The sequence below is a fragment of the Oncorhynchus nerka genome, linkage group LG10, assembly GCF_034236695.1.
Source record: "Oncorhynchus nerka isolate Pitt River linkage group LG10, Oner_Uvic_2.0, whole genome shotgun sequence".
NCBI classification, from domain to species: Eukaryota; Metazoa; Chordata; class Actinopteri; order Salmoniformes; family Salmonidae; genus Oncorhynchus; species Oncorhynchus nerka.
Genome location: NC_088405.1, coordinates 42967248 through 43035166, shown reverse-complemented (window position 1 = coordinate 43035166; position 67919 = coordinate 42967248). Strand labels below are relative to the sequence as shown.

Sequence of the window (67919 nt, the reverse complement as noted above, 5' to 3'; positions counted from 1 at the left end):
TTCCAGAATTCCCAGTTGTCTTGAAAGCACCCTAAATCCTGAGAAGGCCAGACTTTGATGACAAAATTTGCCCACGAGGACCACCTCACTACCGTCCAAGTGAGCACAACAACAGTCCAATAATGTCTTGAATGATGCTACATAATTGATGTAATATGACAGAGAGATATGTATACTGTAGCTTAGAAGTAATACTAAGTGTACGTTGTGTAGTAAACTGTTTGTAGCCCATGTGACTCACCCTAATCATTTGGTCCCTTTCTCTCTCATAACTTAGCCTCTGTCTGACTTGGTAGTGCACATGTAGCCTATGGCTTGTTTTAGAGAAATGTCATCATCGAAAATTGTAAGAGCTTTCATTTTCTGCTTATATGCCCCCTTTATTTATCCTACTGTTCTGACTTGTTGTAGAGGGAGAATACCGTAAGAACTGTCCATGTTCTGAATTCTGTCGCTGTACATTTCAAAAGTGCTGAACAAATAGTTATATTGACTACGTTTGTCCTAGCTCGCTCATTAATGTCCTAATTGAAATTACAGATGGCCTCTTATCCGCTCGTCGTCCCCTTATGCCATAGTTTGTACATCTCAATTGTCAGTAGAAACCACATTTGTTTAAGCAAGTCAGCCATATCAGCTATGTTTTTTAAAAAGGCAATAAATGAGGCTGAATAAACTGTTTTGCTGCCAGACAAGGCTCCGCTGATAGCCAGGTGTGGCAGTGGTAAGGATTCACTCCATGCGCCATGGTGCTGAAAAGAAAGCTCTGCTGTTGGGACAGCTTTATGTAGGCCCTAACAGTTTGTGGGCACCGTTTGTCACTGTTATAGTGCAATTCATGTATTAATTAGTGTTGTGTTGTGTTGTGGCTTTGCTGGCATGTATCTTAAAACATATATATGTTTTGCCCCACCAAGACTTACATTCTAAAATCGCCACTGGTGATTCGGTTCACTCGGCTCTCAGCTGCGCAATATAAGTCATATTTTTGTAGGCCAGGAATGTTCGTGTAGCCTCTCCCCACTAACCATATGTTTAATTTAAACAACATTGTTCCATAATGTTACAGTATTAGCTAAAACTGTTCACTTTACCAGTAGTATGCAAACATTTGGTTGCACAGAAATAAAGGAAAATGGTTTGAGTCTGGTCAAATAATGTGTGGTTTTGTGTAGGCTATGGCAATGTGTTGTTAGTTTAGCTAGGGTTTTAAGTAGGTGCATCTAACTGTCTTATTTTTATTTGTTCAATGCTTCAATTGATTTCCTAAACGATATTGGATCTATGGCTGTACAGATTTCTTAGTTTCCATCTCAACACTGTAATTTTACTTTGTCGCAAATACCCTTAGCACAGTGCTGTTTGGCACAACAGTGCGAAAACACTTTCTTTTCAAATGATGTTATCCAACTCAGCTCCAACTCAGCTCCTTGTTGTGTAAGAATAACCAAGCAAGCACAGTATCTCACACTCTCACACTAACTCACTCACTTACATTATTACGCACACACACACCAGACCTGGACTCAAATAGTATTAGAAATTATTACACACACAGTGGTGTAAAGTACATAAGTAAAAATACTTGAAAGTACTACTTAAATCATTTTTGGGGTATCTGTACTATTTATATTTTTGACTTATTTTACTTCACTACATTCCTAAATACAATTATGTACTTTTTACTCCATACATTTTCCCTGACACCCATAAGTAGTCGTTACGTTTTGAATGCTTAGCAGGATGCAAAAATGGTCCACTTCATGCACTTATCAAGAGAACATCCCTGGTCATCCCTACTGCCTCTGATTTGGCGGACTCACTAAACACACATGCTTCGTTTGTAAATTATGTTTGAGTGTGCCCCTGGCTATCTGCTAAATGAATAAAAACAATAAATTATTTTTACTTTTACTTTTGATACTTAAGTATATTTAAAACCAAATAATTTTAGACTTTTACTCAAGTAATATTTTACTGGGTGACTTTTACTTGAGTAATATTCTATTAATATACTTTTACTCAAGTATGACAATTTGGTACTTTTTCCAGAACTGCACACACACACAGTGCACAGTCTCCAAAATGAGTTTTTATGTCTGTTAAATGTTGTATTTTTGTATTTAAATTATATTGGTTTTGAAGTATTTGTTGTTCTGTCCATTCAATGATATTTGAAAGACTGTTCAGACACTGTTCAGAAGCACATTGAGTTGACTAAAAGTATCAAGTTCACTCAACAAGTTATTAAATCCAAATTAGTCAGTTCTACTTACTTTACTAGGTTTAAGTAACTTTAGATTAAGTTAACGCAACACAAAATCCGTATTGGACTTGACTTCAAATTTTAAGGCAGCAAGGTTATAAACCTTTTTAAGTTGACTCAACAAATATTTTTTTACAGTGTATAGTGTGTGTTGGTGTGTGTGTGTGTTTGTGTTCGTGACAAAAGGTCCACTTATTTTTGACCGCTTTCCTGTACCTGATGTGGCTTCTTCAAGGAGTATGTGTGCCTCCTGTGCAGCAGCCCTCTACATCATGGTGAGATTATATTGGAGGGAATCTAGAAATGTTTAATGTAAGTGAGGTTATCACCAGCCAGGATATGACAAACATTATCCTCTGAGTCTCTGAGAGGAACAGAGATGGGTGGCTGAGGGTAGGGTCAACACTCTACCCACCCAGAGCAGAGGGTTGGGGGTTGGGCGTGAGTGTGTGTGTGTTGAACAAGTAACAGAGCGTGTCACTAATCAAAGCCAGCTCTGGAAACACACTTTCAGCTGGACACACATAGCTCTACTCTAGCTCAATCTCACTTTCCCTTTCTAGCTCTACTCCAGCTCAATCTCACTTTCCCTTTCTTCTGTTACTCGCCTTCTCCTCTCTTCACTCTCCTATCCACTCTTCTCTCTCCTACCCTCTCCTTCATCACACACAGTCAGTGATCCAAGCAGAATAGACATATCGGGTAAACACAAACGATGGATGGGCGAGCCATAGGAGGCCATAGGAGGGTGTATGAATCACATGGCTCATTTAGAGCAACTGCAGCATAGCCGGAGCACCCAACGGAGCCATCTCTGCGTCCTTAATTCAGTCTGCTCGCTGTGGTCGCTCAGACACACGCTGAGGCTTTCTGATCAACATGTGAGGCTTTTCCCTCTTTTATAAATGACCCTCAGTTTGTGCTGGGCATGTATGTACCCCTGCGAGACTTTCCTTCTACCATGAAATATCCTAAAGTTCCCACTATAATAAATGACCCTCTGTTGTTTCTCTCTGTTACTGCTCTGTGAAAAATCCCCTTCAGTCATCCAACAGAGAAACGGCAGTACTTCAAATCAGTCTCACTAAGCGAATCAGACAGTAACTACATCTGTTACTAGTTCATATGAAATAAGACTAGATACTTTGTCTTGGCCTCTTGTAGCCCTTTACACTGTATACACGGGTTGGAAATGGCAGATTTGGACTGATAAGAGCCTAAATTGGAACACAGTGGCTGTACAGTAACATGCCATACATGATGTCAGAGCTCAGGGTCTCTGCTTCACAGCTCTGTGTGGGTTTTGACTGATAGTGGTTTTGAACTTGAGAACCGCGGGCACCAAGAAGTTTCTTCCATCCCGCCCGCTAATTGGGCAACTTCTGAACCAATTAGGAGGACTCAATGTAAAGACGAGACGTTGAGGATTATAATAAATAGCGTTTTAATGTCATACAAGCAAGCCAAATACCTATGAGTCCAAATGTGCACTTCACATTTCCATGTCATAAAACTCATGGAATATAGTGTCAACATTTATCGTCACTATGTTTGATGTACAGTTACAAGATGACATGGTGTTGTACCCTGGGTTGTTCTGAACAGAATGAGCCTGTTTGTTGTATTGTGAAAAGAAAAAGAATAGCCGTTGACCACGCATCGTTGGACTGCGCAAAACAACAGTAACTGTGTAAAGGCGGGATGAGGGCTGTGTTCCAAACAAAACAACTACAAGTGTTCTAGTTCCTCAATGGCAGAGCTAGGAGAATTCAAAAAAGGACCTTACTGTTGAAGACTGTTTTTTGAGCCATAAAAGTGAATTTAAATGACTTGTGAGTGTGCACACTTTTGAGAGGTGTGGCCACTTTGAAACACCAGTTAGACCTCTCACTCAAACTCTTGTCATTTTTTGGTCTTATGTTGCACCTACCCCAAATATTCCAAGAATATTTGTTTCATGTTACTGAATGTACCTAGATTATCTTCAGATTTGGTTAACAAATGCTGCAAAAAAATACAGGAAATGTAAAATACACATAAAATCAACAGTGTAATGTTTGGATTCGGCCTTGTCAGGTGAAATGTTGTTTCCTCACCTTTGGTCTAATAATCTCTAAACTATTCCATTTAAACTGCTACCATGGTTATACATGTGCTTTCCATATATCTTCTGTAAGAAACATTTCAATTTAGCCCTAATCATTTAAGCCAATTCCAATGAGTGTAAAGGGACAAGGTATTCTGTCTTTGATGAATTGTACACTCTAAAAAGAAAAGGTTCATGGAGTCTCCGTTAGGGCTTCTTCAAATGTAAACTCATTTTTGGGGTTTGTTTTTGAACCCAATTACGCATAAAAATAACAATAACACAATATTTTAATGTTTATCTTATGATTTTAGTGGCAAAGCAGAATGAAAACATTTAAATATAAAGGTAAACTCCCAGCAGAGCCCCAAGTCCAGTGGGTATTTCCTCTGGCGTGTTGATATTAATGTGTTGATGTGCTCCATATCCATAGCCAGAATGATTTTGCAGTGCATGTTGATTGAACAGGTTTCTTGTTTTATTCGTCAGAGGTGTGCGTAATGTTAGTATCTGGAATTTGTCTTTCAGCATCAGTAGAACACGCCTGACTCTCCTTCACCAGTCATACAATGAGAATGGTCTAATGTATCCCATCAAAAAGAGAGCTGGCCAAAGCAAGCACAGTTTACACCTGAAGCATAGGGATTTGCAGCAAGTGGTGAACTTCATCAATAACCACGCAGAGGATAATGCAATAGTATACCAGGACGCCACCCAGGACACAAACACTTTGGTGGAAAGCTGCTGCCATCCCATGTGACAAAAGCAGCAGTGTGGCGAATCGTTGACAACACTTGGTATGTAAAGAATAAACACATTTTGATGATTTAATTGACCTCCAACATGATTGGCATTACTTTTAGTGATCTCACATTATTTCTGTATTTTCCAGAGGTACGTGTAGTCAGGCGGTCTTCCTTCAGGAATCTGTGGAGAAAATTGCTGCCCCACATCTCAAGCACTAAGCCCAGGACAGACCTGTGCTGGCAGGTGATAAACTTGGATTAGCTAACACAACGTGACATTGGAACAAAGGAGTGATGGTTGCTGATAATGGGCCTCTGCCTAAGTAGATATTCCATAAAAGATCTGCCATTTCCAGCTACAATAGTAATTTACAACATTAACAATGTCTACACTGTATTTCTGATCAATTTCATGTTATTTTATTGGACAAAAAAAGTGTATTTTCTTTCAAAAAGGACATTTCTATGTGACCCCAAACTTTTGAACGGTAGTATATATATATATATATATATATATATATGGGAGGCAGGCAAATACATCACTGAGTGGTGTAAAGACAGATTGACAGGGGTGAGACAAAAAATTGTAATTTAACTTAATGTTATTTTGTTATTTGCAGGTGCACTATCCGTCTGACCCTATGCAGCCAGGTCCCATCTACTTTTTAATCTTGCGGCTCGGTGTCCCGCTAGCATTCCACTATGACAACATCCGGTGAAATTGCAGAGTGCGAAATTCAAAATACAAAAATCGTAATATCAAACATTTATGAAAATACAAGTGTCTAACATCATTTAAAAGCTTAACTTCTTGTTAATCCAACTGCGTTGTCAGATTTCAAAAAGGCTTTACGGCGAAAGCATACCATGTGATTAGGACAGCACCCCACATCAAAATACTTTTGCAAACCAGCACAGGGATCACAAAATCACAAATAGTGATAAAATAAATCCCTTACCTTTGAAGATATTCCTCTGTTTGCAATCCCAAGGGTCCCAGCTACACAACGAATGGTCGTTTTGTTTGATAAAGTCCTTCTTTATATCCAAAAAAGTCAGCTTAGTTTGCGCCATTGATTTCAGTAATCCACTCGTTCAACATGCATACAAATGAATCCAAAAAGTTACCGGTAAAGTTCATCCAAACAAGTCAAACGATGTTTCTAATTAATCCTCAGGTACTTTAATATCTAAATAAATTATAATATTTAAGACGGAGAATTGTATGTTCAATAGGGAAGATAAATAACGAAGAGCGCGCAACAAGACTACTTTTCTAATGAGGGACACCTTGGATAAATTGCTTGTTCGTTTTTCAAGAAACAAGCCTGAAACCCTGTCTAAAGACTGGTGACATCTAGTGAAAGCCATAGGAACTGCAAACTGGGTCCTATTTAATTGTATATCCCATAGGCTAGCATTGAAATGGCCTGTGTCCTCAAAAAATAATTTCCGAATGGATTTTCCTCAGGTTTTTGCCTGCCATATCAGTTCTGTTATACTCACAGACATTATTTTAACAGTTTTATAAACTCAGTGTTTTCTATCCAATTCTACCAATTATATGCATATCCTAGCTTCTGGGCCTGAGTAACAGGCAGTTTACTTTGGGCACGTCAGTCATCCGAACCTCCGAACACTGCCCCCTAGCTCTTAACTCCTTGTTTGGTGTCTGCTGTGAAGGAATACCACAACAAGTCAAGTACTTGATTGATGAAGGCAGCAGCGCAGTCATCAACTACATGCACCATTTCTTCACCAACTACGGAGTTTGGGAAACACATGTGGACCTGAATTGTGATAACTGCAGTGGCCAAAACAAGGACAAGTGTGTGCTCTGGTATTGTGCCTGGTGGACCATGGACAAGCTCCACCACAGTCTGGACCTTCACTTCCTGATCACAGGCCACAATAAGTTTGCTCCGGACTTGTGCTTCAGCCTCATCAAGCAGCGCTTCAGAAAAACCAGAGTGAACACTTTGTCTGAGATTGCTGGTGTTGTGAAGGACAGCACTGTGATAGGGGTCAACATCCCACAGCTGGTTGGACTGGAGGATGGTACGGTGCTGGTGGAAATCTATGGCTGGCAATAACACCTGACTGTACTTCAGGCCGCTGCCACAGATCAAGCAGTACCAGCACTTCAGGTGAATATCATTTTCACTGCATTGTATGAGGTTATTCTTCTTATCTAAACTTGGAAGGTGAATTGATGTTGTGCAAGGTTGTAATGTCTTCAAGTTGTTTTTTAATTTCCGGTTTTACAGCTTCGATGCTCTGGAGTCTGGTGTTGTTGTCGCCAAGGAGCGATCGGACTCAGTCGCAACGAGGTTTGAGCTGCTGCGCAACGCTGACATCCTTCCTCCCATAAATGGTCTGCCTGTACAAGCACCACCTGGAATGGACACAGCTAGACAAAGATTAGGGAGTTTTGCGACGAAGAGGCTATGGACATCACATGCCCTGCACCAAAGTCAAGGGCAGGACAGAAACAGGCTCTCTGAATATAGATTCCTTTGTTCATGCGTGGTTTGGACAGACCAGTCATCAGCACTATCTGCAGTGCCTCTATTCAAATGCCTCTCTCCTAACACGCACGCCATACGTTGCTGCTACTATATATTTTTTTAATCATGCTGCTCAGCCACTTTACCCGATTGTATGCATGCATATGCATGCAACTACCTCGTCTATCACTATCGTTATTGATATTGTTTGTGTAGAAACTGTATATTAGTTTCTATTTCTGATATTGCTACTATGCAAATAACCATTGTCTGTACCATTTACACCTTCTGTAGAGACCCATCCACCTAGCAAGACTTAGTAAAATATTGACATATCAAAAGAATATTGATATGTGTGGTCGTAACATGACTTTGTGACATACCACACAGACTCACTAAACACAAATGCTTCATTTGAAAAAATTATATCCGAGTGTTGGAGTGTGCCCCTGGCTATCCGTCAATAGAAAAACAAATTGGGCCGTCTGGTTTAAGGAATTTAGAATGATTTATTATTTTACTTTTGATACTTAAGTACATTTTAGCAATTCCATTTTACTTTTGATACTTAGTATTTTTTAAACCAAATACTTTTAGACTTTTACTCCAGACGTATTTTACTGGGTGACTTTTACTTCCGTCATTTTCTATTATTAAGGTATCTTGACATCTGGACACTTTCCGTTTACCTGGAATGTTTCATTATTGTAGGCTTCTACAACTGTTAGTCTTAATCTTTACTACACTACTCACTGTTTAGCACATGACCTCACATGTGAAACCTTAAAGAGATGGGTGGAGTGTGCTTAAGAGGGTGTGAACAATGCTGAATGGGTGTAGACAAAGGAGTGCTCTCCAGTAGGTACCAAAACATTCAAAGGCCCTTTTCTCAAAAGTGAGTATACATGTGTATCAACTTTCAAAGCAGGAAAACAAAAATATCTTGAGGAACTTATAATGTAAAGCAAACTGGATGGAATATGGAGAAAAATGCACAAAATTCTTCCTGAATTTCCAATACAGCTAACAAAAAGTATTTGCAGAAACTCGTTACTGAAGACGGAGTCATCTATGATTCTCCGAATTATATTTTAAAAGAGGAAGCTAATTATTTTAGGCAGATGTTCTCTTTTCCGTCTCCTCCTTTAGGTACTCAGCAGGAAGGTCTGATTTCTCTATTTTTAAAACAAGACCTAGATGGCAAATATATAGACCCAGTCCATCTAAAAAACTAGAGGCCCCTTACACTTCAATGTTGTGATGCAAAAATACTAGCAAAATGCATAGCACTCATAATTAAAAGGGTTTTAGCAGGTATTGTTCTTCCTGATCAGACAGGTTTTTTACATGGACGATACATTGGAGATAATATATGACAACCACTAGAAATAATAGAACAACATGAAACCTATAAGAAGCCAGGAATGGTATTTATAGCAGATTTTGAAAAGGCATTTGATTTACATTTACATTTAAGTCATTTAGCAGACGCTCTTATCCAGAGCGACTTACAAATTTGATAAAGTAAGACTGGATTTTATTTATAAATGCCTGAATTTTTTCAATTGAGGTCATTCTCATATAAAATGGGTAAAAATAATTTATAGCAACCCCAGGTGTAAAATAGTAAATAACAGCTACTTCTCAGAGAGATTTGAATTGTCAAGAGGAGTTAAACAAGGGTGTCTGCTGTCACCATATCTATTCATTATGGCAATCGAAATGCTAGCTAATAAAATCAGATCCAATAACAACATTGGAATAGAAATCCAAGGCTTAAAAACAGAGGTATGCCGATGACTCAAGTATTATATTAAGTCCGCAAGCTAGATCCCTATAATGTCTCATTGAAGAGCTAGATAACTTTTCTGTACTCTCTGGACTAAAACCTAATTATGATAAGTGTACAATATTACATATTGGATCCTTAAAAAATACAACTTTTACATTACCCTGCAGTTTACCTATAAAATGGGCTGATGGTGAAGTAGACATACTCGGTATTCATATCACAAAATATATAAATAAGCTCTCCACAATGAATTTCAATAGAACACTTGTAAAAATAGACAATCATTCAAAAGTTTTATTTGAACCCTAAATGGTTCTCCAGTAGATTACTAAGAAAAGCTCATCCATTGTTTAAAAATGGCCTTTTTGCCATTGCCATGTCTCATTTTCGATTAATTGAAAATGATACTTTTTTCAAAGTATCTCTCTTTTTCAAACAAGCATTGCAGAGCTGGCTACAATTTCAATTTAATCCCCTGAAAATATAGAACAAATATTATGGCTAAATATTAATAATATTTTATCAACCAGCCATTAATAATATTATGGCTGGTTGATAAAGTACCTGTATTTATGGGAAAGATGTTTGAAAAGGGTACTTTGTTCTTAAATTATTTTGTAAATTGGAATGGTAGAATTATGTCCTTCATGGAGTTATATGAATTGTACGGGAAGGTCTGCTCAATCCAACAGTACAACCAATTGATTACAGCATTACCCCAAAAATGGAGGAGGCAGGTGGCAGCGGGAGGAGGTAGGGAACTGGTCTGTCTGCCCAATATAAAGGATCAGAATTGGCGGAGGAATAAAAATAGCATAAATAGGAAAGTATACCAGTTTCATTTCAGGACCAGGATGTTGACAACTGTGCCATACAGATTGCAAAATGTTTAATGTACCGAGATTTTTGATGTACCGATTCCATGGTACAGGTTGTATGAGTTGATATATAAAAGAACGCAAGATTAAAGACTTCGTGCTTTTCAGCTAAAATTATTATATAGAATTCTTGCCACCAGCAAAATGTTGAATATTTAGGGCATAAAGTCATCGAAGCTCTGCAGATTTTGGTATTGCCCTCAGGTAGCCTGTTTCTGGTCTCAGGTTCAGGAATGGCTGAAATTGCATAGCATTGATCTAAAATTGACCCAAGAAATAGTACTGAGAGACCGGGTCAGTCAATTACTAATATACTAATACTCTTAGTAAAAGTATTTATCTTCAACATGCAATCTGTGGATTCTATTCGATTAGATAGATTGAAATTGTATGTTAAACATCGCAGCATAGTTGAAAGATATGTGTTGGGTAGAAACCCGAAGTGGGTGGCCAGCAGAGATAGATGCGATGGGCTGAGGGAATCTGAGGGTTGAGATGTGGAATTGGAGACAAGTGGGAGCGGAGTTGTTGTGTGAGAGATAGAATAATTTTCAAAGATAAAAGTTTAAAAAATACAAATAAATTAAAGTCAAAATAAAACAAAATAAAAAGTACATTTGAATGAATCTAAATGTCAGTGTTTTGACAACTAATGCCGGTTTGCCTGAGGCTGATGCCGTGCAGGTGTTTGTACACATGCATATACACACACTCTCATTCAAATAAACACATACAAGAACAGACACATACATGTAATAGTGCCAGACATGCACACAAACATATACAGTTGGCATTGCTGTTATGATTTTAGTTGTCCTTGATGTCCTTTGTTTTAAATTTATTATTACATTTTCTTCTGTCTTTTCCTTTTTTCTCTTTAGTTCATTCTCTTGGTTGTTGGTGCATTGGGGGGTTCTTGGGGGAGGGGAATGGAATTAATTGTGTTTTTTATTTGTCTTCCTGGGGGGACTGTGGGAGGGGTCTCAAATGGTTGAGGGACAGCTATTGGGGAACTGTGGGGTGATCTTGGAAGGTTCGGGTTCATGTTTTTTGGCCTGGTGGTAGATTTTTCAACGTGCCCTTGAGCAGGGCATTGACCCTGGATGCTTCTGTGTGTCACTCTGAATGGGAATCTGTTGGATGACTGGTATGATGTAGTTGTTGAGCGGCTTCACTGCAAGTATATTGTATGTTTCGAATATTCAATAACAAACAAATAAAGAAATAAAAACGTAAAAATGTTCAAAGCAGAATTACTTTCCCATTGTTCCTAAAAAAATGCAGTGTATGATATAGCATTTTATAGTTCTGAGTTTCTACTTTTTACCAATATAAAAAAAATATATAGTTTTGCTACATAAGACTGAATCCAGGTGGGGAGTCACATATTCTTATATCCTACATATTATTACCTCTTCGTTGATTGATATCCATTGAATTGTGTCCATTTTCTGTTTTAGAAAGATTTGCACAAATATGAAAAGATAGATGGTATCATCATAAAACAATATCAATTTGAATCATACAAGGTACAAACCTTACCTTAATTTGAGGAGATCTTTACATTTTTCAGTTGAGTGCCTGCACCTAATGTCATTTCACATTCAAATCCATGTGTTTCATTTGGGCAGTTAAGTTATTGCAAGAACCCCCACCAACTAAGGAGGTTCTTCGATGAACCACACCTCCTATGGGGTTCTTGGAAAAACCTTTCGTGGGCCATTTTCAGTGCCAAGAACCATACGGTTCTTCAAAGAACTTTAAGGATCGTAGAAGAACCCTTGTTAAACCTCTAATTTTTTAAGTGCAGTTTGATTACCATCATACCTTCCTTGTAGGCTAGATAGTCAGGCTCAAATAAACTCAAATCAAAATGTAACTCCAATTACATTTAATTTGTTGCATGCTTCGTCAACAAGATGTCTAGACTAACAGTGAAATACTTACTTGTGGGTCCTTTTCCAACAATGCAGAGTTAAAGATAAACAATAAAAAATCTATTGAAATAGTGACATGAGGAATAAATCCAAAGTGAATAACGAATAACAACAACAAGTTAAAAAAAACATGGCTATATACAGAGAGTACCAGTACCGAGTCGATGTGCAGGGGTACGAGGTAATTGAGGTAGCTACAAGGCCTACATTCACACCCCTTGACATTTTTTCACATTTTGTCACATTACAACGTGGGATTAAAATGGATTGAATCATATTTTTGTTGGTTAACAATATCCCCAAAATATTATTTTGTGTCAAAGTGGAAGAAAAATTCTGAGATTTGCACAAAAATATGATAAATAAGACAGTAATATTTTTTGATAAAATAAGAATTAAACCCCCCTGAGTCAATACATGTTAGAATCTTTCTGGGTAAGTCTCTAAGAGCTTTCCACACCTGGATTGAGCCACATTTGCCTATTTTTTTAATTTTTATTCTTCAAGCTGTCAAATTGTTTGTTGATCAATGCTAGACAACCATTTTCAAGACTTGCCATATATTTTCAAGCAGATTTAAGGAAAAACTGTAACTCAAACACTCAGGAACATTCACTATCTTCTTGGTAAGCAACTCCAGTGTAGATTTGGCCTTGTGTTTTATGTTATTGTGCTGCTAAATGCGAAGTCATCTCAGTGTCTGGTGGAAAGCAGACTGAACCAGATTTTCCTCTATGATTTTGCCTCTACTTACCTCCGTTACGTTAATGTTTTCATGAAAAACTCCCCAGAGTGGTACTCAGTAACGTGTTGTATTGGATTTTGCCCCAAACATACTGTAAAACTTTGTATTCAGGACAAAAAGGGAATTGCCTTGCCACATTTTCTGCAGTGTTACTTTGGTTGCTTGTTGCAAACAGAATGCATGTTTTGGATTTATTTGTATTTTTATTCTGTACAGGCTTTTCACTCTGTCAATTAGGTTAGTATTGTGGAGTAACTACAATGTTGTTGATCCAGCCTCAGTTTTCTCCTATCACAGCTATTAAACACTGTAACTGTTTTAAAGTCAACATTGACCTCTCCGACAACTGAGTTAGCAAGGACGCCTGTATCTTTGTAGTGACTAGATGTATTGATCAGTGTTTAATTAGTAAATTTGGAGGTGCCAGAAGAAAAAATGATATGCAAAATATGAAATGCTTTCTTATAAAGGAGATTTGTTGTCATGCGTTCTGGTACCTCAGAGCACCCCAGGGCTACATTTTAGATCCGGCACCTCCAAACACGGGGAACATTTTTTATAGCCTAGGGTTCGGGACAAATGTGGCCTTTATAAACACATTTCATGCATTTCTACATCATTTTAGATGACTGGACACTTTAGCAGAATATTTTTTAATACCTCACAAATTATCGAAATGACAGGCTACTTTGACATTGACAAACAGAATCTGAGATCAATAAAACAACCTTGTCTTCAATCCATCAATAGCTTAGATCTAGGTGTGTGGAGACACACATATTGTACAAGGTTTGGAGGAATTTATATTCCTAAAAAAGCTTTCCAGTTTCATTGACTCACCCAATGATGCTCAGCTCACTCACCGGCCTATTTTGGCTGCATAATGCTCACTGACAGATTTGCTGCGTGTTCCCGACTGTAGGCATGCCTCGTGGTTGGACTACACACAATCCACAGTAAGGCAATTATTTTAAAAATAAACTATTGATCATCTGTGGCTAAATTATAGGCCTACTCCTGGTGTAGTATTCAGAATTAATTCATTTATTTATGAACAGACAGTAGTAATTCTATAACTTTGACAAATGTATTTCAATTCATCAGAAGTGCAGCAGCACCTCCAGAACCCTTCGCGGAGCTATGATTCTATAAGGAAAAAAATGATGAGAAATAAAGTGCAACGCTGGAAAGATGAGAAAAACCAACACTACATGACCAGGAGTATGTGGACACCTTCTCGTCGAACATCTCATTCCAAAATCATGGGCATTAATATGGAGCTGGTTTATCATTTGCTGTTATAACAGCCTCCACTCTTCTGGGGAGGATTTCCACTAGATTTTGGAATATTTCTGCGTGGACTTACTTCCTTCCATTCAGTCATAAGAGCATTAGTGAAGTCTGGCACTGATTTTGGGCAATTAGGCCTGGCTCACAGTCAGCATTCCAATTCATCTATAAAGTGTTCAATGGGGTTGAGTTCAGGGCTCTGTGCAGGCCAGGCAAGTTCTTCCACACCGATCGCGAAAAACCATTTCCGCTTTGTGCACGGGGGCATTGTCATTCTAAAACAGGAAAGGGCCTTCTCCAAACTGTTACCACAAAGTTGGAAGCACAGAATCATCTAGAATGTCATTGTATGGTGTAGCATTAAGATTTACCTTCACTGTAACAAAGGGGCCTAGCCGAACCATGAAAAACAGACCCAGACCATTATTCCTCCTCCACCAAACATAGTTGGCACTATGCATTGGGGCAGGTAGAGTTCTCCTGAACCCAGATTCGCTCTTTGGACTGCCAGATGGTGAAGCGTGATTCATCACTCCTGAGAATGCATTTCCACTGCTCCAATGACGGTGAGTTTAAGACCACTCCAGCCGACGCTTGGTATTGCACATGGTGATCTTAGGCTTGTGTGTGGCTGCTCGGCCACGGAAACCCATTTCAAGAAGCTCCCGACGAACACTTCTTGACATTGCTTCCAGAGGCAGTTTGGAACTCGGTAGTGATCGTTGGAACCAAGGACAGGCGATTTTTACGCGCAACATGCTTCAGCACTCTGCGGCCCCTTTCTGTGAGCTTGTGTGGCCTAACACTTCGTGGCTGAGCCGTTGTTGCTCCTAGACGATAGGAGAGTCTCGAACAGAGCTCAATCCAGTTGGTTATCCAGTGATTGCACGTTCATCAATAGAACAGTGGGCAAAGGCGGTCTATTTGTTTGCCGACGTAGTGTCGTCAGGATGCCGGCTCTCCTGCCTCTTTCGCCGCCGCTTCCTCTTTTGAGACGCGGGGATTCGGGCCGGGTCCAGAGTAAGGATAACATCCAGAGCTCCCAACTCTTTGAAGTAGACATGTTCATCCAAATCGAGGTTAGTGATAGCTGTTCTGATGTCCAGAAGCTGTTTTCCGTCATAGGAAATGATGGCGGAGACATTATGTAAATAAAAAGTGACGATCAGTGTAAAAAAACAAACTAATCCATGTGTTGAAGTAACCTTGCCTGAGACCTCAAGCCTTGTGTTAGCTTCCATGCCAAGGTTTTAGCTCAATGGCTTAACATCGTTTCAAATCGTGCCAACGAATCAGGTTTGATACACAGTCAATCACACTACAAATGACAACATGCATCCTCAACCCCAGTCCTAACAGCTGTGGGAAAGACTGACAGCTGCTGTCCTGAGTATGAAGCGCCTGTCACTCTGGGTTTATGTGGTTCAGTTTAAAGGCTCTTTAAGTGTTTAATGGTGACTTGAACCCTGTTCACGCAGTAAAGCAAAGGCAGCTGTGATGTTGTTGTGGCTGTAGGGAAGAACTGAGCGTCAGATAGGGGACAAAGATGGGCAAAAGGGATGTAAACCTCAATAACTGTCCAATATAATATAGTACACTCATAGGCAACGCAACGCAACATACCAAATAGAGGATAATACAGTGGAGAGTTTGGTTACAGTGGGTTACTCCCCCATTTCTACATTGTGGAGAAAAACCAAGAATATCTGGCATATCTGAATATTACAAATCATGTGGAAGTTGGAAAAAATATACAACAGATTTGGTTACACAATACACCAGTCGTCGGCTGGCCTTATTATACACTATTACACGCCATCTTATGAATAGATTCTTAAAAATAATGTGTCAGACTCAGCAATATAGTCCGCACAGCTAGTTTGTCTTTCTGAGGTCTCTGATCAAATCCCAAATCATGAACATGTCAATCAGATTAAACCTCCCAATAAGCCGGAGGAGGGAGATGGTTACTGCGGATCTCAGACCAGCTAGGAGTCATGAGGAGGGAATCTACCTCCACTCACTTTCTGTCTGCTAGGGCTAATCTGAGAAAGATTGAGAGAGCGAGAGTTTGTTATTGTTTGTGTCGAGGTTTTAAGTTTCAGTGACAAAATAAACCTCTGTCTTAGCAGTTTGTTGTTTATTCATGCTTGAGTGGGAGAATGTGTGTGTGTGTGTGTGTGTGTGTGTGTGTGTGTGTGTGTGTGTGTGTGTGTGTGTGTGTGTGTGTGTGTGTGTGTGTGTGTGTGTGTGTGGATGCATGCAAGTGTGTGTGTGTTTGTAATGTCCCTACTTCTGTTATTACAAATATATTGGAAGTTCACCAAAAAACTCTCCATTCTTCCAGATGCAAATAATCATGAAAAAGAAAACTCTCACACACGATGGTCTTCCTGAGAAGAACACTACTGTCCCTCTCTGCCAGACTCCTTTACTGCACATATAAATCATTCTTTACCAGATAGATTTCAACAAAACAACAAGCGACAGGCAAACAACCCACACAGACTGAGTAACAATTAGCCAAAAGGCAGAGTAGCTGTGAAACATCGGAAAATGAAAGGACACACATTTCAACATTTGCATCATTGTTTAGATATGAACTTTCTTTCAACAGGAATTGAGAAAACACGGTATACCAGTTTAACTAACGCGTCATGAAAGATTAACTTTCGGTGTCTTCTACAGTCACATCAGAGCAACAGCTGATAAACACAGGGTTGTGTTCCCGTGCCACAGTAAACACCAGAACACGAGGGTCCTGTCTTACCGCTGCAACACTTACTGAGCCTAAACAATGCCTTTGACCACTGTAGTGGTGGTCCATATGGTGGAGCGTGTGTTTGTGTATTGTTCTGTAAGGTTAGGTCGCATTACTTTCCAGAGGATGCAGAGAGGAAGAGAGACAAAGACACAGCAGAGCCACTATGGAGCCCTGTAAGAGCCCCCACTGGGCCAGTTGCCTGAGTGCTCCCTAACACAGGGCTGCTCTATGGAAACTGGCCTCCCTGCTACAATATGTGCAGTCATCCATAAATCAGTCATCTGAATCACATGGGCACTTTAAGAAAATACAGACAGGTATGATAAGGAATGGTTTGAAATGGTTAAGCATGAGACATTCTCTCTTTATTTGTCAGGAAATACAGAACGTTTTGATGTGATATGAAGTGCATGTGGTAAGATTGACCTCAATGAATGTTTCAAATATTTAGGCGAAGTAGTCATTTCTGAGATGAAATACCAGGAATCCACATGTCTGTTTGATGTGTGTGTGTGTGGGTGTGTGTGTGTCATTTGTCTGTCGATTAACGATTGGTCGGCAGTGTTTAAGCTACAAGAGGGCAATAAATCTGTGTGTGTGTCTGCTAAGTCATTTGTTACAGTTTTCTTCAAAGACATGACAGACGCTGTACCTCTGCCCCGCTGTCAAACATACAGAGATTTACTTCCATCTGATGCACACACACACACACACACACACACACACACACACCTATACCTATACCTATACCTAACCTTGTGGGGACACATAATTCAGTCCCATTCAAAATCATATTTTCCCTAACCTTAACCTTAACCCTAACCCCAAAACCTAACTTTAACCATAGCCCTAAACCTAACCCTAGCTCCTAACCCTAACCCTAATTCTGATCTTAACCCTAAACCCCCTAGAAATAGCATTTGAAATTGTGGGTGTAACCGGTGTCAAATGGCTTGTTAGTTAGCGGGGTAAGCGCTAATAGCGTTTCAATCGGTGACGTCACTCGCTCCGAGACCTTGAAGTAGTTGTTCCCCTTGCTCTGCAAGAGCTGTGGCTTTTGTGTAGTGATGGGTAACGGTGCTTCGAGGGTGACTGTTGTCGATGTGTGTAGAGGGTCCCTGGTTCGAGCCCAGGTAGGGGCGAGGAGAGGGATGGAAGCAAAACTGTTACATGGGAACTAACAAAATGTCCCCAGTTGGTCAAAAAAAATTCTGGTCCCCACAAGTATAGTTAAACAATCCACACACACACACACACACTCAAAGGAGATGTGTCTGTCATGTAATTTGAAAGCACCGTAAATAACGACTCACACTAAGAGGAAGAGTTGGACCCCTGGAGTGAGAAATACCACAGAACACACATACCGACCGCAAGACACACTGACACCCCATCAAACACACACCCTGATCTCTAGACAGTGACACGTGGTGCAGATAAAACACAGACCTGTAGCGTTACTCATCTGCTCAGAGTTAAGCACAGTGTGGCAAACACGTGCAGATACGCACACGCATACCCACACAAACACACGCACACACACCACACACACACCTCATTGAAACATCTGTCCTCGCTAGTAATACAAATACGTACAAATATATCCTGTCCATGAGTTTACAAGTTTAATGATGAGCTCTTGTTCCATCTTTCATCACTCTCTCCTTTTCCTCTTCTCCAGTCATCTGTTCATCTCTCTCTACTGTTCAGAAAAGCTTGTTTTATGTAAGCTTCTGGTGAACCTGGCTAACTACCAGAGACACGGCACTGACTGATGTACACATCTTGTGCCAACCTGTGTGAACGCATCATTTGTAAACCTCTATCAACATTCTCACAGAACCTTAGGGCACTAGTCTCACATCAGGGTGTGTGTGTGACACTTGTGTCACATCAAATCAAATCAAATTTTATTTGTCACATACACATGGTTAGCAGATGTTAATGCGAGTGTAGCGAAATGCTTGTGCTTCTAGTTCCGACAATGCAGTAATAACCAACAAGTAATCTAACTAACAATTCCAAAACTACTGTATTATACACAGTGTAAGGGGATAAAGAATATGTACATAAGGATATATGAATGAGTGATGGTACAGAGCAGCATAGGCAAGATACAGTAGATGGTATCGAGTACAGTATATACATATGAGATGAGTATGTAAACAAAGTGGCATAGTTAAAGTGGCTAGTGATACATGTATTACATAAGGATGCAGTCGATGATATAGAGTACAGTATATACGTATGCATTAGACAATGCCAGCGTGATTTCCTGGCATCGGGTCGGGTATCCACCCACTCTGCCCAGAGAGGCGATGACATTTCACTTTCTTCTGCTATAAAATACATTTTACCAAGACAAATATGATTCTTCAAGTTCTGAATCGGTAACATATCATACACATTATATCAAAAAATTCTGAATTTCGTAATCTAATACATCCAATAATAATGACAGAGTTTAGTGAACAGAGCGGTGCCGCTTTCTCGCACGACTTTTGAGGATTTTACATGTTGTAGCGGCCTTCTGCAAAGTTGTTTCCGCAGGTCGCAAAAACCAAAACTAAAATGACATGAGCTGAGCTGAGTTAAATTTAAAATACTTTGAAAATAAAAATATTGCGGTATGCACAGTGCTCTGTTGACATTTCACATAGATACACTTGTATTTGTGGAAAAGTCTTCGAAAAAGGACAGGACTTTCGCATGACTATGAATAGCGTATACTAAAATATGGAAATACTACATCTCAAAATCGATATCTATCTTACCTCAATATTGTCTTACGTCCTCCAGATATTTGGACAAAATATCTAATTGCGAATGTTTGTCCAGATATTGCAATTGCGATTAGGAATTGCGATTTTCAAAACTTAATTCCACCAGACATGGTGAAAGATGAGTTCAACAGTGAGCATGTCAGTTAGCCTTTATTCTCTCACAGAATCCAGATTAGCTGACGTAATGCTATTTTCCTGATTTTTGAAGAAGAAAAAAATCTGTCCCTTTCTCTCTTTTAGTCATCCTAATGTTGGCCATACTACAAGTGTAAAAACTCCAATAACTTTTGAACAGATTATGATAGAGACATGAGGTTTGGACCATTTGTTTTCGTAGAGGAGTATCAACACCCACTGGTCAAAATATGCATTTTGTATTAGACACCCTACTGAATGTTTTGCTTTGGGAAGTATTATACCTCTAGTTACAGCACAGAAAGAATGCTCTGTAACAATTGAGTTAGGAGACAGTGCCAAAGTTGATAACGTAACCTATACCAAATATATTTAAACAGAAGTCCATTCACCTTTAGGATTACACTAAATTCTAATTGCTTGGAAGATGTTGAAAGATTTAGATGTGCCATTGGGAAATGTTTTCATATTTCCTCCTCATAATTTAATGAACATGTCAAGGTTTTAGAGTTCAAAACCAGCTGCATTGGGTTGAGTGGAATGTGTTAGCTTAGTTTAGCTTAGTGTGTGTGTGTTAGAGGTCGACAGATTATGATTTTTCAACGATTATTGGAGGACCAAAAAAGCCGATACCGATTAATCGGACGATTTTATAATTTATTTATTTGTAATAATGACAATTACAACAATAATGAATGAACAATTATTTTAACTTAATATAATACATCAATAAAATCAATTTAACCTCAAGTAAATAATGAAACATGTTCAATTTGGTTTAAATAATGCAAAAACAAAGTGTTGGAGAAGAAAGTAAAAGTGCAATATGTGCTATGTAAGAAAGCTAATGTTTCAGTTCCTTGCTCAGAACATATGAAAGTTGGTGGTTCCTTTTAACATGAGTGTTCAATATTCCCAGGTAAGAAGTTTTAGGTTGTAGTTATTATAGGAATTATAGGACTATTTGCCTCTATACTATTTGTATTTCATTAGTCTTTGACTATTGGATGTTCTTATAGGCACTTTAGTATCGACAGTGTAACAGTATAGCTTCCGTCCCTCTCCTCGCTCCTCCCTGGGCTCGAATCAGCAACACAACGACAACAGCCACCATCGAAGCAGCGTTACCCATGCAGAGCAAGGGGAACAACTACTAGAAGGCTCAGAGCGAGTGACGTTTGAAACGCTATTAGCGCGCTCTAACTAGCTAGCCATTTCACCTCGGTTACACCAGCCTCATCTCGGGAGTTGATAGGCTTGAAGTCATAAACAGCGCAATGCTTGATGCACAACAAAGAGCTGGTGGCAAAACGCACGAAAGTGCTGTTTGAATGAATGTTTACACGCCTGCTTCTGCCTACTACCGCTCAGTCAGATATTTAGATACTTGTATGCTTGTATGCTTAGTCAGATTTTATGCAACGCAGGACATGCTAGATAATATCTAGTAATATCATCAACCATGTGTAGGAAACTAGTGATTATGATTGATTGTTTTTTAAAAAGATAAGTTTAATGCTAGCAACTTACCTTGGCTTACTGCATTCGCGTAACAGGCAGTCTCCTTGTGGAGTGCAACGAGAGAGATGCAGGTCATTATTGCGTTGTACTAGTTAACTGTAAGGTTGCAAGATTGGATCCCCGAGCTGACAAGGTGAAAATCTGTCGTTCTGCCCCTGAAGGAGACAGTTAACCCACCGTTCCTAGGCCATCATTGAAAATAAGAATGTGTTCTTAACTGACTTGCCTAGTTAAATAAAGGTATAATTTTTATTTAAAAAATAATAATTTATCGGCAAATCGGCACCCAAAAAAACAGATTTCTGATTGTTATGAAAACTTTAAATGGCCCTAATTAATCAGCCATTCCGATTAATCGGTCGACCTCCAGTGTTTGTGTGCGTAAATGTGTGTGCGTAAATGTACGTATTTGCTTAGAATGACAATACACGTTAATGTATTCAGAGAGAGACGTTAGGTCACTAGCAGACACTGGTCATCATATGATAAACACAGTCACTCCAAAGAGACACAACAACAGCCCATGGACTCAGGACAGATAATGGCAAGCCCCTATCTGACATCACAGAAGTGTTCAGGTCTAGTTAGAAGCCATCAATTGCTCCTCCAATGACTGTTTCATCAGTGGTCAGACATAAAAACTAAAAAGTGGTCAAACCACAAAGACATCACACACACTGCACCCACTGGCTTTCACACATACCACAGTCCCTCTTGCTCAGCTCTCACCTTTCCGTCTCCACTCAAAACTCATAGACAAATGCACATTAAATAGACATACTCTCTCTCCCATTCTCTCTCTCGCTCAGTGTCCATCTGTGTGAGATAAGTCAACATGAGAATGTGTGATATTGCTCTCTCTGTATTCAGATCTCAGTGTACACAGCACTCCATGGCCTCCCTGGTTCAATTTCACAGCCCCAAAAAATCTAGTGCCGATTCAGACAGGAAACCCGAGTATTGGCATCAGCTGATTTTGGAGCAATTAGATGAATCACTCTACCACTCATCATCACTCTTCATCACCATCATCATTCATCACTATTGCAGACTATTTAGTCAATCAGGTTCTGCACACACATTCCCTAATGGCTACAGTGCGCAAGCTATGCGCTGGTGTTCCTGGTGACATGATATTGCTGTGACATGCGCTACTCATCATGCATGTCTGTTTTCTGCTTCCCACCACCCACCCCAGCCTTCACCTGTTTGGTCTCTGCTTTAGTTTTGGTCAGGGGGATTTGTACAGTGTACCTTGCTCACTGCCTGTAGTTATGATGCACGAAAGAGCAGAGCCTAATGCCAAGACTAATGTATTGCATGTATTGTAATAGTTTTCTAATAAATGGTTAAACTAATACATAGTGTTTCCTTTCTGACCCTCCACACTCACACACACTCTCTCACACAGATCACACACACATACTGTACATACTGTTGTCTCCATGGTACCACTGAGAGTTCTGGGGTTAAGGGAACTCAAACACACAAATACATGTGCACGCACGCGCACACACACACACACACACACACACACACACACACACACACACACACACACACACACACAGGTGGGCTAAAGCCAAATGTCTGAAAGTGGACTTCACATCTGCATCCTGTTAAACTCACTAATAAAACACCTCCAAACACAACACAAGAAACACACACACACACATTCTCACCTCAACCCTAACTGGAAGTAGTTCCAGGCTGAGGTTGTTTAGGGATTGTTTAGGGATTCACTTAAACTGAGAATAGCCCAGATATTTCCTTTCTAACATGACCATGTGTTCTTTCTGTGGTTACTATATCTTCTCTGTCTATTCACTGGCACACGCGTTGTAATATAAGTCTGGGGCTTGGTGTGTTTTCCATCTCCATGTTTTGTCTGTTAGTTAAATTGGGGTGATGCAGGCCTCTGGGAGAAGTTAACTCACCGTGACCAAATACAAACGTGTACAAATGAATCCTGCCATTGCTCTGAACGCAGCGACCATATAAAAGTCAGAGCAGAATGCATAGCTAATTTATGAGTCACTTTTTTTAGTCTCTGTATCCCACTAGGCTTAACAAATGCACTGTCCCACTAAACACTATCAATTCCAGTTCCCAAAGTCAAAGATCCAGAATTTGCCATCATGCCACCAGCCTTAAGGCAGAGGAAGTTTGCCCAGATTTCCCGTACCACTTTGATTTAGATCCAGAGATCTAGAGGAAACTCGGTTTTCAGGGGGTCATATATCAAATCCACATTCATTTCCACTTAATTTGTTCATCGTCAGACACTCCCACTTTCCCGTTGTCCCCATTGCACCATACATAAATTCAACAATCCGACACACTCGCCCACTGTCACAGTGTGCTCTGGACTCTACACTGAACGGATTACCGGTATCGTTATCGTTCATCATGGATTTGAAAATCTTGGCGGTTATGTCTGTGCTTGCTGTGGCGACATACGTTCCTTTCGCACAAGGTAGGCTACTTTGGATGAGTTTAGCTATGATATATGTTATTCGTTATTCAAATAAAGTATTGTGTGGAGGTTTTCTATAGCCCCGCGGGGCGGTTCTGTGTGTGTCCATGTTCTGCGGCTGTTTTAGTGAGACGTGCAGCTGCTGATTTCTGCTAAATTTGTCACTCATAATAATAATAACAATACGTTGTTCAATCGGTCTGCCTAGTTTACACCATGCTTGAGCTACATCGAATTCGATAATGCATGTTATGGGGGTGTTCACAAACGCGCTTTGGTGATGAAATGTTCCTTATGTTATAAAATTCATTTTACATATACAAATATTGTTATTCGTGTTCTGAATAGTTCAGTGTGGTCTTTCTCCAACATTGCATTAACAGTGTATCCCAAAAAGTCGGATTTCGTAACCTATTACAACCGTGCAACTTTATTACAGCAACTTCTTACGTGTTGTGGTGGTTGTCTTCAAAGTTTCACGTGTCGCAAAAAAATCTAAATTAGCATGACATGAGCTGAACTAAATGTAAACGTCTTTGAAAATAAAAAGCTTGCTGTACGCTCAATGCTCCGTTGACATTTCACAGAGATATGCTTGTCTTTGTGGGAGATCTTCAAAAAAGAACAGGAATTTCGCATTAATATGAAATGCATATACTAAAATATGAAAATACTACATGTCATGTCTCAAAATCGATATCTATCTTGCCTCTATATTGTTTTATGTCCTGCGGATTCTAGAAAAAAATGACAAATTTAACAGGAAAGTAAGCCTGCCAAGTAGCCTTTATTCTCGCACAGCCTCCAGCTAGGGCTCCACGATTTGGACAAAATATGTAATTGCGATTTTTTTTGGCCAGATATTGCAATTGCGATTATGAATTGGGATTTTCAAAAACTTGGGTGAAAATGTTGTAATTCCTTCAGACAAGTGTCAGGGTAGAGAACATCACTTCTAAAATTAGATCATATGAATGAATACATGCTGTGCTAACTGAATACACAACCAAATTAAAACAATTATTTCTAACATTGTTATTGGCTACATATGATAATATATAGAATTATTACACTTACATCCTAACAAGCATACATTTTTAACTTGATCATCAAAATATAGAGTGCTATAAGCGCAGCAGTTGTTCATTAATGAATGAATAACATTATGAGTTCCCATTTCCTATTTTACCATTATGAGATCTTAAATAACCTAAGTTAATTATTTATTCAGGCAGCCATAGGCTGCAGATGCAATAGGAAGCTTATGATTGTGTAATTATGTGATTTCAATCATTATAATTGACATTTTAAGTCAAAGTGCCTTAAAAACATTTAACACGGAGCCTACCATTTTCAAGATGCAGCCTTGGAATCTGGTCCAGTTATTTAACGGGACATGTTTCAACTTCACCCTTCATTTTATTGTACATTGTTGGGATAGCTACTTGGGAGAAATATGTGCAAGATGGAATCTTGTATCTCCTGTCCAGCTTGTTTATCATTCTTTTGACGCCCTCTTTGCAGACTGTGTAATAAGGACCATATCTTTGGCTATGTGATAGGTATTAACCTCTGTGATTTCTAAATGTCTATCGGATGTTTCTCCCTACCTTACACTTGAAAACGCATTTGCAATCAATGCTTGTTTAAGGCAGGTGGTTGGTCCTGGCAGAGGGACTTTGCTGCTGTCTGGCGTTTTTTTTACATCATGCAATCTTCTTAATGTAGGGGTTAGTTATTCTTCTTCAAATGATTGAATACATTTGCCTCATGTTGCCTCTTGTTGTTACCACAAATTACATGCTGACCAGCGTGAGCATTGCAAAAATATGTTATTCAGTCATTGCACCCACACTGCTCCTGCACGTCAGCGTGTACATGCGCTAAAATCACTATTTGTGATGCTCGATGTGCCTCAAGTCCTGCCTCTCCCATCTCCTCATTGGTTTTTAGGAGCATATACCCATGTGCCATCTCATCATTGGTTTTTAGGAGCATATACCCATGTGCCATCTCCTCATTGGTTTTTAGGAGCATATACCTACATAGGTCATTGAAAGATGAACTGAGGTCCACACTCCAGTCGGTTGTGGTAATGCACCTTTTAAAGTTGGTTGCCAACCGCCATATAGTCCAAAGGAGAAAGAAGAAGTCTGAAGGAGGAGAGATTACTAGAAACAAACTCGGTTTACCCATTTATCTGTGGATTAATTGTCGGAGTAGAGGATCTTGTGCATTTCAGGTAAAATAACAACCCAATGTTTATATCCCAGGAGAAATTAGCTAGCAACAACAAGTTAGCTAGCTAAATGGCCATACATGTTTTATGCTTTTCGCCCTGTCCCCGAATTAATATAGTTGGTTTAGAGTTTGTTTTGATATTTTAACCTGCATGTCCTGATCTGTCTGATGTGAGTGGACAAAATGAACATGCGCGCGATGGCGCACACAGACAAACACGCTCGTGCGCCAATAATAAATGCAATTGCAAAAAGTCAGATAACTTTTATCTACAAAATTAACATGATTTACCAATTGGTCAAAATATGCATTTTTATTAGACACCCTAGCATGTATTTGATTTGTAGTGGCCCTAGCACTATTATTTTATTCCTGATCACATGGTGCAATTAATAATAGAATGTCAACTATTTTACGTTATTTATTACATCTAGTTTAAAATCATTGAAAGAGTGCTTCCGGTTAAACATGCTTTATTAGGATGATTCATTGGCTAGTTCCACATTCACTTTCAAATAGCATATGAAAATCATTTTATTTTCAAATAAACTGTTCAAATGAATTTATCTTTAGTGTCATATTCCCCATGAGCAGCAATAACAAGTAGCCTAGGCATTTATAAAGCATTTATAGTCTACTCGTTGTGCGTAAAGCAACACCACCAGGGCACGACAACTCCAGCAGTGCGTGCATGTGGATCTATTTATAAACATGGTTTCCATTGAGGATTTCCTACACTGGACCACCAATAATCTGCCAATTTCTTTCATGTAATTACATTAAGATATAAGCTATAGTCATAAAAATGAACAAGTTGATTTAAAAACCTGTGTTTAACCCTTTATTATGGTTGGTGTCTTGACGGATTTGTTTACAATCGTGTGGCATAAAAAGTGTCAGTTGTCGATATATTATATATTAAGCATTAATGGTTATATTTTACAATAACTCGAACCCTGTAAGAATCCTAGATCTAGCTGTCTGAGTTTTTTTTTTTGTACAGCGCTCTCAGAAATGCAGTGTAACTAAGTAACATTTCATGTCTCCTTATGTTATGGGTGGGAAAACAACCCTAATAAATGCGATTTCAAAATGGAATGCTTAAAAGCAAAAGAGTCACTTTACCTTGATGCTTAAAACCTAAATAAATACTGTTCTTAACGTGGTTCTTCAATAATTAGTGTAATACTTGTTGGATGCGCATTTGGTGTCCAGGTGATTAGTTACGCCGTGATATTTTCACACATCATTATCTGATCCAGGAAGGCTGAATGTCAGTCAAGTGACCAACAGCTGTTGTGATATCGCATGCGATGCATTACAGTCCAAGTGCTGGACAAAAAGGTGTTTGGATATATTGGCGTCTCATTCATTAATGCCGGTGAAGACAGTTGTGCCTAGCGAATATTATTCCAATTTTTTGTTATTTTTTACATTTGCTCAGCACATTTATTGCATTATTACCTACAGCCGAAAATAACTTTGGGATATTAGATCAGTCAATCAGTCACCAGCATTTCGACCAGAATTGAGATTGCCTTAAAATGTGGAGGTGTATGTTTCATGCTGACACCACGACATCTCTCAAGGAACTACACTGACCTTTGCGCAACCTGGAAACCGCATATCTGAGAATAAAATGTACGTATACACTGAGTCCGTGACAGAGTTAATTTAGAAAGTGCATAGAGGATGTTGTTCCCACTGTGATGATTGTAACTTAATCCTAACAGAAAACCATGGATAGATGGCAACATTCTCACAAAAAGGAATGAGCGAACTACAGCAAGTTGACTGGGAACATGAATGAGTACAAACAGTCCAGCTATGCCCTCGGTAAGGCAATCGAACAGGCAAAACGTCAGTAGAGAGACAGTGGAGTCACAATTCTTAAGCTCATACACGAGAAGTATGTGGCAGGGATTCCAGACAATAACAGATTCTAAACATTGCGGACACTGACGCCTTGCTCCCAGACAAGCTAAACACCTTCTTCGCCCATTTTGAGGAAAACACAGTGCCGCCGAAGCAGGCCACCGCCTGCGAGCACGAGGCCTGTGAGCTCTCGTTCTCCATGGCCAACCTGAGTAAGATATTTAAGCGTGTTAATTAACCCTCGCAAGGCTGCCGGCCCAGACGACATCCCTGGCCACGTCCTCAGATCATGTGCAGACCAGCTGGCTGGAGTGTTTGCGGTCATATTCTATCTCTCCCTATCCCAGTCTGCTGTCCCAACTTGCTTCAAGGTGTCCACCATTGTTCCTGTACCCAAGATAGCGAAGGTAATTTAACTAAAATCATGTCATCAAGAGGTGCTTTGAGAGGCTAGTTAAGGCTCATATCACCTCCACCTTACACAATACCCTAGACCCACTACAATCTGCATACCGCCTCAACAGATCCACGGATGACGCAATCACCATCACATTGCACACTGCCCTATACCATCTGGACAAGAGGAATACCTATGCAAGAATGCTGTTCATTAACTACAGCTTAACCTTCTCCATAGTGCCTTTCAAGCTCATCACTAAGCTCGGGGCCCTGGGTCTGAGCCCGCCCTTTGCAACTGGGTCCTGAACTTCCTGACGGGCCAACCCCAGGTGGTGAAGGTATGCAACAACACCTTCTCTACGCTGATCCGCAACAGGGCTCAGGCCCCTCCTGTACACCCTTGTTCACCCATGACTGCTTGAGTCACCAACTCAATCATCAAGTTTGCAGACGACACAACAGTGGTAGGCCTGATTACCAACAATGGCGAGACAGCCTACAGGAGTGGAGACGGTAAACGTCTGCAAATTCCTCAGTCCATCAGTGCAGCAATACCTAACAATACACACAAATCCAAAAAGAAAAGAATGAAAAAAATATAGAAATTTTAGAACGAGTAATGTCAGAGTCCAGAATATATATACACTGAATGTACTAAACATTAGGAACACGTTCTCTTTCCAAGACATAGACTGACCAAGTGAATCCAGGTGAAAGCTATGATCCCTTATTGATGTCACCTGTTAAATCCACTTCAATCAGCGTAGAGACAGGTTAAAGAAGGATGTTTAAGCCTTGAGACAATTGAGACATGGATTGTGTATGTATGCCATTCAGAGTGTAAATGGGCAAGACAAAATATTTAAGTGCCTTTGAACGGGGTATGGTAGTAGGTCCCAGGTGTACTAGTTTGAATGTGCCAAGAACTGCAACGCTGCTGGGTTTTTCACGCTCAACAGTTTCCTGTGTGTATCAAGAATGGTCCACCATCCAAAGGACATCCAGCCAACTTGACACAACTGTGGGATGCATTGGAGTCAACATGGGCCAGCATCCCTGTTCAACACTTTCGACACCTTGTAGAATTAATGCCCCAACTAATTGAGGCTGTACATATCTAACTCAACTACTCCAGTATCCCTGCACACAGTACATTTGGCTCTGACCATATATATAAGGTGCATTCGGAAACTATTCAGACCCCTTGAATTTCTCCACATTTTGTTACATTACAGCCTTATTCTAAAATGGATTAAATTGTTTTCCCACCCCGCATCAATATACACACAATAGCCCATAATGACAAAACAAAAACAGGTTTGTAGAAACCCCCCCCCCCCCCCCCCCAAATAAAAAGAACGGGGAAAAAACACATTTACGGGGGGTGACTTTTATAAAATATTCTACTTCTATGCAAATGTTATTGATCATTACAATAAAATAAGTTCCAAATGGAAAGGAAACTGTAGCTGTCATCTGTAGCCCCATGAAATCAGCCAAAATAAGCTCAATAAGTTCATGCATGCACACACCCCTATTTATTATACAATCACCTGTATTGTGAATAGGCCGAGGCTACATAGAGATGTACTTTTCTAATAAACGCTTACCATTGTTATTATGCAGTTAGATTGGTGAAAACAAAGTCAAATTGAAAATGTTAAAAAAATGATAATGTGATGATAATGAACTGTCTCAAATGATGCCCAATGATTATGATGCCCAAACTCAAATGATGCCCAACGATTAACCAGAGCAGTAGCTGAGTTTAAAGGCTTCCAAACTTGCAGTGAGCACAAGCCAAAACAGACCAAAGACATGGCAAATACTCAACCATTAAAGGTTTGAGACTTGCTGCCACTCCAATCTGTCCCCTGTACACATGTAATTGTGGGGACACTACCACTTATCAGTTAAATTGGTACAGCACTCTCACTCACGGGTGCAACAAATTGAGCCTCTTACAAGGCACATCTCAAAATATGTTAATGAGCCAGAAACAACAATACCGCCAGTAGTGGTTAAAAGGTTTTAGGAGCTCCATAAATACTGTAGAGTACTGTATTCAATTTGCTTTTAGTTTTATTGTATAACGCTGTAAAATGTAGTGCAATATATAGCATCAATTCTGTAAAACACATTTAAGGTATTTTACAGTGCATTCTACAGTGTTTTACTGTTGAAATTACCGAAAAGTCTTACAGTGTAGGATAATATCAATGTTGTTCCTGTTCTACTTGACAGTGGGGGCCTTGCTCCTCTCTGACAGTATTTTTCACTTGGCCTTGTGTTCTCTCCTGGTTTCTGACTAAATGAGGTGGGGTTTTCATGTTCTCCACTTGTCTCTTAATGATAATGTATATTATATTCATGTTCTCTGTTCTACCCCCTCTTCAGCTAAGCCCATCAGTATGATGGAGAGGTGCTGGTGTCGTTCTACAGTTAACACCGTCCCCCAGCGCAACATCCGAGAACTGAAGTTCCTACACACACCCAACTGCCCCTTCCAAGTGATGTGAGTACCTCGCCAACACAAACATGCACCGGTTATAGGCAAGATCATGCACTAAAAGGGGTGACAGGTCTCTCCTTCTGGTCGGACATTTCACACCATCAATCTCATGGAGCTGACAGCCAGTGAAAGGAGCTCCTGAGGCGCACACACACGCACGCACACACACACAAATACACACACACACTCTCGCTCTCTCTTCTCTCTCTCTCACACACACACACACACACTCTCTCTCTTCCACACACACACTCAATCGCTCTCTCTCTCTCTCTCTCTCTCTCTCACACACACACACACACACTCCCAGGACCTTTAAAAGTGGTGACAGGTCTCTCCTTCTTTTTTGGACATTCCACACCATCAATCCCATGGAGCTGACGGCCAGTGAACGGAGCCCCTGAGGGCACACACACACACACACACACACACACACACACACACACACACACACACACACACACTTCTGATAGCCTTCTCATTGTCTATTCTGTAAGCCATGGACACATAATTAGACACATCCATAGGAAGCGTATCGTGAAAAATAGTGTGTGTGGGGGTTGGGAATTGGATGCAGTTTTGTTTTCAACAGGAAAACATTAATAGCAGCTCTAAATAATTGGCCTGTCTTTCCTCTTACTCCTAACTGATAGGGTCTGATACTGCTCAACATTATGAGATCTGTGTGTGTGTGTGTGTGTGTGTGTGTGTGTGTGTGTGTGTGTGTGTGTGTATATATGTGCGTGATTAATTAGGTATTCCAGTGTGCTGGAATGGAACAGGGCACCAGAAGCTATCAATCTCATTCTTTCTTCTTTCTCAATTAATCTTATCCCTCTATTTTCTCTCTTTGCAGTGCCAAGCTGAAGAACCACAAGGAGGTGTGTATCAACCCCGAGACCAAGTGGCTGCAGCAGTACCTGAAGAATGCCCTCAACAAGTAAGGGACCCTTTAAGAGAATCTACAACCTAAAACACATTCATGTCTACACAGAAACACGGTATCATTCTCCTCAGAAAATGACATTTTCTCTATTCTCCACTTCATCAGGACATACAGTACAGTAGTAAAGTAGTACACGCTCAGGGCCAAATCTGAACTTGAGCTGCATGTGTGCATAACTTTTCATGAACGTCTGCCAGTGACATTCATAGGCTACATGATTTAGGGGAAAGTCAAGGTTATGCTTGCAGAAATTAAATGATAAGGATTAGCCTGGATCGCGCTACAAAAAAAGTGATACATTTTTATTTAACTAAATCAGATGGACTGGGCATATTCAGGATAGACTGAACACAGATGCAACATAACATTTATGGGTAGCACTTTAGTATACAGTGCTGAAATAAGAGTTTAACGTCCGGAAAGTACCAGGAAACAACAGCGAAGTAAATCAGAAACAACCAGGTAAGAACGTGGTAATTACTCATTAAAAGTTAGTTTGTTGCTGCTACATATTGATATAAAGAGGATGAATCCATTTGTATTTGTCACATGCGCACAATACAACAAGTGTAGACCTTACTGTGAAATGCTAACTTTACAAGTCGTTCACTTACATGTCGTCCAGTTAAGAGAAATAAGAGTTAAGAAAATATTAACTATATAAACTAAAGTGAAAAAAATAAAAAGTTACACAACAAATAACAATAACGAGGATATATCCAGGGGGTACCGGTACCAAGTCAATGTGCGGGGGTACAGGCTAGTCAAGGTAATTGAGGCAACATGTACATGTACAGTGCATTCGGAAAGTATTCAGACCCTTTGTCTTTTTCCACATTTTTTTATGTTAAAGCCTTATTCTAAAATGTATTAAATATTTTTCCCCCCCTCATGAGTCTACACACAATAGCCCATAATGACAAAGCAAAACAGATTTAGAGAGATTTTTAGAAATGTATAAAAAAAACACTGTAAATAACTTATTTACATAAGTATTCAGACCCTTTACTCAGTTATTTGTTGAAGCACCTTTGGTTGCAATTATAGCCTCGAGTCTTCTTGGGTATGACGCTACAAGCTTGGCAAACCTGTATTTGGGCAGTTTCTCCCGTTCTTCTCTGCAGAGTCTCTCAAGCTCTGTCAGGTTGGATGGGGAGCGTCGCTGCACAGGTATTTTCAGGTCTCTCCAGAGATGTTCTGTCGGGTTCATGTCCGGGCTCTGGTTGGGCCACTCAAGGACATTCAGAGACTTGTCCCGAAGCCACTCCTGCATAGTCTTGGCTGTGTGCTTAGGGTCATTGTCCTGTTGGAAGGTGAACCTTCACCCCAGTCTGAGGTCCTGAGAGATCTGGAGCAGGATTTCATCAAGGATCTCTCTGTTCTTTGCTCCTTTCATCTTTCCCTCGATTCCCTCCCAGTCCCTGCCGCTGAAAAACATCCCCACAGCACGATGCTGCCACCACCATGCTTTACCATAGGGATGGTGCCAGGTTTCCTTCAGATGTGATGCTTGCCATTCAGGCCAAAAAGTTCAATATTGGTTTCATCAGACCAGAGAGTCTCGTTTCTCATGGTCTGAGTCCTTGAGGTGCCTTTTGGCAAACTCCAAGCGGGCTGTCATGTTCCTTTTACTGATGAGTGGCTTCCGTCTGGCCACTCTACCATAGAAGCCAGATTGGTAGAGTACTGCAGAGATGGCTGTCCTTCTGGAAGGTTCTCCCATCTCCACAGAGGAACTCTAGAGCTCTGTCAGAGTGACCATTGGATTCTTGGTCAACTCCCTGACCAAGGCCCTTCTCGCCCGATTGCTCAGTCAGGCCAGCTCTAGGAAGAGTCTTGGTGGTTCCAAACTTCTTACATTTAAGATTGATGGAGGCCTCTGTGTTCCTGGGGACCTTCAAGGATGCAGACATTTTTTGGTACCCTTCCCCAGATCTGTGCCTCTACACAATCTTATCTCGACGCTCTACTGACAAGTCCTTCGACCTCATGGCTTGGTTTTTGCTCTGACATGCACTGTCAACTGTGGGACCTTAAATAGACAGGTGTGTGCCTTTCCAAATCATGCCCAATCAATTGAGTTTACCACAGGTGGACTCAAGTTGTAGAAACATCTCAAGGATGATCAGTGGAAACAGGATGCACCTGGGCTCAATTTCGAGTCTCATAGCAAAGGGTCTGAATACTTTGTAAATAAGGTATTTCTGTTCCAACTTTAAAAAAAAAACTGTTTTCACTATCTAATTATGGGGTATTGTGTGTAGATTGATGAGGGGGAAATAAAATAAAAATATATATTTTAGAATCAGACTGAAATGTAACAAAATGTAGAAAAAGTCTACATTGAATACATGAATACTTTCCAAATGCACTGTAGGTAGGGGAACATTTACAATGCATAGATAATAAACAGTGAGTAGCAGCAGAATATAAAAAGTCTAGGTCAATGCTAATAGTCCAGGAAACCATTTGTTTAACATTTCAGCAGTCTTATGGTTTGGGGGTAGAAGCTGTTAAGGAACCTTTTGGAGCTAGACTTGGCGCTCTGGTAGTGCTTGCCATGCGGCAGCAGAGAGAACAGTCTATAACTAGGGTGTCTGGAGTCTTTGACAATTTTAGGGCCTTCTTTTGACACCTCCTGGTATAGAAGTCCTGGATGGCAGGAAGCTTGGTCCCGGTGATGTACCCTCTGTAACGCCTTGTGGTCTGCTGCCGAGCAGTTGCCATACCATGCAACCGGTCAGGATGCTCCCGATGGTGCAGCTGTAGAATGTTTTGAGGATCTGAGGACCCATGCCAAATCATTTTCAGTCTCCTGAGGGGGAATTGGCATTTTCGTGCCCTCTTCACGACTGTCTTGGTGTGTATGGACCATGATAGTGTTGTGACATGACTACCATTAATGTGTTGATGGCTATTTTATCAAATCAATTAACTGTGTTGAATTAATACATTATTAAATTAATCATGTAACAATGAACTCATTAGTAAGTTGGGGCACCATGGGAAAAGTTTGTTTTATGAGTTACTGATTCCCGAATTAACTCAAGAATATATTATAATATATCATTATCATACCAGTCATCCATTAATAAGTATTTCCTCATATCAGTCTCATTCTAACATTGCAAAATTCTTGGATATCTGCAGGAACCCGAGTCTAAATAAGGATTCAGAGATGCACAAATTGGTTTAATTATTTATTTACTAACTAAATGATCACACAGACATACACAAACAGTATAGGTTGAATTGATTTCTAACATAATGCAATGAAAAGTCCCTAGTGGACTAACTCGATATGATGGCTTGTTACACCGTGAAAGGGGTGGGGACAGAAAGAGTGGGAGAGACAGAGAGTTGGAAAAATATGCTCATGGGAATGTGAATACATTTCACATTAATGACTGCTCATTCGAAAATAATTGCAATGTATATATGTATGCTTGTATGGTTTTGTCGTTGCTCTCTGTTGACATCGCCCGGTCCGTCTATGGGGAGTCGTTCGACAGAAGTCTCTGGTTTGTTCACCAGAGGTAACAATGTCTTTTGTAGTTGTAGTAGGCTTTCTTTGTCTCTGAGTGTTCGTTAGACTGTATCCTTCAGATATACACACACGGTGGTCTTTGGGTTGAGTTTACTAGACAAACAGTACTTAAACAGCTGCAGACTGAATGTTCCGATGTAAGTCTTTATTTTCTTCACTCGCGTGGAGAGTTTCTAAACATTTCGTAACGTTCAGCTCACGCTGTTGGTCACGCTGGTCTATATTTAAATTGCAACCATTTCAACGTTTTCAGCCCGCGCTGCACGTATATTGGTCTTGTAATTTTTAACCATTTCAACGTGTAGCCAACGCTCCATGCTTTCTGGTCTGTATGTTAATTCTTCAGCAAGTCCTTTTAAGCACTCGCCTTGGAGGGCGGTTCCATCATGTTGCCATAATGTTGCCACAAAATCACATTTAATCTTTTCACAAATAGTTTCATATTTAATCATATAAAGTTGGTGAAGACGAATGTTCTGAATGGACTCTAAAATTGGAGTGGAGGATACATGTGTGAATGATAAGGAATCGCTTCTAGTTGGGATGCTTTTGTTGAGTAAGGGTGCATATGTGGGAGACCTGTTTGAGGTGTCGAAAATGGTGAAGTGTGCACTGGGAAAAGTGGAGTTTGTCAGAGTGACCTGGAATTGTTTAATTTGGATTAATTGTATTTATGAAGAACAGAGATTGCCATGAGCCTTAAAATAATCTGGACAGGGCCTCCTGAGTGGTGCAGCGGTCTAAAGCACTGCATCGCAGTGCTAGAGGCGTCATTACAGACCCTGGTTCTGTGCCACAGCCAGCTGCGACCGGGAGACCCATGAGGCGACGCGCAATTGGCCCAGCGTCGTCCGGGTTAGGGGAGGGTTTGGCCGGCCGGCCGGGTTGTCCTTGTCCCACTGCTTTAGAGACTTCTGTGGCGGGTCGGACGCAAGCACGCTGACTTCAGTCGTCATTTGTACGGTGTTTCCTTCGACACATTGGTGCGACTGGCTTCCGGGTTAAGCGAGCAGTGTGTCAAGAAGCAGTGTGGCTTGGCAGGGCTATGTTTCGGAGGACGCATGGATCTTGACCTTCGCCTCTCCCGAGTCCGTACGGGAGTTTCAGCGATGGGACAAGACTGTCACTAGCAATTGGATATCACGAAATTGGGGAGAAAAAGGGGTAAAAACGTAAAATATATATATAACATCCGGACAATAGAAGTTTTGTGTTTTAAACTTCGGAGTAGATCACCCATCAAAGGAGTCATGTCAGGGGTGACGACGGATGTTCAGGTTCAATACCTGAAGAGAATTCCTAGTGTGGTTGGTGCCCGCCGTCAGACCCGCAGGGTGAATGGAGAAAAAGAAAAAGGTCTGTCGGCCCTGTTGTTTTTTTGGTAAAGAGCAAATACCTACGTATGTGAAGCTTAGTTTTGTAAGATACACTGGAAGAGCTTTCATCCCCAAACCATTGCAGTGTAAGAATTGTAAAGGATTTGGCAATGTTTCAAGTGTGTGCAGACGGACAGTTTAGTTTAGTTTAGTTTATTTATTTATTTTTGGAGTTTGCTAGTTTGTTCCATTTTTAGGAATCCTGTTTCCATCCCGCACGGTAGTTGGTGGGATGCACATTAAATTGCGCGATCACCATATACCATAGAAGAAGAAGAAATGTTTTGAGAAGAATAAACATTATGAAATGTGAGTATTATGTTTATTTATTCAACAAATTACATTAAAATGTTAATATTTCATATGATGGTTAAATTCAATCATTAGGACATAACGCAGAGTCAGGTCTCTAGCCAAGCTAGCTACCAGGTGATCTTGTCATTTTTACGCTATGAACAATTAATTGTATATTCAGAAATGTGTCAATTATATAGGAATGCACAGTTTTAAAATCCTGAATTGGTGATCTTGCTAGGCAGCTAGCTAATGACAAATCATATTTTTCAAACTGTTTTAATTCAGGGACGAAAGAGGACAATGTATTGACAGGACAAAACACTCTTTCCCGACTGGTGTGAGGGTAAGAAATTGGAAAATTATCTGATAAAAATAAGCAAGAAATGCTTTTAGTTGTGCTCCCACTTACTTGCTAGCTAGCCAAATCATTTGTTGTGCGTTGTTTGATTTATGTGCTGTTTTCTAGTCAATGATCATGCATGCCGTCTCTGTTTACTTCCTCTTGTCAGTTTCCTCCCTCTGTCTCATTTTCCACCATTGGGGTTAAAGGCAATGTTACAAGTTAAATAAAAGGCTAATTGTAAACATACTGTTAAGACTTTGATCTGTACAAATGATCAATTGACGCACAGGCTATGTTAGGACCATGGTTCAAAATAATCTAAAGAATAAATGGTAAACCAGGCTATATAGGCTACCTAAAGTAAGGCATTGTTATGAAGAATATGTTTTGAAGTATGAAATTAGGGGTTAACAAGTCAGGGTAACAAGCCCCAGCTGAGACAGGTCAGGTAGCCTGACAAGGGTTTGGCTGCTCTCTGCAAACACTGTCCCCTTTTCTATATGTACATGAACACGACCCCACTCTCTGTCTCTGTTCCAGTGTATCTATATTAACCCTGTCGTCTCTATGTCATGGTTCCAGTCTATCTACAGGTGACCAGGTGGACCTCTTCACCAGGCAGGCCTTCGCTGCAGTCTTACATCACCAGCAAAGGTCTCTGATGAGGTACTTTATGTATGGACAAAACACTTGGTATTCAATGATTGGGTCTTTACTGTATCATTACTGTATGAAGAATGTGTTGCACATGAATAGAATCATAGTGAGTATTATTGAAACATATATTATCATCTTATATTATAACAGTGTATTAACCCCCCCTCAGATTAAGATCGTGCTTCCAACCTGCCGCCTGGATATCTCAGCATCCACGAGGGCATCATCAAGGTAAGGGTAGGAGAGGGGAAGGTAGGACAGAGAAGGGACGGGAAGGGAATATAATAGAATTCTGAGTGATTCACATTTAAATGTCATCCATGTAAACCACTGCCTCCGACCAGTAATGGTCTCTACTCAGCCTCAATAAAGATTTAGCTGTTTTCCGGGTTCCTTAGATACTATGTTTTTATTCAGCATTCTGGTCCAGTGATTAAATGGGTTGATGGAGGGAAGCCATTATTAGGTGTCAACTCACCTGGTCCCTACTGAGTGTCTACACACAGGTCTGTACTACTCACCAAATCAGTAAGGGTGTGTCTGTGACAAATCAAATCAAATTGTATTTGTCACGTGCGCTGAATACAACAGGTGAAATGTTTACTTTACAAGCCCCTAACCAACAATGCAGTAAAAAAAATAGTAATAATAATAATAATAAGAAGAAATAAAAGTAACAAGTAATTAAAGAGCAGCAGTAAAATAACAATAGCGAGACTATATACAGCGGGGTACCTGTACAGAGTCAATGTGCGGGGGGCACCGGTTAGTCGAGGTAATATGTACATGTAGGTAGAGTTATTAAAGTGAGTATGCATCGATGATAACAACAGAGTAGCAGCGGTGTAAAAGAGGGAGGGCAATGCAAATAGTCTGGGTAGCAATTTGATTAGATGTTCAGGAGTCTTATGGCTTGGCAGTAGAAGCTGTTTAGAAGCCTCTTGGACCTAGACTTGGCGTTCCGGTACCGCTTCCCGTGCGGTAGCAGAGTGACCAGCCTATGACTAGGGTGGCTGGAGTCTTCACGACTGTCTTGGTGTGCTTGGACCATGTTAGTTTGTTGGTGATGTGGACACCAAGGAACTTCAAGCTCTCAACCTGTGCCACTACAGCCCCGTTGATGAGAATGGGGGCGTGCTTGGTCCTCTTTTTCCTGTAGTCCACAGAGAGGTTGTTGTCCTGACACAACACGGCCAGGTCTCTGACCTCCCTATAGGCTGTCTCGTCGTTGTCGGTGATCAGGCCTACCACTGTTGTGTCATTGGCAAACTTATTGATGGTGTTGGAGTCGTGCCTGGCCGTGCAGTTATGAGTGAACAGGGAATACAGGAGGGGACTGAGCACGCACCCCTGAGGGGCCCCTGTGTTGAGGATCAGCGTGGCGGATGTGTTGTTACCTACCCTTACCACCTGGGGGCGGCCTGTCAGGAAGTCCAGGATCCAGTTGCAGAGGGAGGAGTTTAGTCCCAGGGTCCTTAGCTTAGTGATGAGCTATGAAGGCACTATGGTGTTGAACACTGAGCTGATGTCAATGAATAGCATTCTCACAAAGGTGTTCCTTTTGTTCAGGTGGGAAAAGGAAGTATGGAGTAAAATAGAGATTGCATCATCTGTGGATCTGTTAGGGCGGTATGCAAATTGAGTGGGTCTAGGGTTTATGGGATAATGGTGTTGATGTGAGCCATGACCAACCAATGTGAGTGCTACGGGTCGATAGTCATTTAGGCAGGTTACCTTAGTGGTCTTGGGCACCGGGACTGTGGTGGTCTGCTTAAAACATGTTGGTATTCCAGACTCACAGGGAGAGGTTGAAAATGTCAGTGAAGACACTTGCCAGTTGGTCAGCACATGCTTGCAGTACACATCCTGGTAATCCGTCTGGCCCTACAGCCTTGTGGATGTTGACCTGTCTAAAGGTCTTCCTCACATTGGCTGCTGAGAGCGTGATCACATGGTCTTCCCGGAACAGCTGGTGCTCTCATGCATGTTTCAGTGTTATTTGCCTCGAAGCGAGCATAGACGTAGTTTAGCTTGTCTGGTAGGCTCGTGTTACTAGTTTGCAAGCCCTGCCACATTCAACGAGCGTCAGAGCCGTTGTAGTACGATTCGATCTTAGTCCTGTATTGATGCTTTTCCTTTTTGATGGTTCGTCGGAGGGCAAAGCAGGATTTCTTATAAGCTTCTGGGTTAGAGTCCCGCTCCTTGAATGAGGCAGCTCTAGCTCAGTGCGGATGTTGCCTGTAATCCATGGCTTCTGGTTGGGGTATTACGTACAGTCACTGTGGGGACAATGTCATCGATGCACTTATTGATGAAGCCAATGACTGATGTGGTGTACTCCTCAATGCCATTGGAGGAATCCCGGAATATATTCCAGTCAGTGCCAGCAAAACAGTCCAGCTTGGGGGGGGGGGGGAGGGGCAATGCAAATAGTCTGGGTAGCCATTTGATTAGACGTTCAGGAGTCTTATGGTTTGGGGGCTGTCTAGAAGCCTCTTGGATCTAGACTTGATGCTCCAGTACCGATTGCCGTGCGGTAGCAGGGAGAACAGTCTATGACTAGGGTGGCTGGAGTCTTTGACAATTTTTAGGGCCTTCCTCTGACACCGCCTGGTATAGAGGTCCTGGATGGCAGGAAGCTTGGCCCCGGTGATGTACTGGGCCATGCTCTCTACCCTCTGGAGTACCTTGAGGTCGGAGGCCGAGCAGTTGCCATACCAGGTAGTGATGTTTTTTTTATAAACCAGATTTGCTGTTCACTTGAGCAATATGAGATGGAAGAGTTCCATGCAATAATGGCTCTATATAATACTGTACACTTTCTTGATATTTTAAATAGGTTGAAAGCTAAGATTAATACTGGCTGTTCCTCTGTTTCCAGAGTGATGGTTCATATTGTAGCTCACGAGTAGGGACTGGAACATCACCTCAGGTCCTATGTGAAGGTACAGTACAATCTCTACACTAAACTAGCCATACACCTATAGACATATACCACCTCATCACTCGTAATGATCTCATATTTATCATTGAGAGCTTTTAAGTGACCGTGGCTCTCTCTGCCCCTGATGTGTCTCTCCAGTTTGTGTTCAAGCCAGAGCCGAACTCAGCCAGTGGGATCCCTAACCCTCAGAGTGTCCATGAGGAGCTGGCTAAAGCCATGACAGCCAACCTCAACCCCTCCACTTACTTCCTCACCAGCAACAAACTGCGTAAGGAACTCTGTTTTACTTTCTTTCTAGTATTATTTTTGATTATGCAGATTACAAGCATTTCGCTACACCCGCAATATCATCTGCTAAATATGTGTATGTGACCAATAACATTTTGATTTGATCAACTTGATTTGATTACAGTAAATCACTGCTGCCTTTGTTCCTTATGTGAGTGTGTGTGTTTAAGTTCATGTGTAAAGTGTGTCGTCCCTATTTGTTGCAGTACTCGTGGTACTTCGTAGAAGCCCTGGTGAAGTCTATGGCCCAGCATAGGACCCAGAGTGGTAAATTCAACCTGTCTAGCAAACCAAGTTTCTCTGCCTCCTTCCACCACACAGTAGAGAAAAATGCTGAGGCCTCACATCAACAAGAACTGCAAGGACAAACTGGACGCTTCCCGAAACGCCAACCACAGTCTGGCAGTCTTGGAGTGGCAGTCAAAAAAGTTGTTGGTTTCATTCAGAAAATTGCCACATTTAGTTCTATGGTAATGCTATTTTCTTGCTATGAGGACTGATGACTTATTGTATGCTACACGAAGCAAAATAAATACGTGCACCCTATACTATCAGGGTAGATTATTGGTGTTTCTTGTGCTATGTAGAAACTATTTGCTAGTAATTTAAATAATAAACAACTGTATTCTGTCCTATTAATGTAGTTCCGTTTAGGAAATTAGTATCTTCATTATTTATTATTGTAGTGTTAATCTATCTGTGAAAATCTGAAGAAAACAGAAACTAAGGTGAAAGTAATAGTAATTTACACAATAACAGGGAAACAGAGCATTGCTTTAGAATACAGTGTCAAGACCCCATAGGTACACTGAAGCTATGGGGAAACTGTACAGAAAGTAAGCTACACTGAAACAATGGTCATAGTAATTTACACGGTAACGGGAACAGGGCATTGCTTTAGAATACAGTGTCAAGGCCCCACAGGTACACTGATACTATGGGGAAACTATCCAGGAAGAAACAGTAAGGCACACAAACTGATGAAAGTAGTAAGGAATCTAATAGTAATTTACAGGGGAACAGAGCGTTGCTTTAGAATACAGTGTCTTGGTACACTGAAACAATATGGTGAAACTACGCCTACGCATGAAGTAACAAATAAGGTACATAATATGTACTTAAGTACAGTGCTGAAATAACTGTATAATGATCGGAAAGTAATCGGAAACAAGACAAAAGGCAGCTACAAGCAAAGACCTAAAAGGGACGTTTTTAGGATGGTCCACATAAAGCATAAGTGAAAGCTCCAAGTACATTCTTAATAAGTATACCCTCTATTATTGATAGTTCTTTATGTTCCTACATAACAACCAGGATAATGAATCACTCTTTATATCAGTACTTAGCAGCTACAAACAAAATATTAATGGATAATTGGTGTTCATGCCTGGTTGTTGCCATCTTATTTCATAGTTTTTTCCCAGGTACTTTCCAGACATTACCCTCTTATTCAGCTATCCTTGTGACCTAAGCCACCCTGCTATTTCCTGTTTCCTGTGTTCCTCTGCCCTCGAATTGGAGGAGAGCTGAGTAAATGTAACCCAATCAGCTTCAAGCTTTCAGCCTCTCTAGTAATAGTATTTTATGTTCTCTTCCTGTGTAGGGGGATTATTTGATAAAACAATGAATTTGTTCTTACTGCCATTAGCCCATAGAAACACATTCAATATTCATACATGGTAAAACAGATTGTAAAGTCAAAAGTATGTTTTGGGGGGTGGCGCTAGTGACAAACCCATGGAGTAGGCCAATTGTATTTATTTAATAGTTTCTTTGTGCTTTGACCCGCTAAAGAACTAGAAAACGCAGCCTTTGAATGACGTGCGTTACCCAACTTTTATTTGACTTTTAATGTGTAAATGGTGCATAACCTGCAAAAGTTTAAGTTCAGCTGAGTCACTGACAAAAGAGAAAACACTAGTCCCAAGACGAGGAGCTCGAGTTCTTCAACAAGTGGGAGCAGCGGCTCCTCGGCTCTGCGGAAAAAATGAACACCAAGGATTCGAAGGCCGAGATTCTTGCTGCCCTCAGAGCGGACATTTCATCTACACTCAAGGAGGTGCTCAATGAGGACTTTCATTTTTATTAAGTCGGAGTTACAAGCAGTCAAGAATGAACTCACAAAGCATACGGCAATGGTTCGTACTGAACTGGATACAAACTGTCTCCGACATGGAAAAAACTTGACCCCATGCTCAGACGACACAACTACAGTGCACACCACGGTTAAGAAGCTCGAAACTGATTTGGCTAACCTTAAGCAACAATGCATACATTTACAAGGTTATATGCAAAGATCCAATATCAGGATCATGGGGGTAGCTGAGGACCCGGGCTCAAGTTCTACTTCATCGGTTTCAAAGTTATTGAAGGAAGCCCTCAAATTGAATAAAGACGTCCTCGTAGACCGCTCACATCGGGACTCTCAAGCAAGTAAGCCTGGCGGAAAACCTTGCTTCATTGTGGCTAAACTGCACTACTATCAGCATTGTATGATGTTTGTCGGCGTGTCAGAGAATTTGTCCCACTTCGATGCAACTGAGCACCCATAATCTATCTTCCTGGACTATGCCCCCAGCTTTGCTTGTGACCGTGTTGCTTTCAATGATGTCAAGAGTCTGCTCCGTGGACAGACCGACGTTGGGTAAGGTGTGGCTTTTCCTACCCGGCTCTGTATAACATACAATGGCATCGAAGGCTATGGCCGTCCTAAAGGCGAACATTCTACCATGGTCAGATGAAGCAAATGGCTGAATGTTCACCTATTTGGCAATTAGGGTAATGGACGAATGTGTTTAGCTCTGCAGACTCAGCCTCTCTTTTGTAGATACTGTATAGTGTTGCCAGTGGTGTCGGTTGATATTGTTATTATTAGTGCCTTAGTTCTGGTGAGCTAATTTTCATTTTGTTTTAATGTTTCATTTTATTACCATGAAGCTGCTTGTTTCTATTTTTCTTGACGGTACTCGTATCCAGGGTAGATAAAGCACAGTTCTATTATTAGGTCACGTAATTTCATTAAAGAGGTTGCTGCTAACTTAGTGGTATTGCTGTAAGATGTGATTTATAAAATGGTTTATTATTTTTTTTTTAAACAGCCTAGTTTTGGGTTGTAAAATAAGTATTTCTTATTTATTTATTTATTTTTGCGCAAACTTGTTTTAAATCTTTCACTATTTCAGTGGGGCTCTCTACCCGATAGGTTTAGTGTTCCCCACCACAAACACATTAGGTGTGGATATCTTTCGACCACTGCCGTTTTAAAGGCGGGTGGATCGGTCAATCATATGATTCCAATTTTCATTCTAAAATTAGAGGAGCAGCCATTTTAATTAGTAAAAAAATACCGTTCCTAATGTCAAGTGTAGAGTCAGACTCAGCAGGCCGTGTCATTATTCTAGTAGGAATACTGTATAATACACCTGGTATCTTGGCTAACATTTATGCACCAAATTGGGATAACATTTCATTCTTCACAAATGTATTGGTAACACACCACCGAATACTTCACAGATATGGACACACACCACCGAATACTTCACAGATATGGACACACACCACCGAATACTTCACAGATATGGACACACACCACCGAATACTTCACAGATATGGACACACACCACCGAATACTTGGTGGTGATATGATTTGTGTACTGCCAGTCTGGATCGTAGCTCTTCTAAGGTATCATCTTCATCAAACACAGTAAACACAATTCAGCTATTTCTTAAGACATATGGCATATCTGATGCGTGGGGTTTCTGCAATCACACAGCTAGGGAGTATTATTTTTTCTCACCAGTTCATAAGACCTTCTCACAATACTAGACAATACTTTTCTGCCACTTATCACGGAGTGTGATTACCAAGTCATTTCGGATCCTTCTCCTCTTACTATGAAACTACTTCTACCAAATACACATTCTAATTATCGCCCTTGACGGCTTAACTCACTACTGCTATCAGTGGAAACCTTATATGCTTTTCTATCATGTCAGTTGAGCTATTTCTCGAGCTTAATCAAACAACTAGAATGTCACCTACGGCAGTATGGGAATCAACGAAGGCTTATCTAAGGGGCCAAATTATTTAGTACAGCGCAGGATTAAGGAAGTGCAATGTTCAACGCCTAGGGGAACCTACAAATAAAATCTTGGAATTTGGATATGACATATTCACACTATTCATCCGTAGATTTACGAAAAACAACATTTGACACTTCAGACCGAGTTTGATCTTCTTTCAACTCGACAAAGCTGAAAATCGAATGAATAAATCTCGACTCAAAAATGATGAACATGGAGAGAAATCAGGTAAATTGCAAGCACACCAGCTGCGTCAGAGAACCTCAAATCAAACCGTACCTGAGATAACTGACGAGCTGGGTATCAAATGTATTGATCATTTAGAGGTCAATTCATGCATTCATAAAATTTACTCACAATTGTACACTTCGGAATCCGCTGGTAATGGTACCTTACTCGACACCCTCTTTGAGAACTTGAGCATGGGGGGTTGGGGTGGGTTTGATTTGGTAGGGGATCCGTGTGTGTTCTGCCATCTACCTGCTCTGTCTGTTATCTGTATAATCATAAAAAATGCAGAAATTAAATAAAAACATATATTAATAATAATAATAGTAATAAAAACAATTTAGAAAGGAAGTATGTTTTTAAGTGTCTGTCCTAAATCTGAGAGATATAATACTTTTTTTTAGCCATATTTATCTGCTTTTTTGTTGGCACTAAAGTACCTCCACACTTCCATTCATTTTTTAAACTGTAACCCGGTACGGTTACCTTCAGATGAGTCTTGTGAGTGTTGTAGAGCATGTACGTGTCTGCTTTCGATTAGTTTATAGCCCAAACCGTTCGGACACTACAGACAGAAGTTGACACATCAGTGGTACCGACTTCAGACGAGTCCCGTGAAGCTTGTGAGGGTCGTAGAGCAAAACAACCGACAGGTAACCTTTGCTACAGAAGTTTTAGTGAGAAGACCGGAATCCTGACTAGAGACGCACCCACATAATTCAAACTTCCTCAAACATCTTGCACTGATATCAGTGCATGATTTATGCAAAATGTAGCCCATGGAGATATTGACTCATTTCAAAGGGAATGCACGCATCCGGCTAAAACTGGTATCCCATGTGGACTGGTTCGTACATAAAACATTCACTATTCAGGCTGCAAAGGTGTTGATTTCCACATACTTTTGGTCATGTAGTGTAGTTCACTTAAGGCAACTTTGGTATTACTATGGGGAGTCGCACCCTAGCGACTTCAGTTGAAGGATCTACAATCACGCCTGACAAGGCCAATGAAATCCGTGCCTCGCTGGAAGCCCCGTCTCCCACAGGTGATAAACGTGAGGCTTGGAGTCATACCTACAATTATTTCACTCTTCATTTTGGTGTGAACAGGAACAATTCACGCTACTAAAATAAAACATTTGGAAAACGAGACTGTCGTACGTTGCGCCAACTAAACTGTCCCGTAGTGGTAGAGCGTGCTCACAATATGGACTTTGTGTGCTAAAAGTTGTACTTGTTCTCATAAGTTTTCTAATCACAAATCATTTGTTATTCTTTCATTTACTGGTATGAGTAAGATGACTGAGAAAATGACTGAGACTACGGTGGCTAAGCCGGGCTCGGGGTCGAGATCATTCCCCAGTCATACGGTTATAGCATTTCTCTGAAAGATACACCGCTTGGAGCACGCTCAGGCGGCCCTCACTCAAACCAGCCCGTGTGCGCATTGACACATACTGCGTACAAACTCCCTGGAAGTACCTGTAGCATTCTTGGGGAAACTTGGAATTAACAATGGCAACTTTCCTTTCCGGGATGCTGGCCTTCTAGGCAGATTTGCAAAGAAAAGGCCATATTTCAGACTGGCAAATTAAAATAAAATATTAAGATGGGAAAAGGAACACAGACTCACTCTGCCTAGAAGGCCAGCATCCCGGAGTCGCCTCTTCACTGTTGACATTGAGACTGGTGTTTTGCGGGTACTATTTTATGAACTGCCATTTGAGGACTTGTGAGGCGTCTGTTTCTCAAACTAGACACTCTAATGTACTTTTCCTCTTGCTCAGTTGTGGGGCCTCCCACTTCTTTTTCTATTCTGGTTAGAGCCAGTTTGCACTATTCTGTGAAGGGAGTAGTATACAGCGTTGTACAAGATCTTCAGTTTCTTGGCAATTTCTCACATGGAATAGCCTTCATTTCTCAGAACACGAATAGCCTGACGAGTTTCAGAAGAAAGTCTTTGTTTCTGGCCATTTTGAGCCTGTAATCAAACCCACAAATGCTGATGCTCCAGACACTTGACACTTAGTCTAAACTACGTATGTTTTATTGCTTCTTAAATGAGCACAACAGTTTTCAGCTGTGCTAACATAATTGCAAAATGGTTTACTAATGATCAATTACTCTTTTAAAGTAATAAACTTGGATTAGCTAACACAACCTGCCATTGGAACACAGGAGTGATGGTTGCTGATGGGCCTCTGTACGCCTATGTAGATATTCCATTTAAAAAATCTGCTTTTTCCAGCTACAATTGTCATTTACAACATTAACAATGTCTACACTGTATTTCTGATCATTTTGATGTTATTTTAATAGACAAAAAAATTGCTTTTCTTTAAAAAAACAAGGATGTTTCTATATGTATATACATTTAAAATATTTTTGACCACTACAGTAGTTACTTCACAATAGTATCATAATTAACCGAGTGAAAAGAAGGAAGCCTGTACATAATACAACTATTCCAAAGCATGCATCCTGTTTGCATTAAAAATGTGGCAAAGAAATTAACTTTTTGTCCTGAATATAAAGTGTTATGTTTGGGGCAAATCCAATACACCACATTACTGAGTACCACTCTCCATATTGTCAAGCATAGTGGTGGCTGCATCATGTTATGTGTATGCTTGTAATCGGTAAGGGATAGGGAGATTTTCAGGATAAAAAATAAACAGATTGGAGCTAAGCACAGGCAAAATCCTAGAGGAAAACCAGTCTGCTTTCCACCAGACACTGGGAGATGAATTCACCTTTCAGTAGGACAATAACCTTAAACAAGGCCAAATGTACACTGGAGTTGCTTACCAAGAAGACAGTGAATGTTCCTGAGTGGCCGAGTTAAATGTTTTACTTAAATCTACTTGAAAATCTATGGCAATACCTGTAAATAGTTGTCGAGCGATGATTAACAACCAATTTAACAGAGCTTGATGAACTTTGAAAATAATAATGGGCAAGTATGGCACAATCCAGCTGTGGAATGCTCTTAGAGACTTACCCAGAAAGACTCAAAGCTGTAATCGCTGCCAAAGTTGCTTCTATAAAAGTATTTAGTAAGCGGTGTGAATACCTGTGTAAATGAGATATTTCTGTAGTTAATTTTCAATAAATGTGCAAACATTTCTAAAAACATGCTTTTTATATTGTCATTATGGGGTGTGTAGATGGGTGAGAGAAAATAATATTTCATACATTTTGAATTCAGGCTGTAACAAAACAAAATGTGAAATAAGTCAAGGGGTATGAATACTTTCTGATGGCACTGTAGCTGCCAGACACAGATCAGCATACTGTACTATACAAACAGAGAGGCAGACAGTGTACAGCTCTTCCACACCGTTGTGGGTGTGTTGGAGAACTGGACTGCTCAACTCCTTGAGAATGCCTTCGTTCGAGAAGAATTGGATCACTAAAAATCGAATGAACTCTGCAGGTGTTTCTCTGTTGTGTGGGTATTGAAAAAAGAAGGTTAGATAGACTATTTTCTCCCATGCTTCTGGTGCATGGGTGCGCTCTTGGCCAATTGTGAAGAGCTACTTGTAGTGGGTACGCCAGTCAAAGCAACGTATATGTCCAGAGTATCTAGTCATTCTATGGAGTTAACTGACTACAGAGAGAGATATTTAACTGGGTCCTGAGCAGTAATGGTGCGTTAATAAAATCCCTGGAAAGCCAAACCAGGAAATAAATTGCCATACTACATCCTATGTGGCGATAATTGCGTAACCTGTCAGTTCATATGCCTTGCCACCATGATAGCCAAGAACAAGATACAATTCAACCACACCTATGTTTCCTCACAAAACCAGAGAGCAACATCTGTCCGTTGAAGTCTAAAAAGCACATTGCATGTAACATGACCTACAGCATGGTCAAGTAAGTCAATGTTTCCGACATTTTCGGACTCCTAAACAACTATTGATTTACAACAGAGTTACCGCAAGTAGCAAAGAAAACAGTAGGTGCCTCCACTATTCCAGCACCAGCACCAGTTTCAACTTTAACATTTCAACATTTCATTTCATCATATTATCTTTGCTTAGTCTAATACAGTGACAACTAAAATATACCAAAAACAATTTAGTCCAGTCAACATAAGCTAAATATTAAGTAGCAGTCCATGGTACTGATTTCTGTGTGTGCACGTGCGTTAAAGTAGAAAAACATGTTCAATCACCCTACTTGTAGAGAAACGCCAAAACCATCCGCCTTTCTTTCATGTTACGCTAGCCTAGTACATCTAGCTACATATTGAACTTCCATCCTCTCAGGCAAGGAGCACAATGTATGAATTCATGGTTGGATCAGAATCACCATGATAATCATTGGCCAGTATGGAGAATTAAGTAAAACCACAAGTCAAAATCCCTATCTCCATCCATGGCTAATTTATGAAAGGGACATTTTTAGCTAGCTAGCTAGCCCCCTTAGGACAACAACATAACGCGATGCAACAATTAATTTCTTCTGTCAATGACGTTTGGCTTTTGATGTGATTGGTGTGAAGCCAAATCCAAACTGGCTTCCCTTCACACTTTTTGGGTGCGCCAGGACCATTCACAGTTTCGCTCACTCAGTTTCGCTCAACACTGTTTGGCTATTTATTTATTTTTATTATCAAGGGAGGCCAAATACTCTTTTTTTGACAGGACAGCATGAAATAGATGGGCTTCACATACAGAGACAGAGGGGCGCTGTTTCGCTCGCTCGGATGCTTTCTCCTGTGAGATACATTCAGCCTCTTGCGAGTTGAAGGAAAATTATGAAACACAGACAGGCAAAAGATAAATAATTGTATATGTTTTTTTCTTGGTAAATTTTTTGGGGACACCTGGCTTCCCTTGAACTCCCTGAATACCCGCCACTGGTCCTGATAGAGAGACTTAAGATGGATAATCATTGTGTTGAATGTGTTTTGCACCATTAGTCTCGTTGACTAACAGCTACAACTGTCTGGAAAATACAGAGAGTATTAATGCAGGGGACAGACACACAAACACACAGGAGGAGTGTTTCGCTGTGGACCCCAGTAGCAGTAGTTATCACAGGGGAGGTTTGGCAAAGTGAGGTAGTACAGTACATTCCAGTGTCTCTAACACTGTGTAGCAGAGACTCGGGACTAAACCAAATAGTAATTAATCTCAATATGGTGTTTAACCTGTTAAGTCGACCCCCTACTTTTTCGAACATTCTGTTAAAAATCGCGCAACATTTCAGCGTCCTGCTACTCATGCCAGGAATATAGTATATGCATGTGATTAGTATGTGTGGATAGAAAACACTCTGATGTTTCTACAACTGGTTAAATCACGGCTGTGACTATAACAGAGCCTGTTATAGCCTATCAGAATCTTCTAAAGCCATTACGTAATTTTCTGGAATTTCCAAGCTGTTTTTTCTGGCGGAACAGTCAAGTGGTTGACCTGAACACACAAGGACGATATCCATATGTCTATGTTAACGGTCGTATATTCATACTGGGGCGTCTCTCTGTTTCAGGATGAAGAAAGCCAAGCAGACCAACTAGAGAGCCTGCAGGAAGACCGCCCAACAGAAACAGTGCCAAGTGAAGGTCTACACTCCTCTTGCACAGTAGCTTACATTTTTATCTAAAAAGGGATCATATTAAAAAAAGAAAATCTACAGATCTACACAACCTACATTTTCAAAGTGAAAGTTATATATTTTTTTAAAAGCAAAGATGTCTTCACACCACAGAGATAATACTTGGTGGAAGCGCCTTTGTCAGCTATTACAGCTGTGAATAATTTTGAATAATATTCTACTAACTTTGCACAACTCGTAGGACAACATACTGTATGCCATTGTTTTTGTCAAAATAGCTCTAAGTCAATACATTTGGTTGGGGATCATTAATGGACAGAAATATTCAAACATTGTCTCTGATTTTCAAGAAAACGTAAGTCAGGTCTAGACCACTCAGCAACACTCAACACCTCTTGGAAACCAATTCTGGTGTCTTTGACATAAAACATTGTTGTAATTGTCTTTCTGAAAAATACTGAGGTAGGTTTTCCTTTAACTTTTTACCTGGGGTTTGCTCCTTTCATATTTGTTTTGACTTTGATTCCCTCTTTTCGCTTTGTCATACAGGCCAGTAATGTGAAGGGAATACACTGTTGTTGATCCCTTTGTTTTTTGTATTGTGGCGGCAGCATCATGGTATGGGTATGCTTTTGTCATCGGCAAGGACTGGGGAGTTTGTCAGGATCAAAATAAATATGAAAGAAGCAAAGCCCAGGTAAAATGTTAGAGGAAAACCTGAATCGATCTTCTGAAAACCCAATCCTTGGATAGTTTTATTTTTCTGTGGGTCAGTTACACAATTTGTTATGCCAAACACACACTATAATGGCTTTCTAAGAGGTGTTGAATGTTCCTGAATGGTCCATTCTCTCCTGACTTAAATGTGCTTTAAACTTATGAGACCAGGTTTGAATATTGCTGTCCATCAATGATTCCCACGCAAATGCATTGAGCTTGAGCAATTTTGACAAAAACAATGGATATATGTTGCCCTAAGAGTTGTGAAAGGTTGGTAGAATCTCATTCAAAATATTTACATCTGTAATCGCTGCCAAAGGTGCTTCCACCAAGTATTTACTTTGGGGTGGGAAAACACACAATCAATACATCCTCATTTTGTGTTTTTCAGTCATTTTATTTTTTTTATATCAAATGTGGAGTAGGTTCAGTAGGAAACAAATCTAATGTAATCCCTTTTTTAGATGTAATTTTAAGGCAAATTGTGAAGGGGTGTGTAGACTTTCACTAGCGGCTGTATGTAATGTGAGGCGTATAGCGTGTAACATCTACTCACCTGGCACGCACGCTGAACAGCACTTATCCTGTCCATCACGGAACCTTCCAACCCATGGCTTGCCAAAACCACCACCTCTGTTACCTATGCTACCATAACCACCTGTACCCCTTATAGAATCCACCCCTATTAGCGCCAAGTGAAATTATATCTGTGCATGTATGTTTTTATCTATGATGTATATACCGTTTTTTTACTATCCTGATTGGTAAAGATTTTTGGAGTTGTTTTGGCCACTGGCTTCTCTGTCATTTAGGAATTAGAACTGTTCTTTAGGTAGGTATTGATGGGGCTGAGATGTGGAGAGGAAGGAAAGGAAGAGATAATGCAGGAGGGTTCATGACAGAATTCACAACTCTCAATCCAACTCTATCAGCTTGTCCTGGAGAGTGTACAAGGTTCAGCAATGCAAAAAAAAAAAGATCCAAGAGGCATGGGGATGTTCACGTGTGCAGGGCAGCGCCACTAGAACACACTTACAGTACGTCTGCTTAAGAACACACAGGAGTGAATGGACATCCCTGTCTAGTACCGACTCAACCAATATTTTTTTGTTTTGTATCCAGCCATGCTGGATGTTGAAGTATTTTATATAAAGAGTCTTAATGTGAAGCATAGTCTGTGATGTTATTCTCTGAGCAACTTTCGTAATTAGCAACATTTAGAGTCAGAACTCTGCTTATTGAGCGACCAATGAAAAAGTAGTAGTCCGTAACCGCGTCATGGTTATGGAAACATTAAAGGTAGTACGTCCAGATTTTATTAAAGGAACAGTTAATCCAGACTACCATAAAGGGAAAGTTCAGTCAGATAACTAACAACCCACGGCTTGCCAACGTCGTAGTTCAGGCTTGCCAACGTCGTAGTTCAGGTTCCCCTTTAATTCTGACATTGACTAGTCCCGTACAGTATGAACTAAAATCCTGGACAACACATGCAGTGGGTTAACCAACTGAAATTTGTTGTCAGACAGACTACCACGTCAATGTGTCATGAAACATTATGGAAATTATAAAGTTTCATATTTAGCAAACCAGACACTATGAAAAGCAAATCTATCAGCAGTTTTAGTGTGCTAGCGTTAGTAGCAGTATAGCAATAGTAATAGTAGAAATGGTAATAGCAGATAGATTGGCTTGACTACCTATTGATGTCATATACTGTATGTTATTTTGGATACCGATGCACTTTACATCCAACATATTCATTCATTAACAATACGTAAGTTTAGAATGTTATAATGAGAACAAGAATATGATCCACACTGTTGGTCTACTACAGTTAGTCAACTGTTGTTTTTCTAATTGTCTTTAGTGGTATAATACTTTACTTTTACTTTACTTTTTCATATAACAATCTTAAGCATGAGATACATCACATTTTCATTTTGAGTGAAAACAAATATTATAAGAAATATTATATTTTTGTAGTTTTTATACGTCAAACACAAGTTCATATGCTAGAATGTATAATGTCTCCAGATCTTTTCACATGAGCCATTTCCTCTGATGTAACGTCATTTCAATGTTAAACTAGATTGTTGAGTAAAATGTAATCTTTAAATAAAAAGTATTAATTTTTATGTTTGCATACTTTTTTCAATACTGTAAAAAGTAATAACATAAACTATTGGCAACACTACATCAACACATCAACACAACACAGGGGCGGCAGGTAGCCCCTGGTTAGAGGGTTGGGCCTGTAACCGAAAAGTTGCTGGATCGAATCCCTGAGCTGACAAAGTAAAATTCTGTCGTTCTGCCCCTGAACAAGGCAGTTAACCCACTGTAGGCCGTCATTGTAAATAAGAGTTCTTTACTAACTTGCCTGTTTAAATAAAATATGTTTTTTTTACTCAGGTTAAGTTCCCTTTATGTCATGGTTAATCTACAGCTATAGCTATTGCAGATCAGACCCCACAAAACCCCGTTACAGGAAACTAGCGTAGTGTGTGCATGGGCCCTAACCCCTGCCAAATCTACAGTTTTAATATGGGACAATTAACACACACACATGCACATGTGCACGCACACACACACACAAATACACACACAAGGGAACACATACATACACACTGCGCCAAGCAGGCCTCTCTTTTCTCATGCCTCCCTCAGGCATTACAAAGGGGAAACAGAGAGGGTCTGTCTCAGAGCTGCTAACAGACAGTTTACTAATGTCTGTACATACAGACCCCTGCAGTAACAAACCATGGTACTTATGAATTAGAACACAGAATGGCTCAGATGAACCACTCAGAACTATGAAAAGAAGAACTTACGGTCTCACACAGGGTCAATGGAAAACCAGTCCCCATACAGTTAGAATTAGTCATTCAAATTGCATAGCTGCTTTCCAGTGTGTGTGTGTGTGTGTTTGGTTAATTGTTCACCCATACTGTAGCTCCCATACTTTAACAATATGCATACAGCCTTAGGGTCAGTCTGTGTTTGATGTCTCACACACACACACACACACACACACACACACACACACACACACACACACACACAGAGATTAAAGGAGAGAATGGTCGTAGTTATTTAGCCGTTAACTGAACCACTGGTCATTATAGGAACACATTACAGTAAACAGGTTTGACCTTTGCACTTTGCTGCGTGGGGGAACTGATGCAGAACTATAGTTTCTGTGATGAGAGAGATTCTTGACGGAACAAGTAGTTGCAGACCTATCAGAAGATTAGGGCCTATCAGATGCTGTTCTATTCACTCTGTTTCTATCTTCAACAAACCAGCTTTGTAGGTCCATTTGCAGGTAAAACACACAGGTATTTCACAACCTTTGATGACCAACAGGCAGGTACTCCGGCATGCATGCATGCATTAACCTATTACATGTTGAACTTCCATTCTCTCAGGGTAGGGGCACAATGTATGAATTTATGGTTAGAACAGAATCGCCATTATAATCATTGGCCAGTATGGAGAATTAAGTAAAACCACAAGTCCAAATCTCTATCACCATCCATGGGAAGTTTATGAAATATGCAACAATTGAAGTTTTTTCTTTCAATGACGTTTGGCTTCTGATGTGATTGGTGTGAAGCAAAATCCAAACTGGCTTCCCTTGACATTTTTTTTGTGCCAGGACCATTCACTGCTGAGCTCACTCAGTTTAGCTGATTAAAATTATTATTATTTTTATCAAGGGAGGCCAAATGCTGGCCAAGCACGACTCCAACACCATCATTAAGTTTGCCGACGACACACAGGCCTGATCACCGACAACAATGAGACATCCTATAGCTGTCGCTCAGAGGCGGTCAGAAACCTGGCCGTGTGGTTCCAGGACAACACCCTCTCCCTCAATGTGAGCAAGACAAAGGAGGTGATCGTGGACTACAGGAAAAAGAGAGCAGGACACGCCCCCTTTCACATCGACGGGCTATAGTGGAGCGGGTAGAGTGTGTAAAGTTCCTTGGTGTCCACTCCACCAACAAACTATCATGGTCGAAACACACCAAGACAGTTGTAAAGAGGGTACAACAACACATTTTCCCCCTCATGATACTGAAAAAAGTTCAACAGCTGCACTATCAAGACTGTCTTGACTGATTGCATCACCACCTGGTATGGCAACTGCTCTGCATCCGATCGTAACACAGAACCCAAACCGGCTGCGCGCGTTCGCCATCGTGCACCATCGTGCATAAATGTATTTTGTCCCCCCACACCAAACGCGATCACGACACGTAGGTTAAATGATCAAAACAAACTCTGAACCAATTATATTAATTTAGGGACAGGTCGAAAAGCATTAAACATTTATGGCAATTTAGCTAGTTAGCTTGCAATTGCTAGCTAATTTGTCTTATTTAGCTTTTTTCAGTATCATGAGGGGCAGGGTAGCCTAGTGGTTAGAGCGTTGGACTAGTAACCGAAAGGATGCAAGTTCGAATCCCCGAGCTGACAAGGTACAAATCTGTCGTTCTGCCCCTGAACAGGCAGTTAACCCACTGTTCCTAGGCCGTCATTGAAAATAAGAATTTGTTCTTAACTGACTTGCCTAGTAAAATAAAAAAATAAAAAATTAGCTAGCAAATTTGTCCTGGGATATAAACATTGAGTTGTTATTTTACCTGAAATGCACAAGGTCCTCTACTCCACCAATTAATCCACACATAAAACAGTCAACCAAATCGTTACCAGTCATCTCTCCTCCTTCCAGGCTTTTTCTTCTCTTGACTTTATAATGCAATTGGCAACTTTCATAAATTAGGTGCATTACCGCCACTGACCTATTTTGTCTTTCAGTCACCCACGTGGGTATAACCAATGAGGAGATGGCACGTGGGTACCCGCTTCTATAAACCAATGAGGAGATGGGAGAGGCAGGACTTGCAGCGCGATCTGCGTCAGAAATAGAACTGACTACCATTTTAGCACTTGGCAATGCAGACGCTCATTGGCGCACGTGAGCAGTGTGGGTGCAATAATTGAATATTATAGATTTCAAAACGTATTTTGCAACGCACGCGCCTGTAAGGCGCTACAGATGGTAATGCGTATGATCCAGAATATCACTGGGGCCAAGCTTCCTGCCATTCATGACCTACAGTTGAAGTCAGAAGTTTACACACACTTAGGTTGGAGTCATTAAAACTTGTTTTTCAACCACTCCACAAATGTCTTGTTAAATAAACTATAGTTTTGGCAAGTCGGTTAGGATATCTACTTTGTGCATGACACAAGTCATTTTTCCAACAATTGTTTACAGGCAGATTATATCACTTATAATTCATTGTATCACAATTCCAGTGGGTCACTAGTTTACATACACTAAGAGGACTGTGCCTTTAAACAGCTTGAAAATTTTCTGATAGGCTAATTGACATCATTTGAGTCAATTGGAGGTGTGCCTGTGGATGTTTTTCAAGGCCTACCTTCAAACTCAGTGCCTCTTTGCTTGACATCATGGGAAAATCAAAAGAAATCAGCCAAGACCTCAGAAAAAACATTGTAGACCTGGTTCAAGTCTGGTTCATCCTTGGGAGCAATTTCCAAATGCCTGAAGGTACCACATTCATCTGTACAAACAATAGTGTATGTAAACCTCTGACCCACTGGGAATGTGTTGAAGGAAATAAAAGCTGAAATAAATTATTCTCTCTGCTATTATTCTGACACTGACCTAAGACAGGGACTTTTTACTAGGATTAAATGTCAGGAATTGTGAAAAACTGAGAGTATATGTAGTTGGCTAAGGTGTATGTAAACTTCTGACTTCAACTGGATATACTAGGCGTGTCAGAGGAAGGCCCAAAAAATGGTCAACGACTTCTACCCCCAAGCCATAGGTGTCACGCCCTGATCTGTTTCACCTGTCCTTGTGATTGTCTCCACCTCCAGGTGTCGCTTATTTTACCCAGTGTATTTATCCCTGTTGTTTCCTGTCTCTCTGTGACAGTTCGTCTTGTATGTTCAAGTCAACCAGCATGTTTTCCCCGTGCTCCTGCTTTTCTATTCTCTTTTACTAGTCTTCTCAGTTTTGACCTTTGCCTGTTTTTCTGGACTCCATTCCCTGCCTGCCTGACTATTCTGCTTGCCCTGACCTCGAGCCAGCCTGCCATTTTGTACCTCTGGAACTCTGAACTGGTTTTGATCTTTTGCCTGTCCTTGACCATTCTCTTGCCTACCCCTTTTGGATTGCTAATAAACATCTTGGACTTTAACCATCTGCCTCCTGTATCTGCATCTGGGTCTCGCCTTGTGCCATTCTAATAGGACTGCTGAACAATTAATCAAATGGCCACCCGGACTATTTACACTGACCCCCCCCCCCCCCCCATTTACATTGCTGCTAATTGCTGTTGATTATCTATACATAGTCACTTTACCCCTACCTACATTTTAAAAATGACCTTTACTAACCTGTCCTCCTGCACATTGATATAGCCCCTGTATATAGCTTTGTTATTATTTTATTGTGTTACTTTAATTCAGTTTATTTAGTAAATATCTTTTTAACCCTATTTCTTGAACTGCATTGTTGGTTAGGGACTTGTAAGCATTTAACGGTAAGGTCTACTACACCTGTTGTATTCGGCACATGTGACAACAAAAATTTGATTAGCACTAAATAAATGAATAGGGAGATTTTTGTTTGGGAACCACTGCCCTAAGTATTTTCAGCTCCAAGCCAGCACACAGACACAGAGAGGGGTTGTGTGAAAAACTGACACCCCATACGTATTGTAACAACCAGGATGGGGGGTCTGGTGTTTCATAGAGCACTGTTTGTATAATTACCTCACATAATTTGTTAGATAATGGTGTGTAGTGAGAGTCATCCTACACGATATTCCTCAGTCCAGCAGGACATATTTCCGAGGTAATATAAAATTAGATTTCCCCAGTTGGTGAAAGATGTGCATCAATAGAGGTGCTGTATGTAGGCTATTCTCATTCTGTTCCTATGCGTGTAGCTTCCTGGACGTGAGGGGAGTCTCTTTTAAAATCCTACACACTGTGAGAGGCAAAAGTATAAGAAATAGATTGGACTTTATTTTCTATTTTCTACAGTGTAGAACAGAATCCAGGAACTAAATCTCATGGTGATACGTGCTAGGCGGAAGGTATAATATTCTTTACAGAGTGTAACTGTTGTCCTGCTACAGCCCAGCAGGTGTCTTCACAATTAACATTTACATTTAAGTCATTTACTACCACCCTTGTGACCCACATCTGGGTTTGTGGAGGTGAGATGGCTGCTTCGAGATGTTTCTGAGCCAGAGGCCAGAGTTCCAAATAGTCCTTTCTAAATAAAAGGAGAACAGTTGATTCCTAAACGTCCTAAAGCCACCCGATACAGACTAATCTCCGTTATCCTTGCAGTGTGATTTAACCTTCACAGTATTTCCAATAGCCTAATGTTCATTATTACTTGAACAGGTGAGAAACAGGTTGCTTTGACTGTTTTTAAAATGTTCAATATTAAACCGGGTCGTTACGGTTTCTACAATCTGGGGTTGAATGAATTCCATCCTTTGCTAATAATCGTCTCTCAGTTTTTAAGAGAACAATGTCAATTGTTTATCTCAGTGTGAGGTACCACTTTGGTTCCAGTTGGGAAGGTGTCTGTCTGACTCTGAGTCACCAGCAGCAGTAATATCAGGTTTACCAGGGAGCATCTGTTGCCGGGAGGCAGAATATTTTCTGAGTGTAAATATTACACTGACAATTCTCTGGTGTGTAGAGAGATGAGACACAGATGCGTGTTCAGTATTTAAGTTTCTCCTTTGTCATTCTAATATTTTCCTCTCCTTCTGCTCGTCAGTGATTTGCTGGTGAGTTTGTGAGCGTTTAAAGTGCTAATTTTGCTGACATAACTCTCTAAGAAACGATTGTACATAATGTCCTTCCATCACATTTTCAGTTGTGTGTAAGATTGTTTTCTTTGCAATTACAACACTTTAGATGAAACAACAGTGAATTGTTGTGCAACAAAATAATAATGTGTCCAACCTTACAGCTGCTCTGCTTCAGTCCTTTCCTTCTTCCCACTTCCCATCTCCCCTGGCTACCCTCCAGGACAGCTTTCTCTCTCTCTCTGTCTCTCTCTGTCCATCTCTCTGTGTCTCTCTGTCTCTCTCTCTCTGTCTCTCTCTTTCCATCTCTCTGTGTCTCTCTCTCTGTCTCTATGTGTCTCTCTCTCTCTCTGTCTCTCTCTTTCCATCTCTCTGTGTTTCTCTCTCTCTCTGTCTCTCTCTTTCCATCTCTCTGTGTCTCTCTCTCTCTCTCTCTTTCCATCTCTCTGTGTCTCTCTCTCTCTCTGTCTCTCTGTGTCTCTCTCTCTCTGTCTCTCTCTTTCCATCTCTCTGTGTCTCTCTCTCTCTCTCTCTTTCCATCTCTCTGTGTCTCTCTCTCTCTCTCTCTCCAATCTTGTCATTCTGAATGGAAGCTGTAATGCTATAGTAAGTGTCCATTCGGATAGTCTGATGCGGAAAACACACGCGCTCGTCTTCACGGCACCCAAACCAAAAAGGGATTTAATGCGTTGTCAGCTATGTTTAGAGCCATGTCATCGTGGAATGCTCTGCCACCAGAGGTTACTCAAACAAAAAGGAAGTTTAGCTTCACAGCGCCTCTCTTTCTAAAGATAAAATGGAACTCTACTATACATAAGAATATGAATATGTATTTATGAATAGTGTGTAAATAGTCTTTTTTTGTTGTTTCTTGGTGTCTTTCCTATATCTAACTCTTATTTCATTCATTTAATGTGTTATCTTATGTTGTTCTTGTCTATAACTGTTGTGTACTTTGTCATGTATTTGTATGTTTTATGTGGACCACAGGCAAGGTAGCTGCTGCATGTGCAGTAGCCAATGGTTATCCTAATTAACTAAACCCTTGAAAGTGATTACGACTACACAGGCTATACGAGAGGGTTGTATACATATACGTGCGGTGCGTTTGAGAGCTCTTTGGTGGATATTTTGATGTTCTTGAAAGAGCCTTTTGAGTAAGGCCTTTCTTTTTCCATATTGAAAGGTTTATATGGCAGCCATCCTGGCGTGTCATGTAGGGATTGATGGCTCTACCCCGGGGTCTTACCTTCTGGTGGTGCGATTCCTGAAAGGAGTGTGCTGGCTCAGACCAGTGTCTAAGCCTATGGCACTGACCTGGGACCTAGTTTTGGTCCTGGATGCTTGGAATCTTTGGACCTGAAGGTCCTTTCCTACAAGCTCATGGCCTTGGCGTCGGCCAAGCGTGTTGGGGATCTCCACTCGCTATCAGTACATCCTTCCTGTGTGGAGTTTGCGCCTGACGACTACAAAGTGATGTTACGTCCTAATTCATACTTGTGCTCCCACGGTTATGCCAATGTCTTACTGGCTTTCGAGCTGTTCCCTTTCTCTCCTCCTCTGTATGCTTCCAGTGAACAATGGAGGTTGCATGGCCTGTATCCGCTGCGCCCTTTACGCATGTATATGGATAGGACCCAGCATATCTGTGTTTGTGACCAGCCTCGGGCTGCCTTGATGGGTGGCACGGTGCAGAGTGTGCATTTATCATTGATACCACAGTTTACTGTGAGTTTGAGTCTTGGGCTGCTGTGGCTGCGCGATGCTATGCAGTGCGAGTGTGCACTTCACCAAGTTACGACAGGTGTTCTGTTGTATTGAACTTGCGGATCCTTGTATGAGTTCTGCCATGTCAGGCTCACAAAATAAGTATTGTTCTTGGAACCGTGGAGTCTATGGACTTGAACTGCAGTGGGTCAGTACACAAATCAAAATTGCAGCAGGTTCTGGTTCCCTATATTGGGCTCTGACAGTTCAGGCTTCTCGGGAAAAAGTTGGCTTCTGTAACCCCTTTTTGGATCCGGTGAAACCTGTGTGGGCTTTGGCTGCCATGGGCCTGCTAGTTTGGTACCCTTTGAGCCGGCTTGGGGCATTATTGTATGTCCCCATAGTATGTTAGACCGGGTGACTGACTGAAAGGGAACGTACATTTATGAATATAACTACTGTTCCCTGAAGGAGGGAACGAGGCATTACACATTTTGGCCCCGTTCTGTCGGGGAGTTTGGGCTCGCTAAAGAGTGGTACTGAATTGAGGAAATGTTTGCGAGCCCAGGTATTATAGCCAGGAAGGCGGGGCTTTCGAGGGCGGGCACGGCATCCATTGGCCTGTTGGGTGTGATTTCAGTTTGCTTCAGGTCAGTAGGATTCGTCGTTGACTCCCCATAGTATGTTATACCTCGTTCCCTCCTTCAGGGAACAGTAGTTATATTCATAACTGTACATTCTGTGTGTGTGTGTGTGTGTATGTCTGTTTGCATGCACGTATGTATGTGTGCGTGTGTGAGTGCATGTGTGAATCACTTGAATATTAAAAGGTTTTTAAGTAAATATAATGGAATCCTCCTCCTCCATGGCCTAGAGATTAATAACATTCTTAACTGTCCCTCTATCTCCATGGATAATTAACTAATTTCGGATCATTGGGACGCTAGCGTCCCACCTCGACAACATCCGGTGAAATTGCAGAGCGCGAAATTCAAAAAACAAAAGTAGTAATATTAAACAATCATGAATATACAAGAGTTAAACACCATTCTTTAGCTTAGAATCTTGTGAATCGATATGCTTTGTCCGATTTACAATAGGCTTTACGTCGAAAGCATAGCATTTGATCGTCTGAGGACAGCGCCTCACCCATTTCTTGCATTAACATCAATTACCTTTGAAGATCACGTACTTTTGAAGATCTTCATCTTGTTGCAATCCAAATGGTCCCAGTTACACAATGAATGGTCATTTTGTTTGATAAAGTCCTTCTTTGTATCACCAAAAAGTCAGTTTATTTGGCACGCTTCATTCAATAATCCACCTGTTTCCCCTCATTCAAAATGCATGCAAAATGAATCCAAAACATTACCAATATACTTCATCCAAACAAGTCAAACAACATTCCTAATCAATCCTCAGGTACCCTAATATGTAAATAAACAATAACATTTAAGATTGAATAAACTGTGTTCAATACCGGAGAAAAAGAATGAGGAGCGCGCACTCATTCACGTGCGCCAAAGGACTAGAGTCCTTCTGAGGGATACGTCGAAAGGATACGAATAGTTCTTTATTTTTCAAAAAACAAGCATGAAACAATTTATAAAGACTGTTGACATCTAGTGGAAGCCACAGGAACTACAATCTGCGTCCTAATTATTAGACTTTCCCATAGAAAAGCATTGAAAAGTCCCTCAAAAGAAAAAGTCCTGGATGGATTGTCCTCTGGGTTTTGCCTGCCAAATCAGTTCTCTTATACTCACAGACATTATTGTAACAATTTTAGAAACTATAGAGTGTTTTCTATCCAATGCTACCATGCATCTGCATATCCTAGCTTCTGGGCCTGAGTAACAGGCAGTTTACTTTGGGCACCTCAGTCATCCAAACTTCCGAATACTGCCCCCTAGCCTTAAAAAGTTAACTTCTACAGGATCGGTGTCCCTAAATTGGGACAGTTGTTGCTCAATATGCGATAATGTGCCTAGAATGATGTAAACAACAGCCAACTTTCCCGAGACATAGACATGTCTTAAATGGGCAGAAATCTTAAATTATTGTTAATCTGGTTTGATACATTCACCTATGAAGGTAAATAATGTACTTAGATTCAGTAATCTTGCTCTGATTTGTCATCCTGAGGGTCCCAGAGATGAAATGCAGCGTAGTTTTGCTTGATAAAATCTATTTTTATATTAAAACGTAGGAACTCGGTTCTACAGTTTGACCCCACCGCTGTCTCTGGCTCCACACCCACCCCGCCCGGCCATCTAGATGTGAAGTTTAGTGTCTTTTCTTAACTTTTTATGGCTGCAGGGGCAATATTGAGTAGCTTGGATGAAAAGGTGCCCATTTTAAAAGGCCAGCTCCTCAGTCTTAGTTGCTAATACATGCATACTATTATTAGTATTGGATAGAAAACACTCTAAAGTTTCCAAAACTGTCAAAATATTGTCTGTGAGTATAACAGAACTGATATTGCAGGCGAAACCCTGAGGAAAATCAAAGCAGGAAGTGGCTTCTATTTTGAAAACTCCATGTTCCATAGCCTCCCTTTGCTCCATTTAAAGGGATATGAACCAGATTCCTTTTCCTATCGCTTCCTCAAGGTGTCAACAGTCTTCAGACATAATTTCCAGCTTTTATTTTGAAAAATGAGCCAGAACGATAACATCGCGTCAAGTGGTCACTTGAGTTTTGCTCGCGCAACAGCATTTGGATAGGTATTGCTTTTCCCTCTCCTACTGTGAAAGACATTTGCGGTTGATATATTATCGATTATATATTTTAAAAACAACCTGAGGATTGATTATAAAAAACGTTTGACATGTTTCTGTGGACATTATGGAAACTATTTGGAATTTGTCTGCGTTGTCGTGACCGCTCTTTCCTGTGGAAATATAACGCGACAAACAAACGGAGGTATTTTGGTTCTAAAAATAATCGTTATGGAACAAAAGGAACATTTGTTGTGTAACTGGGAGTCTCGTGAGTGAAAACGTCCAAAGATCATCAAAGGTAAATGATTAATTTGATTGCTTTTCTGATGCTAAGTGTACTTAATGTTTTATCGTGCGATCGATAAACTTACACAAACGCTTGGATTGCTTTCGTTGTAAAGCATAATTTCAAAATCTGATACGACAGGTGGATTAACAAAAGGCTAAACTGTGTTTTCCTATATTGCACTTGTGATTTCATGAATATAAATATTTATAGTAATATTTATTGTATGTAGCGCTATGCTATTCAGCGGTTGTTGATGACACTTATCGGGATTGCAGCTATAACAAGTTAAGAGAAGCTAATGATCCATCATGTATGACATTTCTGGGAGTAAGTAAACTTATTTTTTTTATTACCATTGCATTTTGTATGTTCTCTATAGTTATGTGCATGAAAATGTGTCAACTAACCAATTCGGCACATTTGGGCAAACTCGTGTAGGACACCTGGCAGACTTGATACAAAATATTGTGTTGTGATGTAATTCTTCAATGGATCAGTCTGAAACTCGCTCAGTCGCGAAGTGGTAGGTCGGACAAGCTCACAGAACGTGACGGCTGAGGGCTGAAGCGCGTAGCATGTAAAAATAATTTGTCCTCGATTGCAACACTCACTACCGAGTTCCAAACTGCCTCTGGAAGCAACTTCAGCACAATAACTGTTAGTCGGTAGCTTCATGAAATGGGTTTCCATGGCCGAGCAGCAGCACACAGCCTAAGATCACCATGCGCAATGCAAGTGTCGGCTGGAGTGGTTTAAAGCTCGCAGCCATTGGACTCTGGAGCAGTGTAAAAGCATTCTCTAGAGTGATGACAGGAGAACTCTACATACCCCAGTGCTTAGTGCCAACGGTAAAGTTTGGTGGAGGATGAATAATGGTCTGGGGCTGTTATTCATGGTTAGTACTGGGCCCTTAGTTCCAGTGAAGGTGAATCTTAACGCTAATGCATACAATGACATTCTAAACTATTCTGTGCTTCCAACTTTGTGGCACCAGTTTGGGCCCTTTCCTGTTTCAGCATGACAATGTCCCCATGCACATAGCTAGGTCTATACAGAAATGGTTTGTCAAGATTGGGGTGAAAGAACTTGGCTGGCCTGCACAGAGCCCTGACCTCAACCCCATCAAACACCTTTGGAACGCCGACTGCGAGCCAGGCCTAATCACCCAATATCAGTGCCCGACGTCACTAATGCTCGTGGCTGAATGGAAGCAATTCCTTGCAGAAATGTTCCAACATCTAGTGGAAAGCCTTCCCAGAAGAGTGGGGGCTGTTACAGCAGTAAAAGGGGGACCAACTCCATATTAATGCCCATGATTTTGGAATCAGATGTTTGACGAGTAGGTATCCACATACTTTTGGCCATGTAGTGTATGTACAGTGCGGTATCCCTCAGGGTGGTTGCCTTGGGCCGTTACTCTTCTTTATTTTTATGACTATGACTATGTACGCTGATGATTGCATTTTTGACACAAACATCAACTGTACTAGTTGATCAGGCTCTGATCGTGTCCCATCTTAATTACTGTCCAGTAATATGGTCAAGTGAAGAAAAGAAAGACCTAGCAAAGCTGCAGCTGGCTCAAAACAAAGCACCATGCCTTGCCCTTATTTGCAAACACAGAACTAACATCAACAACATGCATGATAGTCTTTCATGGTTGAGGGTTGAGGAGAATTGACAACTTGTCTTCTACTGTATATGGACCACTGCATGTGCAGAAGCAAATGGGAAACCTAATAAACGAAACGAAAACTACAATGCTTGTTTTTACCCCCACTACAACTTCCTTCACTACCATAAATACTTTAAGGCAAGCAAGCACACACATTTTCTACAGGGAATGTTATTTTCTAGTTGACACATTTTTTTCTACAGTGACCTTGTTGTCCTACAGTTGAATAGTTATAGTACACTTACCAAGGCAGCTACACTGTAGTAGTAAAAGGGAAGCCAAAAGTAAAGTATTGCAGATTTCTTACTATAAAATGTCAGGCTTCACTGTGTTTTTCAAGAGGGGATAAGTATGGTATTATTTACAGAAATTGTTGAGACAGCTGTTTGCGTTGAGTTAACTAGTAATTCAACATTATGTTGGTGTAAGAGAAGAACTGCTGTCACGACATCCGCCGAAGTCGTCCCTTCTCCTTGTTCGGGTTGTATTCGGCGGTCGACGTCACCGGCTTTCTAGTCACCACCGATCCATGTTTCAGTTTCATTTAGTTTTGTCTGTATTACACACACACCTGGTTTCAATTCCCATATCACATTCCTTATTTAACCCTCTGGCATACATTTCTGTTCTGTCCGTGATTGTTTATTGTCGTTAGTTTTATTGTCGTTAGTATTTTGTATGTTCCTATTTGGAATTTTGCTTGATTCGTTGAGTAAACTCAGTTGTGTTACTCAATACCTGTGTTCTGCGCCTGACTCTACTATAACTCTGCACCAAAGCGCTGACAGAATCACGGACCTGTTCAAATGGAGTCAGCAGGTGCAGCCAGCCCTTCTCTCCCAGTAGAGGAGCGCGTTCAGCAGCACGCGACCATGTTAAACAGGCTAGGGACAGCCATGGATCGCGTGTTGCAAACTATGGACAGATGGGAGAGAGGAGGTTTTCCTGTCAATCCTACTACATCACCTCCGCCCGCACGTCAACCTACACCAATGTCCATCCCTCCCTCGTCAGGACCCAGTGGGATTCGGCTCTCGCTCCCGGGAGCGTATGACGGGCCGGGTGCCACGAGTTCCTACTTCAGCTGGAGTTCTACCTGGCAGCTGTTCAGCCGGCTCCTTCCGGACGCGAGAGACTGAGCGCCCTCATCTCCTGCCTGTCTGGAAAAGCCCTGGAGTGGGCCAAAGCCATCTGGGGAAGGGAAGGCCCGACTCTGGATGACTACGAGGACTTTTCCCGCCGCTTCCATCTGGGGAAGGGAAGGCCCGACTCTGGATGATTACGAGGACTTCTCCCGCCGCTTCCATCTGGGGAAGGGAAGGCCCGACTCTGGATGACTACGAGGACTTCTCCCGCTGCTTCCGGGCAGTTTTTGATCATCCACCTGAAGGGAGAGCGGCGGGAGAGCGATTGTTCCACCCCTTACAGGGGATGAGGAGCGCTCAAGAGTTCGCACTGGACTTCAGAACTCTGGCAGCTGGTGCGGGATGGAATGAGCGGGCCCTGATCGACCACTACAGGTGTAGTTTACGAGAGGACGTTCATAGGGAGCTAGTCTGCATGGACACTACTCTCAACCTGGACCAGCTGGTGGACTTGTCTATCCGGCTGGATAACCTGTTTGCCTCCCGCGGACGTCTGGATCGGGGTCCGCCCGTTCCATTTCCCAGCACCTTGGATCCCACACCAATGG

General features: G+C 40.9%; 1 protein-coding gene and 1 long non-coding RNA gene across 6 annotated transcripts; both read left to right on the top strand.

The window, feature by feature from the left end:
* The first annotated feature begins 23782 nt into the window (after positions 1–23782).
* On the top strand, positions 23783–54090 carry LOC115135349 (stromal cell-derived factor 1-like). The gene is made up of 4 exons (XM_029669969.2): positions 23783–23926; positions 30839–30956; positions 31810–31893; positions 51167–54090. The coding sequence occupies exons 1-4, from the start codon at positions 23860–23862 to the stop codon at positions 51192–51194; spliced, it is 297 nt and encodes a 98-aa protein (XP_029525829.1). The 5' UTR covers positions 23783–23859; the 3' UTR covers positions 51195–54090.
* Positions 31900–41915, top strand: LOC115135350 (uncharacterized). 5 transcript variants are annotated; one of them, XR_010464867.1, is made up of 7 exons: positions 31900–37131; positions 37405–37462; positions 38045–38128; positions 38289–38350; positions 38537–41064; positions 41202–41331; positions 41558–41915. It is a non-coding gene; the product is annotated as an uncharacterized LOC115135350 (long non-coding RNA). The 5 variants fall into 5 exon arrangements; XR_003864487.2 differs by having other exon boundaries at positions 31900–37462; positions 38537–38625; positions 41001–41064; XR_010464868.1 differs by having other exon boundaries at positions 31900–37462; positions 38045–38116.
* Positions 54091–67919: the final 13829 nt, after the last annotated feature.

Excerpts from the sequence above, each read along its gene's own strand:
- LOC115135349 (XM_029669969.2), top strand. The coding sequence starts at position 23,860 with ATGGATTTGAAAATCTTGGCGGTTATGTCTGTGCTTGCTGTGGCGACA. Across the intron at positions 23,927-30,838 it reads ATACGTTCCTTTCGCACAAG|CTAAGCCCATCAGTATGATG; the intron begins GTAGGCTACTTT and ends CCCCCTCTTCAG. Across the intron at positions 30,957-31,809 it reads AACTGCCCCTTCCAAGTGAT|TGCCAAGCTGAAGAACCACA; the intron begins GTGAGTACCTCG and ends CTCTCTTTGCAG.